This window comes from Pyrus communis, chromosome 3 (assembly GCF_963583255.1).
Source record: "Pyrus communis chromosome 3, drPyrComm1.1, whole genome shotgun sequence".
NCBI classification, from domain to species: Eukaryota; Viridiplantae; Streptophyta; class Magnoliopsida; order Rosales; family Rosaceae; genus Pyrus; species Pyrus communis.
In genome coordinates, this window is record NC_084805.1 from 12,276,602 (window position 1) to 12,346,635 (window position 70,034).

General features: G+C 37.3%; 8 protein-coding genes across 11 annotated transcripts in view; 5 read left to right on the plus strand and 3 right to left on the minus strand.

Moving 5' to 3' along the window:
• Nucleotides 1–1,000: 1,000 nt before the first annotated feature.
• LOC137728890 (leucine-rich repeat protein 2-like) lies at nt 1,001–3,828 on the plus strand. Its single transcript, XM_068467682.1, has 7 exons — nt 1,001–1,206; nt 1,413–1,545; nt 1,667–1,738; nt 1,961–2,104; nt 2,202–2,273; nt 2,402–2,473; nt 3,564–3,828. Exons 1-7 carry the CDS (start codon nt 1,128–1,130, stop codon nt 3,628–3,630), a joined length of 639 nt encoding a protein of 212 aa, XP_068323783.1. The 5' UTR covers nt 1,001–1,127; the 3' UTR covers nt 3,631–3,828.
• A 1,143-nt stretch (nt 3,829–4,971) lies between these two features.
• LOC137729886 (protein SYM1-like) lies at nt 4,972–7,252 on the plus strand. Its single transcript, XM_068468936.1, has 4 exons — nt 4,972–5,422; nt 5,525–5,756; nt 6,468–6,592; nt 6,828–7,252. The coding sequence occupies exons 1-4, from the start codon at nt 5,081–5,083 to the stop codon at nt 6,912–6,914; spliced, it is 786 nt and encodes a 261-aa protein (XP_068325037.1). The 5' UTR covers nt 4,972–5,080; the 3' UTR covers nt 6,915–7,252.
• Nucleotides 7,253–8,652: 1,400 nt separating this feature from the next.
• LOC137729470 (uncharacterized) lies at nt 8,653–10,542 on the minus strand. The gene is made up of 2 exons (XM_068468431.1): nt 10,436–10,542; nt 8,653–10,077 (listed from the first exon to the last, which is right to left on the minus strand). The coding sequence occupies exon 2, from the start codon at nt 9,935–9,937 to the stop codon at nt 8,882–8,884; it is 1,056 nt and encodes a 351-aa protein (XP_068324532.1). The 5' UTR covers nt 9,938–10,077; nt 10,436–10,542; the 3' UTR covers nt 8,653–8,881.
• Nucleotides 10,543–14,416: 3,874 nt separating this feature from the next.
• LOC137728183 (disease resistance protein TAO1-like) lies at nt 14,417–20,227 on the minus strand. The gene is made up of 4 exons (XM_068467046.1): nt 19,858–20,227; nt 16,083–16,219; nt 15,567–15,845; nt 14,417–15,244 (listed from the first exon to the last, which is right to left on the minus strand). The coding sequence occupies exons 1-4, from the start codon at nt 20,225–20,227 to the stop codon at nt 14,417–14,419; spliced, it is 1,614 nt and encodes a 537-aa protein (XP_068323147.1).
• Nucleotides 20,228–25,601: 5,374 nt separating this feature from the next.
• On the plus strand, nt 25,602–28,199 carry LOC137730202 (FAD-linked sulfhydryl oxidase ERV1). The gene is made up of 6 exons (XM_068469272.1): nt 25,602–25,917; nt 26,523–26,600; nt 27,087–27,134; nt 27,434–27,498; nt 27,685–27,762; nt 27,866–28,199. Exons 1-6 carry the CDS (start codon nt 25,696–25,698, stop codon nt 27,984–27,986), a joined length of 612 nt encoding a protein of 203 aa, XP_068325373.1. The 5' UTR covers nt 25,602–25,695; the 3' UTR covers nt 27,987–28,199.
• Nucleotides 28,200–28,672: 473 nt separating this feature from the next.
• LOC137727273 (uncharacterized) lies at nt 28,673–38,314 on the minus strand. 3 transcript variants are annotated; one of them, XR_011067778.1, is made up of 17 exons: nt 38,206–38,314; nt 37,972–38,114; nt 36,982–37,107; nt 36,687–36,881; nt 35,704–35,829; nt 35,409–35,603; nt 34,420–34,545; nt 34,125–34,319; nt 33,215–33,340; nt 32,920–33,114; nt 31,928–32,053; nt 31,633–31,827; nt 30,647–30,772; nt 30,352–30,546; nt 30,168–30,256; nt 29,087–29,236; nt 28,673–28,919 (listed from the first exon to the last, which is right to left on the minus strand). XR_011067778.1 is itself a non-coding variant. In XM_068466138.1 (16 exons), exons 1-16 carry the CDS (start codon nt 38,236–38,238, stop codon nt 28,892–28,894), a joined length of 2,280 nt encoding a protein of 759 aa, XP_068322239.1. In that variant the 5' UTR covers nt 38,239–38,314; the 3' UTR covers nt 28,673–28,891. The 3 variants fall into 3 exon arrangements, 1 of the variants encoding a protein (XP_068322239.1); XR_011067779.1 differs by lacking the exon at nt 28,673–28,919 and adding an exon at nt 28,922–28,986; XM_068466138.1 differs by lacking the exon at nt 30,168–30,256.
• Nucleotides 38,315–53,445: 15,131 nt separating this feature from the next.
• Nucleotides 53,446–54,441, plus strand: LOC137729830 (small ribosomal subunit protein uS14z/uS14y/uS14x). Its single transcript, XM_068468874.1, has 3 exons — nt 53,446–53,604; nt 54,030–54,129; nt 54,246–54,441. Exons 1-3 carry the CDS (start codon nt 53,543–53,545, stop codon nt 54,252–54,254), a joined length of 171 nt encoding a protein of 56 aa, XP_068324975.1. The 5' UTR covers nt 53,446–53,542; the 3' UTR covers nt 54,255–54,441.
• A 13,133-nt stretch (nt 54,442–67,574) lies between these two features.
• LOC137729056 (QWRF motif-containing protein 2-like) overlaps nt 67,575–70,034 on the plus strand; it is a 7,035-nt gene continuing 4,575 nt past the window's right edge. Inside the window, exon 1 of one of the 2 annotated variants that reach the window (XM_068467879.1) lies at nt 67,575–69,345. In XM_068467879.1, coding sequence (XP_068323980.1) covers nt 67,876–69,345 — 1,470 coding nt within the window. In that variant the 5' untranslated portion in view covers nt 67,575–67,875. The remainder of the gene's footprint in view (nt 69,346–70,034) is intronic. The other variant, XM_068467878.1, reaches the window with a different exon arrangement.

A 70,034-nucleotide genomic window follows, 5' to 3' on the forward strand; every position in this document is an offset into this window, starting at 1 on the left:
AATCGTAGGACAAGATGGAGAAAAAGATAAGATCATAATAAAATATTAATAATTTATATATTAAATAATATAATATTAGAATATGTTATTATCCAGCTTCTTAGTCAAATACTGCACCAAACGCTTCACTAAGTTAGTCCAGTTTAGTCTAGTCTAAGCCAGTACAGCTTAGTCCTTGAAGCTAATCTAGTCCGAGATAGTCCGGCGCAACAAACGTCCCCTATAGATCCATCCCCCAACTTTCTCACTGTATCCACCCACGATTCCTTCTCCTTCTCATTTCTCTTTTCTTTTCTCTTTTCTTCTCTTTGTCACTTACGGTTACGATTAAAATACAATAACATTATCTCACCCAATTTCCTAGATTCCCATCATGTGGGCCCCACTCAACCCCGCAAGTCAGACTCCCCCAATCAGTAAGTCAGCCATGACCATTGCATGAGTTTCGCACTTGTTTCCAATTGCCCTTCACTTCACGTCCCCACTTTGTCTAGTATGGACAGGTGTAACTAAAGTCTTAACTAAAGATTAAGTAACTATAAATCTGGATTTATGTTATGGACCCATCTATTTCAAAATTTTTGCATATTTTGTGTCGAATTTTCAAAGAAACAGGCCAAAGGTACAATGTCAACAATACCGATTTCATTTCTAACTTGATAATTACTACTTGCACAATCGATACTAGTTGGAATAGGATTGCAATATTTAAACTCTTTTTTTCTCGAAATACGATTGATGCGGGTTATTTCAACATTCAAAACACTCTCACGAGTCACAAGACTAGAAATGCTATTGCGCCATTCAAACCAATGGCGTGTCATTATATATTGTAATTATTTGCCTACAGTGTATGAATAATTATTTTGAAACTTGTTAAAAACTACAAGCAAAATAGCATTAGTGGTTGCATGAAAGTCCAACCGGAGCCTCTCTGTTCCTAGGCTGAAGTCAGTAAAATATAATATTCAAAGCGCACACCACAAAGGCACAAATCATATTTGACTTGACTAAACTTTGAACCAAACCCACTTCCACTTCCTCTTCTCTCTTTGTTTTTGTTTCTTTGATTTTTCTCTGCTCTTGTCAAAGTTCTTGGCATTTCCTCTGCTTATCATTTCTCTCCAATGGCTCCTCTCCCCTTACAAACTTTCTCTCTTACCTTCCTCTTCTTTCTCTCTCTTGCCCTCTCCACAAACTCCGAAGGTACTTCCTCCTCCGACCCATCTTGCAGAATCTTTTCTGGGTTTCAAATTTCCCCTCTTTTCCTCCACTGGGTCCATCTCCGTTTGGCTGCTGAGAAACCAGAGAGGAAAAAATCCGGGAAAATTCCCCCAAAACCCATATTGTATCAGTTTCGGCTTCCAATTTCTTTCCCTAATCTTTTTTTTTCTGATTTAATTTTCTTTCAGGAAATGCTTTGCATGCTCTGAGAAGCAGACTCGTCGATGCCAACAACGTTCTGCAGAGCTGGGACCCAACGCTGGTCAATCCCTGCACCTGGTTCCACGTTACCTGTGATTCCAATAACCATGTGATCCGATTGTAAGATTATTATTTCCTTAATCTTTTTTTTTTCTGGGTTTGTTTAAATTTTGATTTCATGAATTGGTTTTTTTTTCTTCTTTCAAATTGGCTCGATTAACTTTCTTGTTTTGGGTTTCAGGGATTTGGGTAACTCCAACATTGCTGGGAGTCTGGGGCCAGAGATCGGGCAGCTGAAGCACCTGAAGTACTTGTATGCTTCCTTTTCTTCTACCAAGTTTCTCTTATGATGTGTTTGGTTGCTCAGAAAATCCCGGAAATAAAAAGTTTCCATGTTTTTACTGTTTTGAACTTTTAATTGTAAAAATCTGACTTAATTAGACCTAATTAAGTGATTGTAGAGAAAGATTGATCCAAATTTGACTTAATCAAAGTATTAGAGAAGTGATTGTTAAATTTTTTGAATGAATTTCAGGGAACTTTACAGAAATGACATAAGTGGTAAAATCCCAGAGGAGTTGGGGAGCTTGAAAAACCTTGTTAGCATGGATTTGTATGGCAATAAATTTGAAGGGGAAATTCCGAAATCTTTCGCCAATTTGAAGTCACTCACATTTCTGTAAGTACTTTTAAATTGAGTTTCCAGAACTTTTCAACATTGACAATTCACAGATAGTAACTAATTTGCATTGAATATGGTTAAATTGATGAGGCAGGCGACTAAACAACAACAAACTAACAGGATCTATTCCGAGGGAACTCGTCGGCCTCTCTAACCTCAAAGTTTTGTAAGTCCTAATTTTCAGATAATTCGAAACGAATATCTGGAATCTGAGTTTAATGTTCAATCTAAGGTACCCTGTTTTGTAGTTTACTGTTTTATTAGCAGTCTTGTATTGAAATTTTAATGTGGCAGTGATGTATCCAACAATGATCTGTGTGGAACAATTCCGGTCGATGGCCCATTTGGGACCTTCCCAATGGAAAGGTACCACTTCTATCACTCTCTTCCCTTTGTTCCCATCACTTATATGCAGTATGCATCGGGTCACCTAAACAAAGTGACTTAGACCTGGTTTGGTACTGAGGTGATTCTGAAAAAAAGCTGGTATCAAAAAAAGCTGGGAGCTGTTTTTGTGTTTGGTAAACATTCAACTTCAGTTTTTTTTCACAGTTTTGGGTGAAAAAAAGCCAAAAACAAGAAGCTGCAAAACCCAGCTTTGAAAAATCGGCTTTTTTTCACATCTGTTTTACATAAAAGTTTACCAAACACTATAATACTGGTTTTTTTTTTTCAAAAGCACTTTTACAAAAAAGTTTACCAAACACTCTGCTGCTTTATTTCACAGTCGCTTATTCTCACAGCACAGCAGAATCAGTTTTTTTTCAAAGCACAGCAATACCAAACCAGCCCTATTACCACGTCTCTTAACTAATTTATAGAAATCAATCGTTGACTGAAGATCAACAAAATGTTTGTAAATGAGTTTTGAGTTTCCTAGTTGGTATATAGGATAGGTTTAGCCGTCTGGGGACACACTCGTTTCAGCTTTCGGAGAATGTGGCCATGGGAAATGTGTTGTGTGTCTAATAGGTATTATGCATTTTAGATGTTCTCCGAGAAAACCAAAGATACGCGAAACCCATGGCCATCTCATTCAGGTCCAACATTACGAGACAGGACAGATGGTAAACGTTTGCCCAGACACGGTCTTCATGAGTTTGGCCAATTTTAATGGCACACGAAAATTATCATAGTTGTGTATTTACATAGCTAATCAATCGTATGTCTTAGAGCGATTCTGGAGCGTGGGAGGCACGATGATTTGAATGAATACTCGTAAACTAACTCAAACTCTACTTGAGAGTCTAGATTATTTTACAAAAGTAAGTTCCATGGTTCTTTTCAGAAACCAATTACTCATTTACGAATCTTGTGAGAATTTATGTTGTGTGTAACGGTGATTTTCCATGTCCCCGAGTCTTTAACAAACAGGTCCTCGAGTCTCATGCTCGATAAATCATTGTTTGCCGCATTGCAAGTTCTAATGTGTTTGCGTCGTGATATTCTGTTTCAGTTTTGAAAACAACAGACTTAACGGCCCAGAGCTGAAAGGACTGGTATCCTACGACTTCGGGTGCTGAAGAAGAAGGGTCGATTTCGTCGATCATCCTTTAAAGATATAGTAAAGATTGTATGATAAAGAAGCAGAGCATTGTATCTCTAATTATGTTATGTATCTGAAAACAGCACACCCTGAATGTTATGGATGTTAAAGTAAACACTCTAGCCAGCAAAAATATAATGATTCTGAGATTGGAACCTTCACTTTTATCCCTTGATTTTGATTTCCTTTGTATTAGGCAACGGTATATTTCTTTGGCCAGATCTTGTAAAGCAAGGCAAGCTGCTGAGGCTCCATATAACAAAAGCCAAAACTATTAATTCTATTTAAAAAGCGCGTTGGCAAGAGGCTTGTAGATTTGTAGTTCAGTTGATTTAACAGATTTTTGCACCTCAAGTCCAAAGTTTAAATCTCTTCCTTTATATTTTCAACTTCAGCAACAAGTCGGATGAGCCCGAAGGTGTGTGTACGGATTTACCCATTTATACCCATGTCGTGTCCATCTTAACATGTTGATAGATCAACATGCAAAGCGACATAAAATAGTCATATAATAATACAATAATTTATGCAAGTGGTGGAATCGCTCTGGTGATTAGAACTTTCCTATTCAACTCATTGCATGTAATATCCATATTGTACAGGAGAAAAATGAAAATCGTTATAATTTCATTAGAATAATATTATTGATAGTATTAATTGTGTTCTAGTAATGTACACATAGAGTTATATACTCGTACGAATTTCAAATCATATAGTATGTTGTATTCATAATGTCATATCTCCATAACTAGACATCATGTGATGCTACGATACTTATGGTTAATGATATCAAAATATGTGTAAGTATACCATATGACATTGTACGATTAAAAAACGTTACAATCACAATATAAAACTCATTCGAGAGGGTCTGATGGTCTTAAAAAGGATTATGGTGAGGGGGGTTTCCCTAGGAATAAAAAAGACATATAGAATCAAATTCATATTCATACTAATAGAAGAGTGGATCCAATACCAGAAAAACGACTTCCTTCTCAAACGAAGAAGCTTGTAGGAGAAGCTGCTACAAGCCATACTAAAGTGACTGAAATGAAAATAGGCAGATGTCCAAGGGCATCACTGCAAGAGTAAAGGCAACGGGTAGAATTTCCCGCACGTGGCAAGACATAGAAGGACGTGTCGGCAAGTCCGCGGAACACCTCAATTTCTCGAAATTGATCCTTTTACATTTTGGTGTTAGGGAAAGGAAACAGCCCTTCAACAATGTCGGCCACGTCTGTGACGTATGCGAGTGCGACGTTCTTCACCTAATTCCCGCGTTTCTGGGAAATGATAAACTCGTGTTAACGTTGCTCCACGTGTTTCTCGCAGTCTCTCTTCCCTTTCGTTAAAACCCCCTCTCTCCCTAAAACCCCCACGTCACAGCCGCAGAGTCTCAGCGACCAAAGAAACCACCCACCGCCACCATGACGGCCGCTTTCCGCCGGAGCACAATCCTCACCCGCCTGTTACACAAGAACTCCATCACCGACCCGATCGTGGCCCCGACACTGCTCCAAACCCAAACCCAGACCCCCTCCAAAGCCTACCTCCGCTTCCCTCAAGTCTTCCGCAAAGCGAGAGACTACGACCTCTCCCCCTCCGTCTTCTCCTCCGCCTTCTCCTCCTCCAAGTCCTCCGTCGAAGCGCCGTCGGCTTCCAAGTTCGGGTTCGTGGGATGGTACCTGGGTATGATCCAGTGCCGCCCCATTTTGACCAAGAGTGTGACCGCGGCGCTCATTTACACCGCCGCCGATTTGTCCTCCCAGGTGGGTCGAACTGTAATTATATCGTCACTTTTAGGCATTTTGTAGTTACCCACTTGGTCAATTGGCTTTGGTTGTATCTAATGAAGTAATGATCTTTATCAGACATTAGCAAAATCATCCTTTTCCGAATCTTATGATCTTGTAAGGACAGCGCGCATGGCTGGCTATGGGATGCTGGTTTTGGGTCCGTCGCTGCATTTCTGGTTCAATTTCATGTCGAAAGCTTTACCGAAACGAGATGTGTTTTCGACATTGAAGAAAATGGCAATGGGGCAGCTGCTTTACGGACCTACAATGACGTGTGTTTTCTTCTCCTTGAATGCATGTCTACAAGGTATTCTTAATGACACATTGTTTACGATGAATGATGCTTGTATGTTCGATTTTGTCGAAATTTTGTATTTTGCAATTGTAATGATGTATAGTGTGTTAAATTTTTTTTTGTTATAATTTTGTTTGGGAAAGTTGTGAATTCACCACGCACATTTTGAAGGTTCCCGTGCTGAATTAGGCGGAAATTAGGCTGGTTTGTCAATGATTGTGAATTAGGTTGCTTTAGATTTTGTTCGGTGACAAAATCGTGATTGAACCTGCTACGCTTCATAGTGGCAAGTTCCTTTGGTAATTGGCTCTCCGGTTCATACACTTGAGTATCACTTTGACGAAGAGTTCATCACAAGATGCTGAAACCGAAAGTACCCAACTTTTGTAAATATGTTGTACAAGTCCGGTAGTTCACCACAAAAAATGCTCTAGATGGATTGAGTTTCAATCTTGAGATTTTCGACATTTGTATTTAACTTCTGGGACTCAACCCGTTTGTAGGCAAGACTTTGATGCATAATGAATAATTGTATAAACACATCTCTGTGTTAATTGATTCTTCAAGGAAAACATTTACTGCTGCATAAGAAATTTACCTGTTGTGAATTTTGAAAAATAGAGCGAACTTGTGTCTGCAGAGAGATGTGTGGATACTATATGGTGCTTCATATTAATTTGTTATGGTCTAACTAGTTATAGTTACCATGATTGCCAATTCCAGGTGAAAATGGTGAAGAAATTGTTGCCCGCCTACAGCGAGACTTGTTCCCTACATTGTTAAACGGTGTTATGTACTGGCCAGTATGTGATTTTATCACATTCCGATTCATTCCTGTCCATTTACAGGTATGTGGAAGGCTCTCTTTTATCTTGGTTTTTCTCAGTTTTATTTTGGATATTGGAATTACGTGAAATTGGGATTGCTTGGGCTACTGAGTTTTGACAAAACACGGGTTAAGAGCCTAAAGTTTGGCTCTTGACAAGCGTAGGAAATTTCCGACTTGATCAGTTCAACTGCATATTTCACACGATCTGGAAACTAACTTGTTAACTTTGTTTTTGACGCTCTCATTTTGAACAGCCATTAGTGAGCAACGGATTTTCGTATCTGTGGACCATTTACATGACGTACATGGCAGGCTTGGAGAAAGCTGGCACAACGTCCTAGCTGATTGACTGTAGGCGCCTATTCTTTTTACTAGTCTCGTCTTTAAGATTTAGACGTGTCTCAACAACCCAGCTTGGAAGTTGCTCGTGATGCCCTTACACGGTGCACCTTACGGATGCCTTGGCAGAAACGCTAGCATGACATCCACAGCCGAACTATGGTTGAAGCACAGGCTATGAATCTCGCTCTCATTGCGAATTTTACGAATTCGATTCATTGGTAATTACATTCGGATCATGTCTTTTCACCATTCGTGTAAAACATTCAGACATTATGTATTTATGCCGTTGGGACAACTTTGAGGGTTTTGTATAAAGCAATAGGTTGATGTTGTTTAAGACACCGTAAGTATCAGTTACAAGTTAGTTTGATCGGATACAAGCGCCTGCAGGATTTTAAACTTTTAAGTTGTACATTACAATGTTTTTCTTCAGTTGTGGAACGGACTGCCGAAGGATTCTCTCTTCTCTTTTTTTCCTTCCCTGCCCTCCCCTCTTATTTGAATAGTCAAGATTTTGTGTTGACTTCTTTATAGAGAGAGAAGGACGAAGTGGAGATTGTGAGAGGAGAGGAGGGAAGGGGATGGAGATAGGAGGGGAGAGAATCCTAGTCTTGACCGTGGAAAGGATCTAGGGCAAGCAGTTCAAGGTTTTCAGAACAGGTTGACAGAATAAACCGTATTGTTCAAGGAGGAAACTCAACAAAGGGATACTAGTTTAGATGAGAAATTGGCAAAATTATCTTAATTGCTGCTACTGTCAACTTGGCTATGAATTATTTTAAACCAAGGCAGAACTTGTAAGAGATGTAATTTTTACAGTCCACATAAAAATCTTTAGAACAATTACAACAGTAAAACGCCAACAATGAAATCGCTGACACTTCAGAAAATTTGCACCAATCGTCTGGTTCATTAGGGTTGTCTTCAAATTTGAACTGATCCCCTAGTTCTTGATTTCGACGGCCATTGACAACAGTTAAGCGCACATACAGAAGTGGAATGACCACTGGACATTGTATTTGTCGTCAGGGGCTAACTCGATACACATAAGATTCAGATAGTAGATGGATGCTCACCGGTATTTTTCGTCGGAAAGGTATTTGCATAGATCAGATCAATCATCCCTTCGAAGGGAAAGGTCCTGTAATCTGAGCTGGGAAGCATGTTTTACATACAAGGCAACGAATAATGAGCTCACAGTGATGTTACAGCTACTTTGAACAATTTAGACGATTAACATTTCATAATCTCACCTGGTACAAAGCACAGAGAGCTTGCAACTGCCTTTCTATGAGCGTTTCCTCAATAAGAAGAAATTGAAGCAATCACTCAGTCAAAGCGATGCCACCGAAGAACCTTGCTAAATAAAAAGCCGAGGCACCTTATTGAAGGACTGCACACCCCATTTATGTCAGCTGAGAGGAGTAATAACTATTTACCAGTGTCACCAAGCAGCAAATGGACATAGAGGCAAGAACTACGTAATCAAAGATAGAATTAACGCAAGCAAGAAAATTAAATTATGTAGCAAGTCACTGTCCAACTGCAATAATTTGAACACTGGATAATGCATTTTTCGCATAACTTGGTAACAATAAACAGGGGAGCAGAAACAATTTCCGTTGAAGGATAGTGCGAAGAATTCTTCACACTTCTGATGTCTTGCTTGTATTGAAAAGTTTACATACTATCGTATTAACATGCCCCCTCCCCCACCTCCTCACCCAGCCACCCCCCCCCCCAAATAACAATTATCAAGCCTATATCGAAACGCAACATAAACCAAAACTTCTCACATAATCTACAACTTATTCCCTATTGCAATGCTTCAAAACTCCGTAAACAGGCAAAGGCTAAGAGTTGATCATGTTAAAGAACTGACTCAATACGCTGAACTGTGAGCAAGTGGGGGTGCAATTTCATGTCTCGTGATCTCATCAATTGTTGATTATGTATAAGGTTTTGCTCACTCTTCAGATGCACGCAAGACAATCTTCTCGAGCTGTATGGGCCAATCTACACCAAGCATTTGGGGATTTAGCTCCACTGATGCAGAAAAATCTGACATGGTTGCAAAAGTAGATTTTGTTTCTCTTTGCATATGTCTTCCACGCAACATCCCATTTGAACCATCGTTGTACGGATACGAACCACTTAGTTGTTTTAAGTGATCATTGCCATGCCTTGTCCCGGCTAGCCGAATACAAGGTTCCATTAACCTCTTCAGATAAGCATCCAATCCATTATTCAAGAGGTTAACACAGTCTATAGAGACATTAATACCCTCCTTCTCCAACTTCCGCTCCAAACGATTTCTTAAGGATCTCGTATCAGGTAGCTCACCACTGTTTTGACAGGTCACAGGGTGGTAAGCACCACTTACTGATACATTAGGAAGAGATTTACGCGATCCACCCAAATATATACCGAGTGGAGCAGTTACTGGGCTTCTACTTTGAATAGCTGGGCTTCCTGCATCCTGTTCGACCTCTTCTCCATCTTCTACAGAGGCAACTTCAACAGGCGGCCTGCTTCCAAGAGAAAGCAATTCAGTAGCACTTTGCTGCTCTTGTGCTTTTGAAAAATGTTGGGACTTTCCATTTGGCCCCAAAGGACTTGGGCGGTCCTGAAACTTGCGTTCTCGATCAACTGGAGACAGGATCCTGTGAGGGGATGGAGAAACTGCATCTGCATTAATCGAGTGAAGACCACCCTTCTGATAACCATTTGCTACTTTAACATTAAGGGTGCGTCCCCTTTTCTGAACACCGGTCAAGGGCGGAGGTTTTGCAAGGCAAGCGTTCTGGAGGATGGATTTAATAAGCCGGTTATGAAGACAGACATTTTCCCTCCCAATAATCCGATTGCAAAACTTGTCGAATTCGCACTTGCTAATCTTTGAACTAAACAATCTTCTGATCAGATCAAAGTATTTATCAGCTCTCTGATGCCCAATCTTTCGCACAATTAGAGCTTTCAGCTCCAAAGTGTCGATACGAGAAAAGCTCTGATTGAGCACCATTTTCCCCCAACTCCACTTCCGAGAATTCACCAAAACCAGATCCTCATCGACGCCTCGAATTCTCCAGCAAAACCCAGATCACAGAAGACATGATCCTCAATCCAAAACCTAAAACCCTAATTTTCAGACAATGCTTTCACCTGTATGTTCACCAAAATTACAGCAACAGAAGCAAATTTCTCAATTTCTCAATCCAAACGAACGAGGGTAGTCAAAGTTTGCTCAAATTACTAAAATTAGAAAGACAGAAATCATTGGGAACTAAACGTTGACCATATCAAGAGCTCACAGACACAGAGATCAAAATATCTTTCCTGAAATTCAAAAAGTAGAAGGATAGAGTAGCGGAAGCAAAAAACGCAAAAAAATTTGACAGATTTCGGCAACAATTTACAGAAATGAAAGAAATCCAGTTGAGATTTGGGCGTGAATTGAAAACCAAACAAGCAAATTGACCAAAGAACGATGAGAGAGAGAGAGAGAGAGAGAGAGAAGCACCTGAGTCGAAGGTGGCCGAGGTTAGATTGACCCCCTTGAGAGTTGTGTGTTTTTTCCTCTCTTTTTTGGTGCTTTTGGTTTGTGTGTTTAATTTGAGAGATATTTCTGTTTTTTGTTTTTTATTTTTTATTTTTTATTTTTATTTTTATTTTAATTTTTTTGTGGGGAGTTGTCTGTTCTTCTTATAACAGGTACAGACCAAACGGGGCTAATAAGTAAAGGGCTTTTGTGCGCTTTCAGAACCTTCTTATCTGAAATACACGTGCGTTTTTGTGAGTTTGGGAAACTCGGGTGTGAAGACTTGTTAATGGCGTGTTTGATTGCGTTCATTTTTTGATTTGGTAATAAGTTGCTAACCGGCTCGCCGACAGCAGCGGCACGTCCACGGGCGACCAACCGGGCCATGGCGGCGGTGACCGTCCACACAGCATACCACATACCTACTTTAAGGTTATTCAACGTCTCGAATCACGTGGTGTATTATGTTTTAACTAATTTGAGGTCGTTTATCACGTTTGAATTAGAAAACTTTAAAATTTACTAAGATGAGTACTAAAGGAATCTTTTTTAGGTGTAAGCTTGAGTAACCTAGATAAAAATCAAGACGTCTATTGAAGAGACACACTCAAAATTTCTGTGAGCGGATCCCTTCAAACTATTTTTCATTAAATTTTTTTATAAAACTTAATTGTTTTAATGTAGTCATGGATGAGGCTAAGATGGTGAATGGTTAGATGACCATTTAATTGATTTATTTATTGTTGGCAACTTATTTTAACTACATGGTCTCTTATAGATCAAGTATAGCTATTTGTGGCTGTAGGATATTTGCAAGTGATTATATAGCTCTAGTATAGGCTAGATGCACTTGCATGCTGTACTTATACTTTGATGAGAGTATTATGTATTGAATTGCTTAATTATGATTTTTGATTGATTACTGGATGTGATTTTCTTAACTATATATTGTAGTAGATACTTATCCAGACTACTCAATGAAATCGGTTGTATGCTAAATTTAGCAAATGTCAGTTCTGGTTCAATCAAATTAGTTTCTTGTTGTTGGAGTTGTGCTCTAAAAGCCAATTTCGTAATATTGGATATTATGTAACAACTCCATATTAAGTAATTAATAAAAGGGCAAGTTTTATTCATTCATGAGTTTGGCTTTATATTATAGTGATAATATGCTACGAATGAGTCCATGGGATTTAAGGTATGGAAGCAATGTCCTAAATGATGTTAGGGCATGGAGACTTGTATTCCATAGTTACTTAGTCCTTAAATAAAATTCCTAGCAATTTGAAAGTCAACTGGACAGTGACTCTGGAAAGGCCGGTATATAATGCATTAAGATTAGTATGGTCCCGTGCTATCAAGGTTCTAAAAGACACTAGGCGCTAATCGGACGGCAGACTGGGGTCTAATCCCGTCTAATCGCCTAGACGGACTAGGCGGATTTAAGTAAATTTATTATATATTGTATCAATAAGTGCCTATTTATACTTAAAAATTACAAAATTGTATTGGGATACATAAATTGCATAATAAAATGACATATAGATCAAAAGTTTTAGAACATATTGAAAACATTTGGAACAAGTGTATAATGAATGTTCATCCAATTATTCAACAAGTCTATTACATTTTATTGAAAAAATAAAATACAAAATGAAAGCTACTGATTTTTTGTCTAAGTGAGAGTCATGACCTAGGTGGGTTAGGCATGCACCTAGGAGGGCTAGGCAGATGCTTAAGTGGGTCTAGGCACTCTATTTTCATTTTCAAACGCTTAGAAACTAATCAGTAAGGTGGCCAGACGCTTATCGCCTAGACAAGGCCTAGACGGCGCTAGCCATAGATTTTTAGAATAGCGCTTACTACGCATGTCACGATGAATATATAGGTGCGTAAATTTTCCTTGTACTGTGGCATTCCCTATAGCGGTATGTCTTGTTCTTGGATTTTTATTTTTTTTATTTTTTATCTGCGTATGTTTTCAGATGCTTTGGTATTTGTCTTTACATTTTTTTATTAGATTGGCAACATTTGAGATAATTATCTTATTTGTGCATGAAACGGTAAATTATGTACCTTTTAAATTGATGCGAGGAGAGTAATGAAACCCAAATGTGCATATGGGTGAAAAAAAAAATCGTTCTGAAATTGAGTCCTTTTGAGTTTTCGGAAAGAGATTGAAAAAGGGCTCATATTTTTGGTCTTGAATGATAATGTGATATTTATCATTTATACCGCTCGTTACATAATCAAATTTGTGATTCTCATTATTCCTAAGCTATGTATTGGCTGTTAAATTCTTTAGATAACTTGTTGGCGGACTACGAAAAAAAGGTATTTGGTACTCGACCCACAATGGAAGCTCACCCGAATAGTTCTCAGGTACAAATATGTATATACAATGTTGTAACTTATAGGTACTCTGTGGAATGAGATAAATGGAGTGAAGTTTCTTACAGCTTGCTAATGTTTATACTTGAGATATAAAAATCCCACATAAGGTATTTCGAGCCTTACCTGAAATATAAGTAGGTTTTACTCATGATATTTAGTTTTCTATCTTTTGTATTAGTATCCTAAGGGGGCGTTTGTTGCGCCGGACTATCTCGGACTGGATTAGCTTCAAGGACTAAGCTGGACTGGCTTAGACTAGACTAAACTGGACTAACTTAGTGAAGCGTTTGGTGCAGTATTAGACTAAGAAGCTGGATAATAACAAATTCTAATATTATTTTATTTAATATATAAATTATTAATATTTTATTATGATCTTATCTTTTTCTCCATCTTTTCCTACCATTTCCGTCCCACTCTTTTCCTCTTCTCTCATCGTCCCACCCTCTCCCTCTTTTTTTCCTCTCAGACCTCTCAATTCATGTCTCTTTCTCATTCCTGGTCAAACTCCTTATTGATTCCAGTCTCTATTTCTCTGTCCTCCCTCCCTCTCTAGCTAGCGTTGTTCGAACGGAACCTCACGGCTCCAATTTTCCCGATGAGTTGCAGGTTTCCCGATGTGTTTTTTGGCCAACCCTCATTAAATTGGATGAAGTTAGCACCGCCAAAAAATTCATCACCATCCTTGGACTGAGATCTTAGCTTTGCATGCTCGAATTTGTCATGGATTTGAAGAAGCCCAAACAGGCCGAGACTTCCAGGCCATTTTCCGGCCACATTCGACCACATTTTGGCCTCGATTCAAGTAAAATCGTAATCTTGTCACTCCTAGCTTCAATTTGGTATATTTTATATGAACGTTGGTTGTGAAATGGATCTGAAAGAGAGTCGGGAAGTTAATGATTGATCTAGGTGACCGGCGATGACGAGGAGTCTGTCGGGAGTGGTCGTTGAGCATGACAAGGACGAGAAATAGAGGATAGTCTTAGCTAGTCCCATGGTTATTGGGGGGTCTCACTAAGACCTCTTAGTGAAGGGTTTTGTCCATGCTAGTCCCCTTTAGTCTCATTAATGTTAGTCCCAGCATGGAACAAACACAGTATTGAACTAATAGCTTGTCCAGTCCAGTCCAGTCCGAATTAGTGAGGGCAAACAAACGCCCCCTTAAGTTTTAAACTCGGCCCATTTTATGTAATTTTACAATAATCATGTCGTGTGTGTGTATTTCTTTTTATGCATAGATCAAAGCTTCCTTCTTTTTCTTCGAGATTGCTTTTTTGCTCATATGTATCATATTAGCTGCTCACTTTTTGTTCCGTTGCAGTTTTTCCTATTTCCAACAGCGATCACTTTCTATATCACGTGGTGGTTTATTCACTTCGTGGATAGCTTGTTCACTCCAATATGTGCTCAACTTGGAATCAACATTTTTGGTATGAAGTATTCTGAAATGCATTCCTTAACCATTAATTGATCGGTACATTCTAACTTACATTAGATATTGGTCTTGGAGTATGACGTTACTGATGATGAAGCTGGCGGTGATCTGTAGTCCAATAGTCTAGAAACTCAGATATGTGATGGTGAGCCTGATGATGAACCTGATCCTGATGATGAGCATGATGATAAACTAGCATAATCATCGTGAACGTGCCTTTCCAATGCAAGGAAACCATAGGCACGCAGAAATTTCAAATTTGTTGGAAAATTAGGGATTGTATGAAGATTCTTGCATCCACTTAAATTCAATGTTTCAAGCTTTGAAAGACCACCGAAGCTCGGTAGGGTATGAAGAGATGTGCATCCACTTACATTCAATGTTTCAAGCTTTGAAAGACCACGGAGTCTCGGTAGGGTATGAAGAGATGTGCATCCACTTAAATTCAATGTTTCAAGCTTTGAAAGACCATTGAGTCTCGGTAGGGCACAAAGACATATGCATCCACGTAAATTCAATGTTTCAAGATTTGAAAGACCACTGAGGTTGGGTAGGGTATGAAAATCATTCATTTGAAGATCCAAAACTTGTAAAGAAATTAGACTTCCAAGATCATCACCAGCTAGTCCACTAGATGAGAGATCTAATTCTCTTAAAGAGTTTAAGTCGTGCAACGAACTAGGCAAATGAATATTTTCAAAACTTTTTGCGAATAAACGAGTGAGAATATTCAATCCTGCTCTAGAAGGTAGTACTTGACTTAGAGATAAAAGAGTGAGATTCTTCAGTCTTACTATAGAAGGTGGTACTTGTCTTATGGCTGTGAAATCTGCATCAAGTATTCTCAAAGATACCATCTCCCCTAAATCCTCATGCAGTTCTCTGAATTCTAAATAGTCAACAAGAAAAAGAGTCTCAACAGATTTCGACTTACAGAAATCCCTTGGAAGAGAAATAAGCTTGAAACAACGTGTAAGGTTCACCAAAGAAAGTTTTTTAAGATGACCAATGGAGGGATGAATCTCCGACAAACTCTAATAGTCTTGCAATATCAACTTTTCAAGATTTGAGACTTGTGAAAAGTCCAGTGATTTTTTTAAGTTATAAGAATAACTGAGATTAATGGTTTTCAGCAGTTGAAGCGACTGTTGCACAAAATCAAAGGAAAATTGAAATTAATATCCAAAGAGAAGATCGCATAAAAAAAATAAAAAATAAAAAAAGAGAAGGAATAAAAAAAACAAATTGAAACAGAGCATTATCATGTGTAATTGATTGTACCTTGTAACCCTCCCAAACTTGTACCAGTTTGCTTGACTGCATGTCTAAAACAACTAATCTTGGTTGATTAGAAAAGTCATCTGGTATGGACTGCAAAAGGAATCCATGCCAGCACAACCATATTAACTCTTTGGTAAGATGATTGTATTCTCCATTGAGCTCCACGTTGTTGAGGTGAAGCAATCTCAGTTTCTTCATATTGGCAAATACTTCTGTACTGAAACTAAACTTTTCAGAGCTTCGCAAATCTAGAACAAGCCCTTCAACTTCTTCAGTTCCCTGTTAACAGAAGGTTATATTCATGCGTAAGAAAGGGATTATTTGCATATGTTTACATGTATTGTTATTCATTAGGCTAAATCACGTATGGTGAATATATGCAAGCAATATTGTTTGCTAATTGAGCTTCCCTGTGCAACCGCATATATTTACACATGAATGTTGTTTAAAGTATAATAGATATATGCTTTTCTTGTACAATGCATTAATCCAAAATTTAATTGGGAATGTACTTACAGATTTATATGTCAACACATCGGTGACCTCTCGAGGATTCCACAACCTATTACATTTTCCAGGGTGACTAGAGAATTTTTCAGAAATGATTACTCTGGCCATTTCTCGAAGCAAATCATGCATATCCAACCGGTTGCCTTCAACGGTTACAAGGCATCGTTCACAAAGGACATGGATTCCTATTGTTGCAGAAAATCCACATCCATCTAATACTTTTGCAACATAGTCCTTGTTCCATCCAATAAAGAAACAAGATATGTCAAGAAATATAACCTTTGGTGTATCATCTAGCTCTTCAAAGCTTATTCTTAGTGTTTTTATTATTTTTCCACTCTACAATGCTCCTTTTAATAAAAGAAGAACCTAAAACTTCAAGGGCTAGTGGCAAACCTCCACAGTAAGAAACAAACTTTTTTGAGAGTTCAAGATATTCTTTGTTAGTCCAACTATTTCGAAAGGCATGCCAACTAAAGAGCTCCAAAGCTTCTCCTTCATTCATTTCTTGAAGTGTGTATGTCTTGTCCACTTCCACATACTTTAGTAAAGGTTCATCTCATGTCGTTATAATAATTCTACTTCCGCGACCAAACCAATCATGATTTCCAGTTATTGCATCCAATTGTTCCCTTTTATCTATGTTGTCCATAATGACAAGTACCTTTCGATGTGAAAGTTGACCTTTTATTCGACCGATACCTTCATCATCATTGCTTATTTCAAACTTTAGATTCAAGATGTCAGAAATAAGTTTTTTTTGTAGATAAGCCAAACCATGTTTACTTGTATTGTCGCTAACATCGGCAAGGAAACTTTTGAACCTAAACTTATGATGAATTTGGTTAAAAATGGCTTTGGCAGCTGTAGTTTTACCCAATCCATCCATCCCCCAAATTCCAACCATGAGAACATCATCTAACCCACCACTTGAAAGATAAGCGATAATATCTCGAACGTGACAATCGATTCCAACTTTGTGTGTGACATCCCACATCGCCCAGGGGAGTGATCCTTATATGTATATTCTCATCCTTACCTAGCACGAGGCCTTTTGGGAGCTCACTGGCTTCGTGTTCCATGGGAACTCCGAAGTTAAGCGAGTAGCGCGCGAGAGTACTCCCAGGATGGGTGACCCATCGGGAAGTTCTCGTGTGAGTTCCCAGAAACAAAACCGTGAGGGCGTGGTCGGGGCCCAAAGAGGACAATATTGTGCTACGGTAGTGGAGTCGGGCCCGGGAAGTGGTCCGCCCCGGGCCGGGATGTGACAATTTGGTATCAGAGCCTAACCCTGGCCGCGTGTGTGCCGACGAGGACGTCGGGCCCCTAAGGGGGGTGGATTGTGACATCCCACATCGCCCAGGGGAGTGATCCTTATATGTATATTCTCATCCTTACCTAGCACAAGGCCTTTTGGGAGCTCACTGGCTTCGTGTTCCATGGGAACTCCGAAGTTAAGCGAGTAGCGCGCGAGAGCACTCCCAGGATGGGTGACCCATCGGGAAGTTCTCGTGTGAGTTCCCAGAAACAAAACCGTGAGGGCGTGGTCGGGGCCCAAAGCGGACAATATTGTGCTACGGTAGTGGAGTCGGGCCCGGGAAGTGGTCCGCCCCGGGCCGGGATGTGACATTGTGTTTGGCCACATGTAATTTGTTTGTGCTAGGCAGCCATTCCGAAATATTGTCATCAATAATTCTCTTAATAAGCTTGGCTTCATGCCTGAAAACATAATACGTAAAAAAATACAAATGGCAGTGCAGACTTGCAATGACTTATACCAGTAACACCTATTATTAAAGGGAGTTTTAACGAAAAGCTCACGGCACTGTTCATTTTAACGAAAAACCACATTTTACACTAAAAAATCAATCCTGGTACTATTCACTTTACCTTTTATTTTGTCCTTATCATTAAAACTCAAAGTTTTCAAGCCATTTTCATTAGTTTTCCTATTATTAAATGGGTTATTATGCCATTATATAACCTACCCAATCTAGACAATAAAAGCTAATTATTTTCTTGGCATGTTTTTAAATATTGTATTGCGTGTTCAATAACTCTATCTGCAGGACTATGTACATTAATCTATGCATTTTGAGCTTCTCATAATTTACCTAGATTTACACTGATTTACCTATATATTATATAGATTGCATATTCACTAATTTACCTTTTTTAATTGGTGGCATTGTGGGCTTATTGTAACTGTACAATTTGTTTTTTTGAGTAATTTACCTAATTGACCTTTTTTAATTTACCTATATTCACCTAGATTGTACAGGCAAGTTATTACCTATATTATCATGTACAACAATTTACCTGGCACTAATAGGTAAATTAGTGTCATACAATTTTGAGAATTTAGTTTGAAAATTTCTCCCACCAATGTCCATGCACGTTAAATCAACTTGAAATTTTAATTATTTTGAAATTTAAAACAATCATTAATTATGAAATTTAAAACAATCATTAATTAGCAAAATTGAAATAAATTACAAAGGGGCATTTTTAGTAGGGGTGGGTTCAGTTTCATTCGGTTCGGTTTTTTGTCAAAATTGAAATCGAACCGAAACTTTGGTTCAGTTCAATTTTCTTTTGGTTTTTTTCAGGTTGGGGTTTGTTCGGTTCGATTTCGGTACAGTTTCAATTTTTTTATTTTATAAAACTTGATATTTTTTTAATATGGAATTTAGAAAAAAAGGCTTGCATTGGTAGACTAATAATAAGAAAATTGGGAAATTGGAAAGTGGGAAGGTAACTACATATACAAGATCATATAAACCAATCATATTCTATCAACAACCTCAATTGCAAACAAAAATGATCACCATATCCATTCAAAAAACAAACCAATTGAGAAGCTCTTCCAAGTTCCAAAACTTCCCTCTAACCAATTAAATATCCTCCCTAATTGAACCAAATATGCTCCTTGAAAAAACCCTAGGCTTAGTTTCAAACTTGGCAACAAAGTTTCACAAAAGAGACACCATGGGGATCATAAAGTGTAAAGGGATTCGGTTTAGTATGGTTCGATTTAGTTTCCAAACCAACAAAACCGAAACCGAACCAATAAGGCTCCGTTCGGTTCGATTTCTTCTATTTTGGTTCTTTTTTTTTTTTTTTTTTGGTTTTCGATTTCGATTAGGTGTTCAGTTCGGTTTTTTTATCCCACCTCTAATTTTTAGTACTGTAAAATTAGGCATAAAGTAGATTTAATGATTTTTTTTTTTTTTTTGTTAAAGCCCAGTCAATGTATCTCTTCACTTAACTTTAAAGTTAACCTTGTTAACTATTATATATAAGAGTAATGCTAGGAAAACTAAATTTGTAAACAAAATTTTGTAAGCTAAATGATGTAGAAGTTGATGATTGGATTACCACTTAAATGTTGATAAACGTACTCATTTTTTATTGATAACACATCATTAAGTAGAGGGGCTCATGTCGAAGACTAGTAAAGAAATACAAAAGAGACATGCAATTAGGGACAGCAGACCCTTGGCTGGGTTCTAAGTTCGGAAAAAAATATATGATGGGTTAAAGGCAAAGAAAAATGAGTTTTAAGGGAGAAAGATAAATTTTCAGTTTAATAATTAAAGTTGAATAAAATAAATGGTTACCCATTGTCAGTGTTTTCAAGATCTTGACCAGACAAGTTTGCAGCTGCAATAAGAGCGATCTCTCCATTGTTGTACCCTTTTTTTCTTGGCTTCCCGTTTTTCGTCATCTTTTTCTTTACGGATGCCCTTTTCGTGCTTCTTAAATATTAGGCCTAAACTACCTTCCTGCTTCCTGATATATGAAGCTTCAACACCGTAGAAGATTGGCAAAACCTCTTGCCCCAGATTTTTCCTGCACTCCAGGATCTTCACCAGCTCGTCAAGACACCAACTCGAATCTGCATACCTCTTTAAGAAGACAATGATAGAGATCCTTGACTCTTCGATGGCAAGGAACAGTTCGGGTTGTATTTCTTCCCCTCTTTTCAGATCGTCCTCGTCAATAAGGGCCTTGTAGCCCTTTTCTTCCAATGCTGCATGGAGATGGCCCGTGAAGTCCTTGCGTGTGTCTTCGCCTCTAAAGCTCAAGAACACATCGTACTTCCAGAGTTTCAAGGAGGATGATGAAGAGGAGGCTCCGCAGGCTGTCATGGCGATATCCACACCATTATGGCACTGCAGTGGTGCATATTACGATTGAAAAAATGGTAGTGGTTGTGTTTGTGTTGCCGAACCAATGATACTTAAATATCTAAACACAAGTCGAGCTCCTTCAGTCAACAAATACAAAAGTTTATAATATACTAAAATTTGGAAGCATTTGAGAAGTAACATGACAACAACCACATAATAAACAAAATTGAATAAAAAAGAGACCCAAATGTTAACGAATAATTAAGGGTAAAATACAAAAAATTACCTCAACTATTGGTGTCACGACACTTTCATACCTCATCTTTTAAAATTGACAATGTCATACCTCATCTTATGAATTTGTGCCAATGTCAAACTTCCATCAGTTTTTCTGATACTTTTTCTATTAAATGCTGACGTGGCCAGAAACAGGACCCATTTTTATTAAAAAATGATTAATATTTTTAAAAAATAATTAAATATTAAAAAATTAAAAATAAACAATAAACCAAAAAAAACCCATCAACCCATGTCCCCCATCCCAAAAAACCCAGATCCCTTCTCTAAGTTCTCCCCCACCCAACCCTCTCTCTCCCCGTTCTCTCTCTCTCTCTCTCTCTCTCTCGCCTCTCTCTCTTCTCTCTCCCTGCAACCTACATCCCTAAAATCCCAAAACCTAGAAACCATTCCCACTCGAGTCATCATCGCCGACGAGCTCTCAATCCTTAAGCTGACGATCACCGATTAACCCCAGACCCTTCCCCTCCACTCCTGCTGGCGTCGGAGTTCTCCTTCTGGCACCACAGGTGCTTCTGGTTCCCTCACTTTAAATACCACGGCAATTTGAAATTGTGCAGAGGCTTCGCCTTCTCAGAACCCTTCGCCATGGACTTCACCTCCACTATCTCCTTATCATCTAACCTGCCTATATACACCATTTATTGGAAACTCAAACCAAAGAGAACCACTCTCAGATCACAACTCTCTCTTTGTTTCTCGCACCTCCTCTGATTTTCTCGGAAAATCTCGAAATTTTTTGGGAAAAACGGAGAGTTTTTCTATTGGGATTGTTGTTGTTGTTGTTGTTTTGTTTTTCTCTCGCAAATCGCCGGAGGGGTAGACTCCGGGGGTGAGGAAGAGAAGGGAATGTTGTTGTGGAGGTTGTGGCTAGAGTTAGGGTTTGGGGGTGATTGGGGGTTGTAGCTATCATCGCTGGAGTCAACGACAGAGGTAGCGTTGTCGTCGGTGGGATCGGAGATGAAGGTTGGGGGGGAGGACAGGTGGGAAGGATTTATGGGTTCTGGATTTTAGGGATGCAGGTTGCAAGGAGAGAGAAGAGAAAGAGGCGAGAGAGAGAGGAGAAAAATGGTTAGGTGGGAGAGAACTTAGATAAGGGGATTTGGGTTTTTAGGGAGGGGGACACGGGTTGATGGGTTTTTTTGTTTTTTGTTTTTTTTAATTTTTAATATTTAATTAATTTTTTAATAAAAAATAGGTCCCATCTCTGCTCACGTCAGGATTTAACAGAAAAACTGACGGAGGTTTGACATTGGCACAAATTCATAAGATGAGGTATGACATTGTTAATTTTAAAAGATGAGGTATGAAAGTGTTGTGACACCAATAGTTGACGTAATTTTTTGTACTTTACCCAATAATTAAAGACAATTGTTTAAAATAGGCAGTGAAGAGTCAGTATTATTTTATATCTTTATTGTAATCTTAGTATAATTTATTGATTATTTTGATATTTTGTTCTATATTTCAATTATAGTACATGTGAATTTACTTTAGGCAAAAAAATAAAACGATGAAATGAAAGAATTTCGCAGTAACTTCAATTGGAGTGGATTCATGAGCCTTTGAATATTGTGTCAAGATCCTTCAGTCAATAAAAACAAAAGGTTTATACTATAATATAGGGTGAAGTACCGATTTAGTCTCCGAACTATTACCTCAGTAAAAAGTAGGTCCCTGAATTATATTTTCTGTAAAATAAGTCCCTAAATTCATTAAAAATTGCTAATATCATCCCTATTATTATACTCAAAGCTATTTTATCCAATTTTTCGTCAACTTAAGTCACTTGACACACTTTAGAGTGTAATACCGTCATTTTTTCGCCTATAAGCCCTTAACATTTCAGATAGGTTGCTAATCTAACTTCTAATTAACCCTCCAAAGTTAACACTACACACTATTTCTTTATGAAAAATTATCAAATACCCTCTAATGTATGTCACATATAAGTAATGTGACTTAAATTGACAAAAAATTAAATATAGTAGCTTGGACTCTAATATGAGACCATCTCTAATGGTAACCTAAAACCTAAAAATATTTAGCCCAAAAAATTTAGGTTTTAGCCCAGAAACAGCTTTTCTACTCTAACCCTTCTGACCTAAAATTTTAGCCCCAGATTATCAAATAATGAATTAAGGCTATTTCTTTTTTAAATTAACTTTAAAAAAAAAATTATGTAGACTATCCTAAATTAATTTTATGAACATTTTAACCTAAAAATATTTAAATTCCGATAAGTTTTGAAAAATCACTAAATCAATACATGAAAATCAAGATAAACCACATAAACTTAATACCAACGACATTTAATAAACCACATAAACTTAAAAAATAAAAAAGACAACTAATAAACCATATAAACTTAATACAATCGAAAACTCATAGACTACATAAACTTAATAATGATATCCACCATCTTGACTTGGTGATGGACTTGGATGATAGTCTTGAGATGAATCATCATCTTGAAATATACTTCTTGTGGCATTCCTTCGTAAAATTTCTTTTTGCTTACCACGTAAGTATCTCTTCCTCTCTAGAGTGTATTTGTCGAGGTCCTCCATTATCAAATTAGTTTCGTACCTTTCTTGCTCCCTATCCCCTTCTTCCTTCATGGCCAAAAGCATTCGGGCTGATTCTTCTTGCCGACGACACTGGTTTTCATTCATTATTGCCATTTTGGTAGCAAATTGTGCACGTGTGGGATCTTGGGACTTCCCTTTTCTTTTTGCTTCCTATTGCTTATCTCTACCCGGGGGCCTTGCAAAAGAAAAAGTTGGGGTCATTTGTTCGACACCTTCATTGTCGGCAAAATTCACACCTTCATTGACATCATTTGGGGGGTGGGGCTTCATTATGAAATAATCTTCCATATTGTTGGTTCGCATCGGTTCCCCACCTCGGACAATCCTTGAGGATGTTCCAAGCATGATGCAACTTAAAAGCTTGATTTTTTGGTGTAGTTCTTGTCTTGTAAATTGCCATTGCTTTGTCACCCTATGCAACAAATACATAAAAACAATTAGTTGCAAAATACTATTATGTACATGACAACTAAAATATCAACAAATAAACTCACAATTTCTGAGGCGCCCCTTCCACTAGGCATGTCAACCATGGCTCTTTCCAAGCTTCCTTTCCACAAAGTGCATGCTTTGTTGATAATCTTCCACTGATCATAAACACCACCAACTTCCCTTCGACCGGCGTTGGAGTTTTCATGGAACTTATCAACGATTTTACCCCATAAAACCTTTCTATTTTGATTGGTGCCGACGACACCATCTTCGCTAATTGAAATCCATGCCAAACATAAAGTAATATCTTCGTCAAAGGTCCAATTACGACCTCTAACATGCTCTTTTGCCATCTTGAAAATTTTGGAAATGAGAATAAATGGTATAAAGAAAAATTGGAAGAATTGTAGGAGAAAAGTGAGTTTTGTGTGGATGTTTGAACAAATACAAGTATTTATAGAGTTTTTGGTTGAATTTTAAGTTAAATAATTTTTTAAAATTATTCTAGCTGTTGGATTTAAATTTGGACCGTTAGATCTTTTTTTTTTTACTGTTATATTTAATTATATTTGATCTAAGCCGTTGGATTCAATAAATACATAAATATAAAACTAAAAAAAAAAAAAAATTTGAACCTGGACTGTTGGATTAACCAACGGCCCAGTTAAACGTCACCGTTGAATTATAAAAAATAGCCGTTGGGCTGCTCATTGGATTGATTGCTGAGGGAACACCCCCACGTGGGGCTGTCGACTGGCTGAAGTGCCTCGCGTGTGTAGCGCGTGGGCGAGTCGGGAAAGGGAACTGGGCTTCACAGACCCAGTTTCAATCTCAGTTGGTGAGGCCCATTTTGGTTTGTGGCTTAAAACTGGGCTGGTATTTGACCCTTAAATGAGTTTTAGGTTTTAGGTTAATTTTGGGTTATGGGTTGGAGTGGATTTTGGGGGGAAAAAAGGGGGAAAGTTTAGGTTATAAGTCATCATTGGAGATGGTCTTAGGGATGTAATTGACAGATTTTTATAATTCAAGGACTAATTTTTCTAAAAATAATAATTTAGAGACCTAATTTTCACTCAGATGATAATTTAAGGATTAAATTGGCAGTTCACCCTATAATATAGTGAGTTTGCGTATGGACTTGGGAAGGTGATAGGGATAAAATAAAAAATAAAAAAAGAAACGAAAGAAAGAAAGAACAAAGACTATCCAAAAGATTCTTGGTAGTGATTACAACTATTCAACTGTCAATACTTATCAAATATGGTTTGATTATATATGCAAGTAACGATTCCAAATCTTATTGGAGCTAATTAACTAATGTAGTAAATTTTTTTTTTTTAACAAACGATATTATTTACATTAAAAGTGAGCGAGTAGATTATGCCTCACAATGGTCTATGGTTTAAATTAGCCTTTGGCGAAAATCAAATTTAAAACCTCTCACTTACAAATAAAGAGAAATACCATTAGATTATAATATTAAATGATAATAAAATAATAATCTTATTAGACATTGAATTCCTTAGCAAGTGGTTAAATTTTTTTTTTTTTTAGTTTAGAAGTAGTAGTAATTAATTAGTTGTGATTTATATCTTAAGATTTTTTTTCTTCATTAATTGTACCCTATATTCTTGCAATAGTCATCATTTATTAATAATTTGTGCCTCGGCAAGTTTGTTGCAGGATGGATTGAGGCAAAAGGGTTTTTTTTTTTTTTTTAGTGTGTGGCTGATTGTCAGGACGCCTTCGGAAAGAAATATCGTCATGAACTCCTTCTTGCTTTAGGACACTTCATGTATTGATGTGCTCGAAAAATTGACCGACCAAAGTTTCTAACCTTCGTCAAGTGTTCTATTTATAGAGCAACTCGCATTATTACATTTTGAAATTTACATCGCATAACTTTGAAAATACGATCCTTTTGTTTCCAAAGTCTATATCACATTTGTGGGCATTGAAAAATCTGTGTATGGGCATTCATAACAATGCCAATGTTTTCAACACTTACCATACAGTTTCGCGTAAATTAAGAAGAAAATTAAGGTTCACAAAAAATAAAAAAAGAACTTACCAAAAAAATTGAAAACATACGTAGAGAGAGCCGTCATTACAAACCCTAGAAACAATGAGAGCAACCTTATTTCCCGCCACATATTCCCCCTGTCGATGTGTATGAAGATGTCGGAGCATCCATTCCACGCCCTCTTTCAAACTTTTGCAAAAGTCTCCAATTCGATTCAAACCCAACTCTCGAATCTCATCGCCCAGTCTCTCGAGCCATCACCCACAGCCCAAAAACGCCTCCTCTCTTCCTCCTCCAAAGTGGCAGGCTCATCAGACAATGGCTCCACCCAATCCCAGCCTAAAGATATCCTCAGCACGAAAATGGTACTATTGCTCGTCTATAATCTTTAAACTCACTGATTTGCAGTGTTTTTGTTCTTAAAGTTGCAGCCTTTATTGGACATCCATGTTTATCTTATGTGCTAGAGATATGGGTAGTACGGAAAGTATTCGATAAAAGTCCTCAACGAGAGTCTGATGCGGATTTGTATGTATCAAATACAAATATCAATGCATGTGGCTTCTTCTCTAATTCGCATAGAGTGAATCCTATTGAAATATGATTTTTATCTGGCGCTTTTGTTCGGTGGATTGTGTACGTAAATGTAGGGTTCGGGTGAGGTTTTGTGGTTGCAGCAACTTAGGATCGGCTTAATCGCTGACCGGGTTGAATCGTTTTCTTGTTATTATCATCATTAATTCTATAGATAAAGGGAAAGATGGTGTGGTTTTTTTGGGGAATGTATGCAGGTTGGGTTTAGGGTTCAGCTTCTGAGAAGGCCACCTATATTGTGACTCCTCTTTCACGTCTTGCAGTCCATAGTTAGCTTCCATGACATTTTCAAGCCATATTATTTAGTCAAAAGTTATTTAGGATTTCAAAACGAAATTGAATTGTTGGTAAATCTTAATCGATTCCTTATATTCAGGGAAAATCGGTTTCTCCTTTGACTAAAGAAGAACTCGGAAGATCCACTTGGACGTTTCTTCACACTCTTGCTGCTCAGGTAAAGGAAATAGTTTATAGTAATTATCCAACGTGCTGTAAATTTGTTTAGTATTGTATGTGTGATTACTCTCATCTGGGCTACGTACCTAGTCTAACTACTTGCTAAAAAAACAGATTGCTAGAAAATTACTATTGTACAACTGCTTCTTCTGCACTTTATCACAACGCTTCTTAAACAATTAGTTGATCCATGATTTATGTTTCGTCCTTCGTTCCCTTTTTGTTTGTTTTGAGAAATATTTCGATCAATTCCAATTCTTTCTTTTCTATTGATTCTTTTCCGATCAAGATGTCTGGATCCGTGGGTCTGTGTCTATATAGATCTTGGTCATGGATTAACGAAAATGTGCAAAAACTCTATTTGCCTCTGCCATTCTCTGAGTCTCTTCCTTTTTGTGCATGGCATTGCAACTCCCAAAATGATATTTAGTTATTAGTTGTTTAATGTAGATTAACTTCGTTAAGACTTTTTCGAAATTTTCAGTATCCAGATAAACCGACAAGGCAACAGAAGAAGGATGTAAAGGAACTGGTATGCTACTTTCTCTCTCTCTCTCTCTCTCTCTCTCTCTCTCTCTCTCTCTCTCTCTCCATATAAATATACACAGAAAATTTTACGCACTCTTACATTCTTATTTCTTTTGGATGGAGTCTCATCAGAATTTTAAGTGAGTTATGCAGAGAAAAACAAAAGGAAATTTCTTTATATATTTTTGCAGACGATTTCTCGTAATACGCTGGAATGTTTAGTTTTGAAAGTGATATTACACAGTGTAGAAGAACTAGATTAGGCAGTCGGGCCAACTCATTTTGATGGCGTTTACCATGCAGATGTCGATATTATCACGGATGTACCCCTGCAAGGAATGTGCGGATCACTTTCAAGAAATTCTGAGGTTCACAATTTCATCTTCGTTTCAACTTTGCTCATCATTTTAGTTTTAATCTAGTTCCTCGTAGTAGTTCTCAACTACGTCATAGGGTCATTCGCTATTGAATAATTAAATGTGATTCAAGTGCTGCAGTCGAACTCTGCCCCTCTAGTATAATTGTGAACTTATAGATGTATACGTGTTTGGCAGATCAAATCCTGTACAGGCTGGATCGCATGCCGAGTTCTCCCAATGGCTGTGTCATGTGCATAATACAGTTAATAGAAGGTAAGTTCTGTAACTGTCCTGGTTTGTAATCCCAGAAACCGGATAATGTTTATATTCTAGCAAATTACATTCTTTTGAGATCTAATATGCGGAGTTGATGCAGCCTTAACAAACCGATTTTCCCCTGTGAACGCGTTGATGCACGCTGGGGCAAGTTAGAGTGTGAACAGCGTGCTTGCGATCTACTAGGAATTACCGGAGATTTTGGCGACAAAGCATTTTAAGTACTTTGTTGAATGATTAGAGTTGATGGTATTATTGCACAAATCGCTGATTGTAATCAACTTCCGTATAAGGAATTTCATGAGCTGCAGATAAATTGTCATGCTATCATCTAGCTATGCACAAAGAATCCAACAAAGCGAGATTAGTCAAACTTGAACTCGCTACATGTCCTTACAGTTGATTATAAATAGCACAGCGCATACTTTGCGGTTTTTGTAGTTATGCTCTCATGGATGTGACATCTCATAAAAATGGAACTTAGTTTTAGATTGTGTTCCTAGTGGGGAGGTTGTGCAAGGAACTTAGACGATGGATTAAATAAATAACAAATGAGTCTTTCGGTTCAAAATATTTCACATCACAATTTCCTTACTGATGTCTTCATCATTAAGTTGATATTATTTTGTCACCTCTATGGTTGAATTTTACCGTCGATTTGGTGATGGCCAGCACATTTCCACCCTTAGCTGGAAGGCTAATTTTTTCGAGATGTGTTGGTTTGGTATAGCGAACATCCTCGTAAACTTTTGACAAATCGGTCAAAATTATGAGCTTTGCTTAATGAAACAATGGTCTAAACAACCAGCCTTTCAACCAGATTCAAGAATCCTAACTTTCGAAAGCAAACAACCCAAGGGCATTGGACAATATGTGAGAACCAACCATTTGAACATAACCTTGGTCATGGTCATCACGGCAGTAATAAACATTTGATAAGAACAGATCTTTTTAAAAACACCTCATCCGAGACCATCTGCTCGTTCGAAAAATAACGTAACGACAGAAAAAAAAAAAGCTCCCAGAAGAGTAGTGTGACAATTTGACTTCCAGATCTAAACCCTCAGTTAGATTATGTCCCATGTTGGCTATTAAACCGTACGGAATGGTGGGGCCCCGCCAAATTTCAGAATGTAGGCAGTTTCATATACAACCTGCAGTTATGGGATCAGTTGAGCATCTAAATATGCAACACAGGAAAAACACCAGAAGGATAGGTCACTGCACGAAATGTAAACCTTGGCAACTTTGTAAAAACAACGCTATACAAGTAAAGAAAAAGACTTGCGGATAACTTGGTAGAAAGCATTGGTAATTGTACCTATAGCTGAGAGCAAGACCATGATTTGCCCGCTGATAGTGCTGAAGCATGTGCTTGTTCAAGTAGCGGCTGCAGAGGACGTCCTTACAAGTTACAGCACAAACATAACCAGTTCTCGTTGGGGTGCTGGCATCTAGTATAATACGAAAACTGTTCCCCAGATTAAAGACGTTAGGTATGATTCAGGAATCAGGCGCTTGGACTTTTATTAATGTAAAGCATAAAGAATCAACAGAAGCATGCTACACATCTTCGCAATTCAACTATTTCAAGATTTTATTCAATGACAAAACTTTGAAATTTTCTTTCGTTTGAAGTTCTCTTTTTATCAATGGCACTTGGAATAAACAGGCAAAGCACACTAAGTTAAGAAAAGAATGATCACCTTCGAACTAGGCCGAGTTTCCTTTCTATTCATATTACAACCAAGCACGATGGTACAAAAGTTCAAATTGGTGACATGGTCTTCTATGAAGTACACAAAGTAGAGGGTAGGGTACTAGTACATCTGATATATAATTTAAACGTGGGAATTTATCCTATAAAAAAGGAAATATTGAATGAATTGATCTTAAATTATAAGATTTTATGATTAATGTTGCCTCTAAGGAAGATACTACAGTTCATTTAAACTAGTACACCATCATGCTGTAGACGAGGCACCTCGATCATCACATTTTCAACAATTAGCTACAAATAAGGATGCAATTCCCCCTTGCTAACCCAAAAAAAAAGAATGTAAGATTCCTTTTGGGTAAGAATTTTATAGTTTTTATCCTACTTTTGCAAATCTTAGGGCAATCAACGGTAGCATCCTCTGATATGCTTCAGAAACAGCATATAAATTGAGAATGCAAACCCTCAAGGATGGGTTGTGAAATTTTTTGAGAAAAAGTAAACACCTTGACCAAGCTAGCAGCAAAGTGGGATTGAACCCAGGACTTCAGGTGCAAGAGTATATGCTATTAAGTATAAATATTAAGTGATCAAAAGCTGATTTAAGAACCGGGCAAACTTGGCACAAATCAAACAACAAACAATTTAAAAAAGATCAAATCTCTAAGAAGAAAAAAATAGGAACCTGTTGCAAGCAGTATCAGGAGTGGGAATGTGAGCGAGATCAGACGACAGGGAAGCAAGGTGATCGCACGATGTTCGGAATGGTGGGGCCTTGCCAAATTTCAGGATGTAGGCAGTTTCACAAATCAATCAACAAACAATTAAAACAAAAAACATCAAATCGCAGAGAAGAAAAAAATAGGAACCTGTTGCAGGCAGTAAAAGGAGTGGGAATGTGAGCGAGATCAGTGGAAAGGGAAGCAAGGTGATCACATGAAGTTCGGGCTGGTGGGGCCTTGCCAAATTTCAGGATGTAGGCACTTTCATATACAGGCCGCAGTTGTGCGATCAGCTGAGCATCTAAATATGAATGACAGGAATAACACCAAACGGATAGGTCACTGCACGAAATGTAAACCGAGGCAGCTTCATAAAAATCAAGCTATAGAAGTCAAGAAAAATACTTGTGGATGCCTTAGTAGAAAGCATTGTTAATTGTACCTATAGCTGAGAGCAAGACAATGATTTGTCCGCTCATAATGCTGAAGCATGTGCTTGTTCACATAGCGGCCGCAGAGGACGACCTTACAGCGCAAACATAACCAGTTCTTATTGGGGTGCTGGCATCTAGTATAATACAAAAATTGTTCCCCAGATTAAAGGCGTTAGGTATGATTCGGGAATCATGAGCTTGGACTTTTATCAATGTAAAGCATAAAGAATCAACAGAAGCATGCAACAGATCTTTGTCATTCAACTATTTGAAGCTTTTATTCAATGACAAAACTTTGAAATTATCCTTCCTTTGAAGTCCTCTTTTTATCAATGGCATTTTGGAATAAACAGGCAAAACACACTAAGTTAAGAAAAGAATGATCGCCTTCGAACTAAGCCGGGTTTGCTTTCTATCACTGTTACAACTAAGCAACTATGGTACAAAAGTTCAAATTGGTCATATGGTCTTCTATGAAGTACACAGAGTACATTCAATGTACTCTACGGATAGAAGGTAGGGTATTAGTACATCTGATACATAATTTAAATGTGGGAATTTGTCCTCTAAAAAAGGAAATATTGAATTAATTGAAGGTAAATTATAAGATTTTACAATTTCTGTCACCTCTAAGGAAGATACTATAGTTCATTTAAACTGGAACACCCTCACGTTGTAGACGAGGCACCTCGATCAGCACACTTTCAACAATTAGCTACGAATAAGGATGCAATTCCCCGTTGCTAACCGAAAAAAGAATGTAAGATTCCTTGTGGCTAAGAATTTTATAGTTTTTATCTTATTTTTGCATATCTTACCAAGCTAGCAGCGAAGGGGGATCGAACTCGGGACTTCGGGTGCAAGAGTATATGCTCTTAAGTAAAAATATTAAGTGATCAAAAGCTGAATTAAGAACTGGGTAAACTTGGCACAAATCAATCAACAAACAATTAAAAAAAAAACATCAAATCTCAGAGAAGAAAAAAATAGGAACCTGTTGCAGGCAGTATCAGGAGTGGGAATGTGAGCAAGATCAGAGGACAGGGAAGCAAGGTGATCGCATGATGTTCGGGCTGGTGGGGCCTTGCCAAATTTAAGGATGTAGGCACTTTCATATACAGGCCGCAGTTGTGTGATCAGCTGAGCATCTAAATACGCATGACAGGAATAACACCAGACAGATAGGTCACTGCACGAAATGTAAACCGAGGGAGCTTTGTAAAAATCACGCTATAGAAGTAAAGAAAAATACTTGTGGATGCCATAGTAGAAAGCATTGTTAATTGTACCTATAGCTGAGAGCAAGACAATGATTTGTCCGCTCATAATGCTGAAGCATGTGCTTGTTCACGTAGCGGCTGCAGAGGACGACCTTACAGCGCAAACATAACCAGTTCTTACTGGGGTGCTGGCATCTAGTATAATACGAAAATTGTTCCCCAGATTAAAGGGGTTAGGTATGATTCAGGAATCCGAAGCTTGGACTTTTATCAATGTAAAGCATAAAGAATCAACAGAAGCATGCAACAGATCTTGGTAATTCAACTAATTGAACCTTTTATTCAATGACAAAACTTTGAAATTTTCTTTCGTTTGAAGTTCTCTTTTTATCAATGGCATTTTGGAATAAACAGGCAAAACACACTAAGTTAAGAAAAGAATGATCGCCTTCAAACTAGGCTGAGTTTCCTTTCTATCCCTATTACAACTAAGCAACTATGGTACAAAAGTTCAAATTGGTCATATGGTCTTCTGTGAAGTACACAAAGTACATTCAATGTACTTTACGGATAAAAGGTAGGGTATTAGTACATCTAATACATAATTTAAATGTGGGAATTTGTCCTCTAAAAAAGGAAATATTGAATTACTTGATTGTAAATTATAAGATTTTATGATTTCTGTCGCCTCAAAGGAAGATACTACAGTTCATTTAAACTAGTAGACCCACACGTTGTAGACGAGGCACCTCGATCAGCACACTTTCAACAATTAGCTACGAATAAGGATGTAATTCCCCCTTGCTCACCGAAAAAAGAATGTATGATTCCTTGTGGGTAAGAATTTTTTAGTTTTTATCTTATTTTGGCATATCTTACCGAGCTAGCAGCCAAGGGGGATCGAACTCGCACCTTTGGGTGCAAGAGTATATGCTCTTAAGTAAAAATATTAAGTGATCAAAAGCTGAATTAAGAACTGGGTAAACTTGGCACAAATCAATCAACAAACAATTAAAAAAAAAAAAAAAAAATCAAATCTCAGAGAAGAAAAAAATAGGAACCTGTTGCAGGCAGTATCAGGCGTGGGAATGTGAGCGAGATCAGAGGACAGGGAAGCAAGGTGATCGCATGATGTTAGGGCTGGTGGGGCCTTGCCAAATTTCAGGATGTACGTAGTTACATATACAGGCCGCAGTTGTGCGATCAGCTGAGCATCTAAATATGCATGACAGGAATAACACCAGATGGATAGGTCACTGCACGAAATGTAAACCGAGGCAGCTTTGTAAAAATCACACAATAGAAGTACAGAAAAAGACTTGTGGATGCCATAGTAGAAAGCATTGTTAATTGTACCTATAGCTGAGAGCAAGACAATGATTTGTCCGCTCATAATGCTGAAGCATGTGCTTGTTCACGTCACGGCCACAGAGGACGACCTTACAGCGCAAACATAACCAATTCTTATCGGGGTGCTGGCATCTAGTATAATACAAAAATTGTTCCCCAGATTAAAGGCGTTAGGTATGATTCGGGAATCATGAGCTTGGACTTTTATCAATGTAAAGCATAAAGAATCAACAGAAGCATGCAACAGATCTTTGTAATTCAACTATTTGAAGCTTTTATTCAATGACAAAACTTTGAAATTATCTTTCCCTTGAAGTCCTCTTTTTCTCAATGGCATTTTGGAATAAACAGGCAAAACACACTAAGTTAAGAAAAGAATGATCCATATGGTCTTCTATGAAGTACACAAAGTACATTCAATGTACTCTACGGATAGAAGGTAGGGTATTAGTACATCTGATACATAATTTAAATGTGGGAATTTGTCCTCTAAAAAAGGAAATATTGAATTAATTGAAGGTAAATTATAAGATTTTACGATTTGTCACCTCTAAGGAAGATACTATAGTTCATTTAAACTGGAACACCCTCACGTTGTAGACGAGGCACCTCGATCAGCACACATTCAACAATTAGCTACGAATAAGGATGCAATTCCCCGTTGCTAACCGAAAAAAGAATGTAAGATTCCTTGTGGGTAAGAATTTTATAGTTTATATCTTATTTTTGCATATCTTACCAAGCTAGCAGCGAAGGGGGATCGAACTCGGGACTTCGGGTGCAAGAGTATATGCTCTTAAGTAAAAATATTAAGTGATCAAAAGCTGAATTAAGAACTGGGTAAACTTGGCACAAATCAATCAACAAACAATTAAAAAAAAAACATCAAATCTCAGAGAAGAAAAAAAATAGGAACCTGTTGCAGGCAGTATCAGGAGTGGGAATGTGAGCAAGATCAGAGGACAGGGAAGCAAGGTGATCGCATGATGTTCGGGCTGGTGGGGCCTTGCCAAATTTCAGGATGTAGGCACTTTCATATACAGGCCGCAGTTGTGCGATCAGCTGAGCATCTAAATACGCATGACAGGAATAACACCAGACAGATAGGTCACTGCACGAAATGTAAACCAAGGGAGCTTTGTAAAAATCACGCTATAGAAGTAAAGAAAAATACTTGTGGATGCCATAGTAGAAAGCATTGTTAATTGTACCTATAGCTGAGAGCAAGACAATGATTTGTCCGCTCATAATGCTGAAGCATGTGCTTGTTCACGTAGCGGCCGCAGAGGACGACCTTACAGCGCAAACATAACCAATTCTTATTGGGGTGCTGGCATCTAGTATAATACGAAAATTGTTCCCCAGATTAAAGGCGTTAGGTATGATTCGGGAATCATGAGCTTGGACTTTTATCAATGTAAAGCATAAAGAATCAACAGAAGCATGCAACAGATCTTTGTAATTCAACTATTTGAAGCTTTTATTCAATGACAAAACTTTGAAATTTTCTTTCCTTTGAAGTCCTCTTTTTATCAATGGCATTTTGGAATAAACAGGCAAAACAAACTAAGTTGAGAAAAGAATGATCGCCTTCGAACTAGGCCGGGTTTGCTTTCTATCCCTATTACAACTAAGCAACTATGGTACAAAAGTTCAAATTGGTCATATGGTCTTCTATGAAGTAAACAAAGTACATTCAATGTACTCTACAAATAGAAGGTAGGGTATTAGTACATCTGATACATAATTTAAATGTGGGAATTTGTCCTCTAAAAAAGGAAATATTGAATTAATTGAAAGTAAATTATAAGCTTTTACGATTTCTGTCACCTCTAAGGAAGATACTATAGTTCATTTAAACTAGAACACCCTCACGTTCTACACAAGGCACCTCGATCAGCACACTTTCAACAATTAGCTATGAATAAGGATGCAATTCCCCCTTGCTAACCGAAAAAAGAATGTAGATTCCTTGTGGGTAAGAATTTTATAGTTTTTATCTTATTTTTGCATATCTTACCAAGCTAGCAGCCAAGGAGGATCGAACTCAGGACATTGGGTGCAAGAGTAAATGCTCTTAAGTAAAAATATTAAGTGATCAAAAGCTGAATTAAGAACTGGGTAAACTTGGTACAAATCAATCAACAAACAATTAAAAAAAAAGACAGATCAAAATCTCAGAGAAGAAAAAAATAGGAACCTGTTGCAGGCAGTATCAGGAGTGGGAATGTGAGCGAGATCAGTGGACAGGGAAGCAAGGTGATCGCATGATGTTCGGGCTGGTGGGGCCTGGCCAAATTTCAGGATGTAGGCAGTTTCATATACAGGCCACAGTTGTGCGATCAGCTGAGCATCTAAATATGCATGACAGGAATAACACCAGACGGATAGGTCACTGCACGAAATGTAAACCAAGGCAGCTTTGTAAAAATCACACTATAGAAATAAAGAAAAATACTTGTGGATGCCTCAGTAGAAAGCATTGTTAATTGTACCTATAGTTGAGAGCAAGACAATGATTTGTCCGCTCATAATGCTGAAGCATGTGCTTGTTCACATAGCGGCTGTAGAGGACGACCTTACAACGCAAACATAACCAGTTCTTATTGGGGTGCTGGCATCTAGTACAATACGAAAATTGTTCCCCAGATTAAAGGCGTTAGGTATGATTCGGGAATCAGGAGCTTGGACTTTTATCAATGTAAAGCATAAAGAATCAACAGAAGCATGCAACAGATCTTTGTAATTCAACTATTTGAAGCTTTTATTCAATGACAAAACTTTGAAATTATCTTTCCTTTAAAGTCCTCTTTTTATCAATGGCATTTTGGAATAAAAGGCGAAACACACTAAGTTAAGAAAAGAATGATATCCTTCGAACTAGGCCGGGTTTGCTTTCTATCCCTATTACAACTAAGCAACTATGGTACAAAAGTTCAAATTGGTGATATGGCCCTCTATGAAGTACACAGTACATTCAATGTACTCTACAGAGAGTAGGGTATTAGTACATCTGATACATAATTTAAATGTGGGAATTTGTCCTCTAAAAAAGGAAATATTGAATTAATTGATCGTAAATTATAAGATTTTACAATTTCTGTTGCCTCCAAGGAAGATACTACAGTTCATTTAAACTAGTACACCCTCACGTTGTAGACGAGGCACCTCGATCAGCACACTTTCAACAATTAGCTACGAATAAGGATGCAATTCCCCCTTGCTAACCGAAAAAAGAATGTAAGATTCCATGTGGGTAAGAATTTTATAGTTTTTATCTTATTTTTGCATATCTTACAGAGCTAGCAGCCAAGGGGGATCGAACTCGGGATTTCAGGTGCAAGAGTATTCTTAAGTAAAAATATTAAGTGATCAAAAGCTGAATTAAGAACTGGGTAAACTTGGCACAAATCAATCAACAAACAATTAAAAAAAACAAAAAAAAAGATCAAATCTCAGAGAAGAAAAAAATAGGAACCTGTTGCAGGCAGTGTCAGGAGTGGGAATGTGAGCGAGATCGGAGGACAGGGAAGCAAGGTGATCGCATGATGTTCGGGCTGGTGGGGCCTTGCCAAATTTCAGGATGTAGGCACTTTCGTATACAGGCCGCAGTTGTGCAATCTGCTGAGCATCTAAATATGCATGACAGGAATAACACCAGACGGATAGGTCACTGCACGAAATGTAAACCGAGGCAGCTTTGTAAAAATCATGCTATAGAAGTAAAGAAAAATACTTGTGGATGCCTTAGTAGAAAGCATTGTTAATTGTACCTATAGCTGAGAGCAAGACAATGATTTGTCCGCCCATAATGCTGAAGCATGTGCTTGTTCACGTAGCGGCCGCAGAGGACGACCTTACAGTGCAAACATAACCAGTTCTTATTGGGGTGCTGGCATCTAGTATAATACGAAAATTGTTCCCCAGATTAAAGGCGTTAGGTATGGTTCAGGAATCAGGAGCTTGGACTTTTATCAATGTAAAGCATAAAGAATCAACAGAAGAATGCAACAGATCTTTGTAATTCAACTATTTGGAGCTTTTATTCAATGACAAAACTTTGAAATTTTCTTTCGTTTGAAGTTCTCTTTTTATCAATGGCATTTTGGAATAAACAGGCAAAATGCATTAAGTTAAGAAAAGAATGATCGCCTTCGAACTAGGCCGAGTTTGCTTTCTATCCCTATTACAACTAAACAACTATGGTACAAAAGTTCAAATTGGTGATAAGGTCTTCTATGAAGTACCCAAAGTACATTCAATGTACTCTATGGATAGAGGGTAGGGTATTAGTACATCTGATACATAATTTAAATGTGGGAATTTGTCCTCTAAAAAAGGAAATATTGAATGAATTGATCATAAATTATAAGATGTTATGATTTATGTCGCCTCTAAGGAAGATACTACAGTTCATTTAAACTAGTACACCCTCATGTTGTAGACGAGGCACCTCGATCAGCACACTTTCAACAATTAGCTACGAATAAGGATGCAATTCCCCCTTGCAAACCGAAAAAAGAATGTAAAATTCCTTGTGGGTAAGAATTTTTTAGTTTTTATCTTATTTTTGCATATCTTACCAAGCTAGCAGCCAAGGGGGATCGAACTCGGGACTTCGGGTGCAAGAGTATATGCTCTTAAGTGAAAATATTAAGTGATCAAAAGCCGAATTAAGAACTGGGTAAACTTGGCACAAATCAATCAACAAACAATTAAAAAAAAAAAAAAGATAAAATCTCAGAGAAGAAAAAAATGTGAACCTGTTGCAGGCGGTATCAAGAGTGGGAATGTGATCGAGATTAGAGGACAGGGAAGCAAGGTGATCGCATGATGTTCGGGCTTCGACCCAACCCGATTCAGCTCCATAAAACAATTCTTCCTCATTTTCTAGAAATGGGTCCTCCTGATCGCATAAATGACTGAAACCCTTTGTTTCAAATTTCAAAAGAATCAAGATTTCGAGTTCACACAAAGCGTAAAGTGATAGATTTTACCTGAGCACAAGGAGAACGAGCTTGGGCTGCCATGATGAACGCTGAAGAGTTTCTCTGTGAACAGATTCGCCTTTGTTCTCAAGCAACCATTTATTTAGCTTGGGTTAATTAGAGATTCGCCCTTGAACTTTTACAATATCTTTTCGTCTTTTTATATTTAGTCCTCCAAATATACCTTTCGACTCAAGTTTGTCCTTAAACTTTTTTTAAGTATATATAATGAGGAGATCTTTTAGTTAAAATGGTTTCTGAAATTTGTATAACTTCTCACTTTGGTCCTTGTGATTTGAAATTGATAGAAGTAATCCATGAGTTTGTACATCATCAATCATTTTGGTCATTTCATGAAAAATCTTCATTAAATAAGGCTAAAATGACAAAAATACCCTCATTTTTTGTCAAATCATTTGGTCCATTGTTCATTAAATTGAGGGTATGTTTTTTATTTTGCTCCTTATTTAACATAATTTTTCATGGAAGAACCAAAATGATTGATGATGCACAAACTCAGGGACCACTTCTATTGATTTCAATTCTTAGGGACCAAAGTGATGAATTATGCAAATCACATGAATTATTTTGGCTAAAAAGTCTAATGAGGAACATAGTGGATTTTGCTACATACGTTGATACCCCAATCACTAGAAGGTCCTTCATAGGGGAACTAGATTAAGAGGGTTGTGAGGGGAGGGTGAGAGAAAAAATGGGTCAAGTGAGCATGATAAAGTAGGATAGAGCATTAGGTGAGCGCTTTTATGTTTGGAGCTGCATAAACCATTAAACTTTTGAGGAAATTGTAGAAATAGTCCCTTAACTTTAATTTAATTAGAGCAATGGTCCCTCAACTATATTTCCATGACCATTGGTCCTTCAACTCATCAAAAAGTGCAGCTATGGTCATTTTCCTTAACACCGTCAATAAATCCGTTAAATTCAGTCATGTGCGTGGCACATGAGACTGACTATAGGGGCAATTAAGGAAACATATTATTTCCCAGGTTGAAGTCGATACCCATCCCCAATTGAAACTTCATCCACGCCCAATTCTCAAAATCCCATGTATTGTAGTAATCAACTTTTAATGAAGAAAAACAACCACATAAACTCAATTTCAAAGCGCTTATGGACGATGTGGTGTGGAAGAGATTTACTGCACTAGTATAGAGGAGAATGAAGAAGGCTTTACAGCATTGGTATAGAGGAGAACGCATGGAAGAGAAGGCAGTTCACTAAACCTGAGAGCAACATGAATAATTTGGAAGCCATTGCCAATGAGGACCACAAACACTATAATATCAACAAAAGTTGCATACACAAGAATCTCAAAAGAAAGCATGACAAAGATGAAGAAATCAACTAATAAAAGGTACATCTTCTCCTCAAAAACACCCATATAGAATAACAAATTATAAAAGGTTCAAGTTTTCCGGAAAACCTTACAATATTTCGGAGGATCTCCGATCCACCTCATGACATCCAACAACTCCATCGTCCTCTACTAAACTAACCTTGAAATCGAACCTTAAAACACCCAAATTTCCGATTGCAAACCCAAGTGCAATGAGTATTATCAGTTTTGGAGGGATTGAACACTCAAACAACTCATAAATAACCCTCCTCACAAAACCTTATGCAACCCCCTTTGCTACGTTCGATCGACTCCAACCCAAGAGAAATAATATGTTTCCTTAATTGCCGCTACAGTTAGTCTCATGTGCCCCGCACGTGAGTGATTTTAACAGAATCATTAACGGTATTAAGGAAAATGACTATAACTACACATTTTGACGAGTTGCGAGACCAATGGTCATGAAAATAAAGTTGAGGAACCATTACTACAATTTCCTCTTAAACTTTTCTCCAATCGCATGCCTGGCGCTCATGGATGTTGTATGAGTTGGCTATGACTTAGGGCAAAGCTGCCCACCTCATCAAACTATCTATTCAAGATTATTTTAGAACGGACGATCAATAGCCGACAATGTAAAACGTATTATACATGTTAAGGAGGAAGAGATATGAGTGATTTAGGAGACCCCAATGAATTAGTTCAATTTTGAGCAGCTTATCAATTGTTATAATCAATAACTAATTATATTGATGCGAACTAAATAAGCACACAAATTAAAACCCTCTTGTGACAATTGTAGTATATGTATAAGTAGGGATCGTTCTAAACCGGGGATTGATAGGAGCATATTTAGGCGACTTACTTAGCTTGTTTTCGTGCATCTATGTTGTTAATTCATAGTTGTTTTAGTAGTTTAAGCCATTTTCGTGTGTTTTTAGGTTCATATGGCTAAGGAAGCAAAAAGATGCATTTTGGAGCATTTTGGAGCAAAATTGGGCTTGGAATGGATAGCATATGCTTGGAGCCAAAGTGTTGGACGAATTTGAAAGCCTTGTATGCACTTTGGACATAAAACAAAGGGCCTAGCCCAATCAAACAATCCTTTGAGCCATGCAAAACCTCTAGCCCAATCAACAACCCTTAGCCACATGCATTCACATGCATCACAACCCCAAAACCATCAAGAAACACCATTCACACACACATGCACTTACTCTTTCATCATTGCACCACCATTCACATTCACACACACATGCACTTATTCTTTCATCATTACACCACCATTCACACACACATGCACTTACTCTTTCACACACACATGCACTTACTCTTTCATCATTGCACCACCATTCACACACACATGCACTTACTCTTTCATCATTGCACCACCAATTCAACACATGCATTCACACACCAACAACCTAGCTCTTTTTCCATCATTATTTCATCCACATGCACTCTCAATCATAACAACCACATTCACTCTTAAACAATCACCCACATATTCTCCCATTCCCCCTATAAATACCCTTGCATTCATTCATTCAAGCATCATCTCATTTCATACACAACACACCACAAACACTTCCATTCCTTCTCTTTGCCGTGAGTCCCCTTAGAATCCAAAACCATCTTTTCCATTCCACACTTCCATCCCCCAAACCAATTATCCCTAGACCTTATGCTACAATAAAGAGGAAGAGAAGAGGGCCTAAACGTTCATACAATTCAAATTTGAGTTGTTGGAATGTTTAGGCGTTTCTTTGATTTCAATGTTTAATTTCAATTCTCTTTGTTTTGTATGAGGAACTAAACCCCCCTTTAGCTAGGGGGTGATTCGAAATTATGTTTATGTTTGTAATATGATTTGATTACTTTTAATTACGTTTCATAAATTGTGAATTCAATTTGTTTAACTGTTTGATTGATAACCTATTTATGTATGTTTATTAAGAATGAACGCTTAATTTTCATGCATGAATTTGACGCTAGAATATAAGTGAGTTTCACATAATAGTTATGAACTTATATTCACAAGTAGTGGAGGTTGCTTATAAACAATCGCGTTAAACAAATTCTTGGCATAAGTTTCATGCAATCATAGTAACGAATGCCTCGTCAACACTTATAGTTTTCATGATGCTTAATGATTCTTGCTTGTTTCTCTATTATGCAATTCATGTAGGGAACTTGTGAGGAATGCTTTGGGTTGTCGTATGCAATCATCCAATTCATTAACTTAAGGAAAACTTGACGGTTAATTTAAGCGGACCTAATTAACCCGGGGTGTTGAGAATTCATGGTTTGTTGAAATGCAATTGGAAATCATTTTATTATGCAAGTGTAACATGTATGGAGATGAACCCCTTAGCTAGCCATACCATCCATTCATTTCCGTCAATTTCATATTTCACGTTTGAGTTGTTGGAATGTTTAGGTGTTTCTTTAATTTCAAAGTTATGAGGAACTAAACCCCCTTTAGCTAGGGGGTGATTCGAAACTATGTTTATATTTGCAATTTGAATTGATTACGTTTGGTTGGAATTTCATAAGTTGTGGATTCAATTCGTTTAACTGTTTGATTGATAACTTATTTATGTATGTTCATTGAGATTGCAAGCTTAATTTTCATGCATAAATATGACGCTAGAATATAAGTGAATTTCACCTAATCGCTATGAACTTATATTCACAAGTAGTGGAGGTTGCTTATAAACAATCGCGTTAAATGAATTCTTGGCATAAGTTTCATGCAATCATAGTAACGAATGCCTCGTCAACACTTATAGTTTTCATGATGCTTAATGATTCTTGCTTGTTTCTCTATTATGCAATTCATGTAGGGAACTTGTGAGGAATGCTTTGGGTTGTCGTATGCAATCATCCAATTCATTAACTTAAGGAAAACTTGACGGTTAATTTAAGCGGACCTAATTAACCCGGGGTGTTGAGAATTCATGGTTTGTTGAAATGCAATTGGAAATCATTTTATTATGCAAGTGTAACATGTATGGAGATGAACCCCTTAGCTAGCCATACCATCCATTCATTTCCGTCAATTTCATATTTACAATTTGTTTTCTTTACAATCTATCCATTTTAGTTTAAATTCGTCCAAATCCAATTCCCCCCTATTTCGTTGAAGTCTTAGTCTTAATCTTTCTTATTTTTAGTTTTGCTTTCTTCGAGCATTAAATAGTGTTTTATATTGTGTTTTTATGTTTTTAAGTCAATTTAGAAGGTTTTAGCAAGCCCTCCTAATCCCCGGTCTAGAACGATCCCTACTTGCACTTATACTACAAATCGTCAAAAAGAGGGTTTAATTTGTGTGCGCATAAATCACGCATCAAATTTTGGCGCCGTTGCCGGGGATTAGCAACTTTGCTAATCCCTTGGTTCTTTTCTTTTTTTTTTTTTTTTTTTTTTTTTTTTTTTTTTTTTTTTTTTTTTTTTTTGGTTTAGTTGTTTTCGTTTTAGTTTCTAACTTAGTGTTGTTTTCTTTGTTTGTTGTTACTTTTGATTTTTGATTTAGTTCTCTTTCTTTGATTTTAGGTACTAGAGAAGTAAGATATGGATTTTGCTAGCATTCAAGCTCAATTGGCAAATCTTACTTCTAAATTGTCGCCGTATGCCGAAAGGACCACAATGCAGAGTGTCCCTACATTTGGTGCTTCATATAGGCAAGGATTTCAAGCCAATCAATGTCCACAAAGAGATTGGAGGGATTATTCAAACTCTATATGGTGGGAAGATCAACAAGTTCAACGTGAAGCATATTGGCAACCATATGAGGAGTTCTATTCAAGACCTATGCAGCCACCACAACTTCATATGCAATATGCTCAATTAAATTCAAGTTCGCCAGTAGATTATATTCAAATTCTTAATGAAATAAATTCTTTGGCGCAGGGGTCACAAAATCAAGCAAAGGAGGCTCAACAAGAAGCATATTGGCAATCATATGAGGAGTTCAATACAACACCTATGCAGCCACCACAACCTCCCCCACAACAATTCCAATCAAGTTCAAGTATGTCCATGGATAATGATAAAAAATTTCAATTACTAACCTCTTTGACGCAGGACGAACAAAATCAAGACAAGAAGTTGGGTAAATTGGACGAGCAATTTGGGCAGATTATGGAGTTCATGAAACAAATTCAAGAGCAAAGTGAACTTTCCAACTCAACTATTGAAAACTCGAAGGAAGATTTTGAAATCCATAATGCTATCACTTTGGGAAGTGCTATGGAGGTTGGAGCTGACCTAAAAATGTCCAAACATAGCCTAGAAGTGGATGAAGAGCTGCTAATTGAGGAGGAGGAAGAAGACATGCACACGGCAAGGGTAGAACAACCCTTGCCGCAGCCCCCTAAGCCCTCTAAACCACCCACCACAAGTAAGGACGTCCCAATTCCATGTTATTCTGATGTTATTCCACCCAATGTCCCTTTTCCTAGCAGGTTTTTGATTCCCAACCAAGAAGAGAGTAAAAAGGACATCGTGGAAGCCTTCCCAAAGGTGCAAAATGCTATTCCAATTCTTGGTGCAACACAGCAAGTTTTAGATGGTGTTGAATTCTTCAAAGGACTTTGTACACCAAGAAGAATGATTCAAGAGAAGGTAGTGGCTGGAGAAGATGTAGAAGGCATCAAAGAGGACATATTTGAAACCACAATTCCCAAGGAAGTTGGATTTTATGACACGGGACAAGTCATAACTTTCGAAGGGGTGTTTATTCTGGAGTTCATTTTGGAGCACACAGGTAAGCCGCCTCCCCGAATTTCAATTTTCTTTTATACTAACATGTGGTTAATGATTCAGGCACCCAATCTGGAATTTAAACTATTACCGGATCATTTCAAGTATCACCACCCATTCAAAGATAAATTCCATGCCGTTTGATTTTATTTATGTAAAAAAAAAAAAAAAAAAAAAAGATACTAAACATGGAGAAAGATGGAGCCTTCACAGAGGATGTTTACGTGAAGCCCCGCTACGAGGCGTCGAAGCAGAAGGAATAGAAGCGGAAGGCATAGAAGCAGGAGGCATAGAAGCGGAAGGCATCGGAGCGGAAGGCATCGGAGCTAGAGCATTCCAGGCCTCAATACTTGGCCAAACGCTGGATGACCCAGGAAAAAGGTGCCTCTGGAGATAAGACGCAAGCCTTTGACGGTCATTGTGAATTCGACCCTCAGATTCTTGCAGCTCATCAAGCTTCCTCTTCATGCCCGCCGAATAGTTATTTGCAAGCACATGCAAACTTCTATTCTCGTACTTAAGCTGTTTGATTTCCTGCTTAAGACTTTCCACCTCTGCCATCAACGATTCCACCTGACGGGAGCGGGCAAGCAGGCGTAGGCCCATGTTGGACACAGAGCTCGCACACTGAACACTAAGTGCGAGGGACTCTTGAACGGCCAACTCATCGGACCGTCCTGACAGCAGCCTACTATCTTTTGGAGTGAGGAGGTTCCTAGCTACTATTGTAGCTGTTGTGGCGTCCTGCATCACAGAGTCTTCACCTGAAAGAGGACCGTTAGAAGATAAAAAAGAAGGGCGCCATACATTACCTTGACGGGGCGCAACCGGATCGCTGCTGAGACTCAAATCTAAGCTAAGGTTCGATGAGTTTGCCATTTTCTTTCAAAAGTGTTCAAAGAGAAGGGGTGGATGGAGTTAAATTTCGAAGAGCCGGAGACGATTATCAAGAATGGGTGATCTTCAGAGTGTGTATGTTGGCGGTGATTGATAGCTCTATAAAAAGCCAAGGCAACGCGTCCACCGATTCAAAGAGCCGGATTTTCCGGCGTAATTTAGGCGACGTTTTCTCGGCTTTTCAGAAGACGCACGTGGAGGCCATCATCGCAACTACACCTCTTTAGCCGACAAGCGCAAAGTTCGGCGACGCTTTCTCTGCTTTTCAGAAAACGCGTGCAGCTTTGTTAAAAGGAGCCGCATCTGCAATACCACGTGTCATTCAGAGAGCGAAGGGGCGTCGTTCAGAAATCGAAGGGGCGCCTGCTCAGAAATCGAAGAGGCGTCTTCAAAGATCGAAGAGGCGCCACTATTTCAAAAAGCCGGATTTGCGGGATCAAAACGTCTGTCGACAAGGGTAAAAGGATGGTACCACCACTTGATATTATCTCTATAAATGTCGACCTTCGTCTTTTATGGCAAGGCAAACCTGAAGAAAATGCCCAACTCTCCCTCACCTTTGAGGGCGCACTCCCAGCAAAGCCTTTTCAAATACTCAATCTTTTCTTCTTCCCCAAAGATGATACTAGATGCCTGGAGTACAGATGACCCAGGAGGAAACGGCGGATTGAAGTGTGCTGATTCATTCACCGCTTCTTCGAAAGCAAAGGTATCTCATATCATCAAGGTCAAAAGCAAAAGTATCTCATATCATGCTCTTTCCCTGTCTTTTTCTTTGTCCTTGTTCTTACTCGCATGGCAAAGTAAAAGAAGCAATCAGCCGGCACTTGGAGTCAGTCTTCCGATCTGGAGCCAACTGCCTGGAATCTATTCCTGATTGCTTACCTGGCGTTGCTCTCGAGTAGTCATCTTCAACGGAGCAAGTAAGGCAAGTGAAAATGATACATTGAAGCATGTGGAGACAAGCAACAACTGCATATGCTGAGCTATCCTCTAACCCTCTTCAATACGAATTGGAAAGATTGAACAAAGAAACAGATAAAAGGAGGAAGCTCAGACCAAGCTCAGACCTTCGGGGGAGACCCAAAAGAATCCTGCTGCCCATTTCAAAAGTAGCACAAAGGAAAATCAACGATGGGCGGCAACCAGTTCGAGAGTAAGCCTGTGGAATCATCAAGATCAAGCCTCAATGCAATTACCAAGGAGAAGATGGAATTTACACTCTATAACCAGATTTGCGTCTCTAAACTCTTCTCTTTGTTAATTACATTCTGCCATGTTTAGTATGTTTAAGTGCTTTTTGTGTATTTACTTATGCTTTGTGTGAATCTATGCTTAAAACATTGAGGACAATGTTTGATTTAAGTGTGGGGGGGTAACTAAGTATGTTGATGCAAATTCGTTGAATTTTATCACCCATAACTTCAAGTGTTGTTCCTTGCTGTTTTAAATGTTTTTAAGGTGTTTTTAAACTGTTTTAGCGTGTTTTGTTTTATAACTCCGAAAATCACATAAAAATTTGAAAAACATTTTTTTGAAAAGCCTAAAAAGAGTGTTTTGAGTTGTTTTTGTGTCTTAGGGTACCTTCCAACACAATGATAAAGATTTGGTTTGTAATTGCATGACTGTTAAAGAGAGTTATTAACATGGAGAAAAGTTTGATTTACTCTTGGTATATGCTTGGTTATGGTTATAATGTATGACTTCACATGCAATCATAAAAGAAAAATTCGTTTTTGTAACATGCTTGAAGGAAGGAACTCAAACAAACGCTACAACCCTGTGAGACTCGAGCCATTACCTTCTTTGGAGAGTTATTTTCTGTGATTCTTTGTTTTCTAAAGTTGTTGCATGATCTCATTATTCCTTGCTTGGTTGCTACTTAGAATGCAATTGTATCATGATAGAACTAAATGCTAGAACTTATATCCGTTTCATTCAAAGCATGACATTGAATTACATAACATATATCAAGATGAAGTTGTGTAGTTGCCACCATAGCCAAATAGCCTTACTTCCCATATTTCGTATATATTAGTTTTAACCCCGTTGAGCCTCGTTTAGCCTATTTTCCTTGCTAACCACATCACCCCTTACCTAGCCTAGTGTAGGACAGTCCACACCCTTGTTCTTAAATGATAGTGAGCATGACTTAAATGAATTCCTTTTGAGTACATTATGAAAGAAAATGAGTGTGGGGGAGAATGTTTTGTTCTTAAGCGTTTATGTATGTTTTGAGAGTCAAAAGAAAAGAAAAAAATTGTGAAAAACATATGAAAAAGAAAAACAGAAAAGAAAAGAAAGAAAGAAAGAAAGAAAGAGCTTGTTCTCCCTTTTTGTTCAAAAGTTGAGTTTTCATTCAAAAGTGAATTCTAAGTTAATTCAAATTCTTTGCTCGCTATTTCTTTAAGAACCTTTGTTTTCCATATCCCTTCTTTGTTAGCCAAACACTTTTTAAGCCCCGTTACACCCCTTTGACTTCTATCTTGAGTGTTATGTATTTCAATTGTGGAGTTTGAACTTGGTATGAGCTTATGGTGTCACTGGTTCTCGCGTCTAAGTAGTAGCATTCCATTCATGAGATCATATCTAAACATGCTTATTAACTCCAGAAATTGCTTCCGTTGAAATACATATATGTGAGTGTTCGTTTTTATGTTTACATCAATCTTCTCACATATAACTAGTTTAGGGTGTGTAGTCAGAAAATCTGAGTGAAAACTGAGTGCATATCTTGTAAGGAATTGAGCAAATTCTCTAAGGCATGTTACTACATTCGAAATGTGTTTTAAATGCTTAATTGTGAACTAGTATGTGGTGACTATGATTAAAAATGTACTTAAGTGTAAAGATGGCTAAAATCTGTGGAAATAATGATTTTTAACTTGTCATGTGCATTGGAAATCCCTGAGACGATTGTTGGAAGGTTTAGGTTGTGTTTTACTTGTTCAGTGTCATTTTGTTTTTGGTTTCTTTTGTTTTGTTTTGCTCGAGGACTAGCAAAAGCTAAGTGTGGGGGAATTTGATAGGAGCATATTTAGGCGACTTACTTAGCTTGTTTTCGTGCATCTATGTTGTTAATTCATAGTTGTTTTAGTAGTTTAAGCCATTTTCGTGTGTTTTTAGGTTCATATGGCTAAGGAAGCAAAAAGATGCATTTTGGAGCATTTTGGAGCAAAATTGGGCTTGGAATGGATAGCATATGCTTGGAGCCAAAGTGTTGGACGAATTTGAAAGCCTTGTATGCACTTTGGACATAAAACAAAGGGCCTAGCCCAATCAAACAATCCTTTGAGCCATGCAAAACCTCTAGCCCAATCAACAACCCTTAGCCACATGCATTCACATGCATCACAACCCCAAAACCATCAAGAAACACCATTCACACACACATGCACTTACTCTTTCATCATTGCACCACCATTCACATTCACACACACATGCACTTATTCTTTCATCATTACACCACCATTCACACACACATGCACTTACTCTTTCACACACACATGCACTTACTCTTTCATCATTGCACCACCATTCACACACACATGCATTTACTCTTTCATCATTGCACCACCAATTCAACACATGCATTCACACACCAACAACCTAGCTCTTTTTCCATCATTATTTCATCCACATGCACTCTCAATCATAACAACCACATTCACTCTTAAACAATCACCCACATATTCTCCCATTCCCCCTATAAATACCCTTGCATTCATTCATTCAAGCATCATCTCATTTCATACACAACACACCACAAACACTTCCATTCCTTCTCTTTGCCGTGAGTCCCCTTAGAATCCAAAACCATCTTTTCCATTCCACACTTCCATCCCCCAAACCAATTATCCCTAGACCTTATGCTACAATAAAGAGGAAGAGAAGAGGGCCTAAACGTTCATACAATTCAAATTTGAGTTGTTGGAATGTTTAGGCGTTTCTTTGATTTCAATGTTTAATTTCAATTCTCTTTGTTTTGTATGAGGAACTAAACCCCCCTTTAGCTAGGGGGTGATTCGAAATTATGTTTATGTTTGTAATATGATTTGATTACTTTTAATTACGTTTCATAAATTGTGAATTCAATTTGTTTAACTGTTTGATTGATAACCTATTTATGTATGTTTATTAAGAATGAACGCTTAATTTTCATGCATGAATTTGACGCTAGAATATAAGTGAGTTTCACATAATAGTTATGAACTTATATTCACAAGTAGTGGAGGTTGCTTATAAACAATCGCGTTAAACAAATTCTTGGCATAAGTTTCATGCAATCATAGTAACGAATGCCTCGTCAACACTTATAGTTTTCATGATGCTTAATGATTCTTGCTTGTTTCTCTATTATGCAATTCATGTAGGGAACTTGTGAGGAATGCTTTGGGTTGTCGTATGCAATCATCCAATTCATTAACTTAAGGAAAACTTGACGGTTAATTTAAGCGGACCTAATTAACCCGGGGTGTTGAGAATTCATGGTTTGTTGAAATGCAATTGGAAATCATTTTATTATGCAAGTGTAACATGTATGGAGATGAACCCCTTAGCTAGCCATACCATCCATTCATTTCCGTCAATTTCATATTTACAATTTGTTTTCTTTACAATCTATCCATTTTAGTTTAAATTCGTCCAAATCCAATTCCCCCCTATTTCGTTGAAGTCTTAGTCTTAATCTTTCTTATTTTTAGTTTTGCTTTCTTCGAGCATTAAATAGTGTTTTATATTGTGTTTTTATGTTTTTAAGTCAATTTAGAAGGTTTTAGCAAGCCCTCCTAATCCCCGGTCTAGAACGATCCCTACTTGCACTTATACTACAAATCGTCAAAAAGAGGGTTTAATTTGTGTGCGCATAAATCACGCATCAGGGATTAGGAAGGATTACTAAATCACTTGGAAACTGACTCAAAAACTTAAAACAAAGGTTAAAACACTAAACTAGACTCAAAGAATGCAAAACTAAACACTTAAAACACTAAAACAAATCAAAAGACTCAAAACAGCACCAAAACACTCAAAACTGCCTTAAAAACACTTTCTGGGCAGTTTTGAGCACTTTGACTACTTTGGACGAATTTGGGAAATAAATTGATTCAAAACACTTAGAAACACAAACTAAGACAATTTTTAACTAAATTGGACACTAAAGTAAAGGGGGATTGAGTTTTTGACGAAATTAAATAAAATGCACAGATTGTAATTAAGGGCAGATTGTAAAGATGAATTTGATGAAAATATGGATGAAATGCTAGCTAGAAGGTTCTTCTCCACACATGTCACACTTGCATACAAGATGATTTTCAGTTGGTCTTTCGATGAATTATGAAACTCAACACCCCGGGTTAATTAGGTTCGCTTAAATTAACCTTCAGATTTCCCTAGAATCATTGAATTGGATGAATATGCATCGCAAACAAATTATTCCTAACAAGTTCTCTATATGAACAGCATGATAAAGATACAAGTTAGAATCATTACGTTCTTTGGAAATCATAAGTGTTGACGAGGCATTCGTTACTATGATGAGCATGAAACTAGTGCCAAGAATTCATTTAACGCAATTGTTTATAAGCAACCTCCACTACTTGTGAATATAAGTTCATAACTATTAGGTGAAATTCACTTATATTCTAGCGTCATATTCATGCATGAAAATTAAGCGTGCACTCTCAATAAACATACACAAATAAGTTATCAATCAAGCAGTTAAACAAATTGAATCCACAATTCATGAAATTCCAACCAAAGGTAATCAATTCATATTGCAAGCATAAACATGGTTTCGAATCACCCCCTAGCTAACTAAGGATTTAGCCTCTCATGTTTACAGAAAGAGAAATAAAATTGAATTTAAACATAAAGAACAAAGGATTGATTACACCTAGAACGCCCAACGAATCCACTTGAATTTCTACGCGTTTTAAAGTCCTCTTTCTTTGTTCTCCTTGCTGCGGCAGAGAGGGTTTTTGGATGATTTGGGATGATTTCTGGGTTGTAGATGGGTTTATGGGGATTTGGTGGTGCGGCAATGGGTTGTGGAAGGTGTATGAAGGTTGGATGGTGGCTAGAATGGTGGGGGAAGGATGCGGCAAGGTTGGGAAATGGCTGCAATGAACGGGGGAGATGGAGAGGTGGCTGCGGCTTAGGGAGAATTAGGGTGAATGATGAATGGGAGCTACGGCTTAGGGGGGAAAATAGGGTTATGGTGGCTGAATGATGTGTAGAATGAAAAGTGAGTGGAGTTGCGGCTTAGGAATTAGGTTTTTGATGATGAGTGAATGGCTGAATGAATAAGGCTCTAGGGTTAGAAAATAGGTGCGGCTGAGATGGTTTTGTGAATGAATCCAAAGTTTTAAACCTAGGGTGCGGCTAAAAAGGATTTGGTGGTTGTAACACCTAGGGTTTTCTGAAATTTAAAACCTAATTTATTTTTGGTTAATTAAAATTAAGTTAAAGGCTGCTAGAATTAGGGAATAATCAGAAATTAAAAAGGCAAGGTGCGGCTAGGGTTAGGTTAGGAGAGGGAAATAGGGTTTAAGTGAGTAAAATGGGCCAAAAATGCCCTCCCTTGCACGGCAAGGGAAGGGGAGAAGGGAAAAGCCCACGGCAAGGTTATGTAATTGGACTAGGGCCTTGTTTTTGTGTCCTAAAGTGCATACAAGGCCTTCAAAGTGGCTAGACAATACGGACGTTTAGATTAGGAAAAGTTACCAAAACGGGAAACCTAGGGTTAACTTTCCTATTTCAAGTAGGAATCCTTGTTTGAGTAGGAATTCTCGTTTTGGTAGGAATTCATCGTTGGAGTAAGAATTCATCGTTTCTTCAAGTCTTCAACTCATTCATTCCTCTTTTGCTCCAAAAAGCTCCAATTTGCATCTTCTTGCACACTTTGGCCTTATAACCTAACCCTAAAATAGCTAAAGAAACACTAAAATAGCTAAAGAAACACAACATAAATGCACGAGAACAAACTAATTAAGTCGCATGAATATGCTCCTATCATATATCAATCGATTTTCTGTTCTTCCCAAGCAAATATTGATTTGAGAATGAAGAAAAATCTAACCAATGGGTTTGATTTCGACGGGTTTTCAATTTTTTAAATAAGTGACCTAATGGCTGGCCTATACCTACACTTGCATGTGATTACTACTTATGTCTACTTTTGTAATGAAAGTCACTACTTGACCTCAATTGACACTCTTTAAAGATTTTAATGACCAGTTTGAAATTAAAAAAAAATAAAATAAAATAAATCTTTCAAGGACTAAAGTGAAAAAATCCCTCAGTTTCATGCTAAAACTTGTAACTATACCGAGAGGTGGGTTCAAGGTATGGTTACCGTACCAAAACCTCCATACCGATTACCATACCAAACTTTCAGTATGTCAAATAGTTCGGTTGACATGTTAATTGCCACTTTGTTTTGTACCACTTTTTTGCCCCAAAATTTGATTTTTTTTTTTTTCAACCCCATTTAAGGGCAAGACTTTTTTTGTACCTTTATCTCATATATTGTAGCCTAAATTCATATATCATTCATCATTCACAATTCACACATAATAAATCAAATGATGCATCAAGATTCATGGTGGAAATTAAGGTTACAATCCAAATAGAAGTTACAAACCAAATCAAATAGAAGTTCCCAATCCATATAGAAGTTAAAGTTTCAAACCAAAAAAAAAATTGAAAATGGATCTAAACTTCAAAAAACAAAAATATACTGTAAGTTACTTCTTAAAACATAAATTATGAGTTTTGTAAAATCAAATCAACGGCCTAGATTTTATTTAAAGTGTGATCAAATCTTAGAACAGTCTACCAAATTTCAGAGGCCAAACACTTCTTCAAAGGCAAGCAAAGGGTGATAAAGTAATATACAGATATATCATATATTAAAAATATATTATATAATTATATATAATTTTTCGGTATGGTACAGTAATACTGTGATGATGATATCGAATACCAATACCATATCATAAAATTTTGGTTTGATACAGTACTGTGCCATTGCCGATTGACACAAAATCATGTATGATACGGTTGACAATTCGGTTGGCACGGTAATTTGCCAAAAAAATCCACCCCTAGCCCTAACTATACCATTTCTCTACAAGGTCCGGGTCGGATTGTTTAAGCAAGCTCTGACCCGGCCAGATTACCTCCGTGCTTTCTGAAGCCTAGGGAGAAAGCCTAGGGTTTTGACTCTCCCTACTATATATACCAACTGCAAACCAAAGTCCTCCTCCTACACGCCCCCTGAGTGAATCCGCTGCGACCGCCAGAGCTTCTGCTTCCGCCGACGAAATCATGGGGCACTCGAACGTCTGGAACTCCCACCCTAAGAACTACGGCCCTGGATCCCGTACCTGGTAACTCATTTTTCAACCCCACTAATTTGATTCATGATTTCAACTTTCTTTGTTAGGTTTTTGAGATTTATCTGTGTTACTGCTACGTATTTAGTTTGCCGAAAAGATTGTGTTTTCTGTGGTATTCGAATCTCAAAATTTTTGGGTTGTAAAATCTTTCATGCTGCTTTGTGGGTTGCGGATTTTGATTTTGCCAATTGGATTTAATTATCATCCCTCTCTTATGTCAAAAGAACAATTTGACAAAGTTTGATTCTGTTTTTTTTGGTGTGGATGTGTTGAATGCTTTGAACGTTTTTTTGTGTATCTACGTTTCGGATTGAGTTCCGATTCGATGCATTTTTGTGCTCTGATTTGATGCTTGTTTTGGGTTTGCTTTTGTTAAAATTGTTATTGAGTATGCTTACTTTGGTTCCTTTGTACAGTCGCGTGTGTGGAAACCCTCATGGTTTGATCAGGAAGTACGGCCTCATGTGCTGCAGGCAGTGCTTCCGCAGCAATGCCAAGGAAATCGGCTTCATCAAGGTAAAGGCTTCGAGAACCCTTAGCTACCGATCGTGTTCTGATTCCGTTTACTGAGCTGAGATTACACCGTTTCCACAATGTAATTTGGTTTCATTTTTCAAACTTTTTGGTTGCAGTACCGTTAAGTGGCTGATATTCAAACATTCCAGGAGTCGATGATTTGGCCCAAGAAGAGTACTAGTAGTAGTGGTTTCTGAGTTCTCATGAACTTTTAAGAAGATATTTTTGTTTTAGCTGAACTTCTGTTGAACTTGAATTGGTTGTCAGACTAAGAATATTGTGTTATTAATGAATTAAAGTTTGATTTATGTTCTCTTTCGTGTGGCTGTTTGTTGTTTCTCTTGTTCTTTTCTTGGCATCTCGAGTTGCTTGCTTGGCATTCCTTGGTTCTGAATAGATTTTTGCTTAACAATCTATCTATTATTGAACTTGATACTGGCCGGCAGTGGTTATCCACATTCTATCTGTAGTGTTTGTTTTGAAAGCGATGTACGGTGTTCTTGCTATGTTCTTTAGGTTGTAGTTATGATGCAGACTAAAGTAGTTTAAGCAGATGGGAAGGCTTGAGGAAACACATGAGACATATGATCACCCCTTGCACTTGGTTTAATTGCAGAGGAATTCATTGCTTTTATAAGCCTCTGCCAAAATTTAGTAATCTATCAACAGTGGCAAGATGATTGACATTACCATTTCATTTCTTATCTGATTATTTGGTTGAAATTTTAGATTATTTGGTTGAAATTTGAAATATATTTTGGATTGCATTGGTTAAGATTTGTAGTAGTCCATAAAATGAAATACTAATCTGTAGGAAGTGAAATTCAAAAGACTGTTATGTTGATTTAGTAAGAATTGTTTTGAAGTAAGAGAAGTTGAGATTTCATGTGCTGATTTGACTTAACCAAAACAAGTTTGATCAACAAGCGAAGGGAACCCAGTATGGTTCCATTGTGAAATAACTTCTTTTCGCATGTTTCATAGGCACTCGAAATATGTTCTAACAAAAGAAATGTGCTTTCACAAAATTGGTGTGCATGAAATATTTTGGAGCGTCTGATGGTTGTTCAATTGATGGTCTGCCACTCGCACAAGTAGGCTAACCCAAACCTAAACCTTGACCGGAAGTTAACCCCATTTTGATCAAGGTTTTTTAGGTGGTTTTTTTTTTTTTTTTTTTTTGGGTTGGGGGGGGGGGGGGGGTTTTAGGAGGGGGGGTGTGGTGGGTAGGGAGAGAGGGAACAGAAGCCAAATTTTGAGACTGAACTAAACTGGATTAAATATTAGTCTAGTTCGTGTTTGTTGCCTTGTAGGACTAACTTTAGTGGGACAAACGAGGACTCGCCTCGATTAAACACTTCACTAAACAATCTTAGCGAGAGTCCCCGCAAACCATGGGACTCTCTAAGACCTCTGCTTCGTCCTACTCTCTGCTCGCCCGGCACCCAATCCGTCTACCTCTCGCTTAATTTTTTTTCCTTCCTTTTTTCCTTTTTAGTGTGATGTCTTTGTAACAATTACGGTTTCCTTACATAGGCAAGCCAAGCAGCTCAGCTATTCACCCGAACTTCAGATTTTACGCCGTCGTTTACAAGCGAGAAAGAAATGAATCACTGCACGATTCAACAAGGAAACGCCCAATCACAAACAAGATCTCAGATTCGAACCTACCTACAAGCTTCGTCATCCGATTCACCTTAGATTTGACCTCGATTTTCGACGGCACGGGCTTTGGGCTCCGTCTTTCTTGACCTTGTTGACTGCTTCATCCTCGACGAGGACCTCGTTGATAGCATCATCTCCATTGTCTGCTTCGCTTTTTGGGGTTTTACAGAAAAACTCAAAAAAAAAAAAAATCAGGTACTTTATTGAATTTTCTCTCTTTGTATAATAATTTTTGTTTTGAAATTCATTTTTTGAGAAAATTATAGCAATGGTCCCTCAACTTTTACTCAATTGGAGCAATGGTCCCTCAACTAAAAATTTATGACCATTGGTCATTTAACTCATCAAAACGTGCAGTTATAGTCATTTTTTTTAACTCCATCAAAATGAGTTATGTTGGAAGGACCATTACTATAATTGGGTTAAAATTGAGAGACCATTACTCTAATTGAGTTAAAGTTGAGGGACCATTTCTCCAGTTGAGTTAAAATTGAGAGACCATTTCTCCAGTCGGGTTAAAAGTTGAGGGACCACTTTCATATTTGCCTCTTAATTCAACCTCATGTGCATGACACTTGACTCATTTTGACGGAAGTTCTGACGGAATTGAAGAAAATAACCATAGCTGCATGTTTTAAGGAGTTAAGAGACTAATGGTCATATATTTTTAATTGACAAACTATTACTCCAATTGGATTAAGTTGAGAGACCATTGCTAGAATAATTTTTTTACAAATTCATCAGTGAATTTGGTGTTAGAATTTGTGTAACTTGTTGCCATTGTGTTGTGGGTGTGTTAGCAAAATGGGTATCAAATAAACCTCAAGAATTGCAATTTCTGCAATTCTTTTAGCAAAATGGGTATATATTTTGATGTGCTTACATATTCATGACTGAGTCAGATTTTTTCAGTGGATACAAACTCTTCATTAGTCAGCAATCTTTATCCAAAAGGAAATTTGTTAGGTCTATTTGATTTTTGAATGTGTGTTGTTAACTGATATGTGGTTGATCATGTTGTTTGCTTGTACTTCAAATACGTACCTTGTATATAGGTATTCTCTAATCCTAATGTAATCTTGAATATAGTATAAATAGATTGCAGCATTCAACTTGGAAGGCATGCAATTGATGTGAAACTTACGTCTGTTCTAAAAACTTCCCAGCATTCTCGCTTGGCTCTTTTTCTCATGCGTTTACATATTATGGACACCCCGTAGCCTGTGCAGTTGCAATTGAAACACTCAAGATCTACACAAAGTAATTGAAGGGCACTGAAGAATATGTGAAGGAGCTTAAGTTTAAGCACAAGTAGTTGCAACTTGTAAATGTATTAATAGCCGATGATGGTGAAAAAATATGTAGACTTTCATGTAAACGAAATTCCTTTTCCGGTTGTGTTTTCTAAGATGAATGATATTCTAAATAAAGCTTTTTTTTTTTTTTTTTTTTTTCGTTTACAAAAAAAAATAAAAAAATAAAAGGCATTTTTTTTTTCTCTTAAAAAAAGTTTTTTAGACAAGAAAGTAGAAGTTTTCAAAAGGAAATGAAAAATAAAAATTTAGTCCTAACTAGTCCACCACTGCACTAGATGTTTCACAAATCTAGTACTGCTTAGTTCATACCAAGCCAATCCAGCTGAAATTAGTTTAATTCAAAATAGTCCGGTGCAACAAAAACACCCTAAGAGTATAAAATTGTCTTGGCATTTCCTTATGTAAGATAAATGGGAAGCAAACTATAGTAAGCAAATGATTTGGGATTTTTCATGGCATAGGGCCTATTTTATTGAAAAAAGAGGTGATGCAAGAGAGAGAGAGAGAGAGAGAGAGAGAGAGAGAGAGAGAGAGAGAGAGAGAGAGAGAGAGAGAGAGAGAGAGAGAGAGAGAGAGAATGGATAGAAAAAGGCTTAGGAAATTGTAGAGAGAGAGAGAGAGAGAGAGAGAGAGAGAGAGAGAATGGATAGAAAAAGGCTTAGGAAATTGTAGGATGTTATTCTCCTATATCAATACCTTTATTATGGCAAACTATAAGGAGAGAGAAACTTGCTCTCCAAGTAATACAAATCTAATAGGAAAAAATCACTAGAATAAAAAGTAATCCTAAACCAAATTTACCAAGGCTTTACACATGCACACTATGTGAAATATTAATTACAATACTCTCACTTGAGTGTGTAAGTAGATATCACATCAGATTCTACAAAGATAGTTGATGAAGTCATCTCGTAGACACTTGATAAGTAACATGCAAAAGAAAGTAGGTCTCACAAAATCTGGCTATGGTAACATGTATAGAGTAAAATGAAGTTGTCTCAAACAGGGGTAACATGAAGTCGTCTCAAACAAGGAACTTGCATAAGAAAGTAAGTCTTACAAAACCTGGCTATGGTAAAATCCAAGGTGGCACAAAAACCCATGGTCTAAAGAAAAAGATGAGCTGATGCAAAGTCAATAGTAAACGTCTGCAAGACGCACACAAGGGTACGACCATCTCTGGATATGTGCCACATTAAAAAAAATCTAGTTAGGTAGCAAAAACCCAAAAGAAAAATGCTCATAATTGTTGGGAAAAAAAAAGTACATTAAGGTCAAGTGAGGATATTTCAGAATACTCCTCCTGAATTTGACAAAATTCCAAATGAGAACTAACAATCTTGCAAATTAGAAAATTTACGCATACCAATTCCTCGAACAAGCTGTTGGAAAGTTGACTTCGGCAATGACTTGGTGAAGAGGTCGGCTAGGTTGTCTCGAGATCAAATTTGTTTGACTTCAATCTTCTAATATTGTTGCTGTTGATGGGAGAAGAAGAACTTCGACCCAATATGCTTGGTGTTGTCTCCTTTGATGTATCCCTTCTTAATTTGGTCAATACATGCAGCATTATCTTCATAGATCGTTGTAGGGACATCAACAACAGAAGAAAACCCACCATTATTTTTATTTTTTTTATTTTTTTATTTTTTTAATGATCAACAACAGCTTTTAGCTAGAAGCATTCACGAGTAGCTTCGTGTATGGCAAAAATTTCAACATGGTTTGAAGAGGTCTGTTTGGTTGACCTCTAAGATATGCAGTATCTCCAACGGTAAAGACATAACACATTTGAAAACGTGCCTTGTGCAGTTCAGATAAGTAACATGTATTAGCATAACCAACAAGGCAAACATCATTTCGAAGGTTAAGAGGTGTGATCTATTCTAAGATGCATAAAGAATGAACCCAAATTTGAAGTACCCTTGCGGTAATGAAATATGTCTTTAACACCAGTTCAGTATTTGCGTGTAGATGCGTTGCTATACCTTGCTAAAAGATTAATAGTGAAGGAGATGTCTGGTCTAGTGCACTGAGCTAAGTACAATAAAAACGGAAATTGCACTAAGGTAAGGAATTTCAACCTTCAAAATCTCATCCTCATTATCTTTAGAACATAAAGAATTTTGTTTTGCATTTAGAGTTCTGACGATCATATGAGTACTTGAAAGCTTCTCTTTATCCTTGTTAAAGCATCACAACACTTTGTGGGAGTAGTTCAATTGATGGACCAAAATACCATTTGAACAATGCTCAAGCTCTAGGCCGAGGCAGACTCAAGTTTTCCCAAGATCTTTCATCTTAAATTCTGACTTCAGGTGTGCGGCAGTTTTCTCAAGTTCTTGAGGAGTCTCAATTCATGTCATCAACTTAAACTGCAACTATTGCAAATTCGGAATATAACTTCTTAATAAACATGCATGAGCATAATTCATTGTTCACATATCCCTAGTGTGGGACCATGAATTTCCAACGCCAGAGTAAGGCGGATCGGAATATGAATACCTTAGAAGTCCGATTATGGACTCAGCAACTTTTGCAATGGAGCTGCACAGATGGATCAATGATGATGATGAACTGTTGTTTGAAGATGAGTGGATCGGGAATCTAACCCAGTGAAGAAAACGCCTACTTACTAGTCAGGCACACTAGCGCACCAAGCAAGAAAACGACTGGATTGACTGACTAGCTCATGCAATCAACGAAAAATTCCTTTGCGTTTGTAAGCCAAGCAAAGCCAAGTTTTGTTATTCATTTTGGCATTCATTTTCAAACTGGTACTTTAGATTTGAGACAGAAGATCAATTTCTGATTTTGTTTTTCTTCTCGATCTTAATCTCATTTCCCGGTGCTCCAGGAAACTGCATACCGTCTCTAATATCCTCTGTTCTTCTCTATGATTTTTGGTTTATGATCGTTATCAGCGTGGACTGTGGAAATAAATGATCAACCACTAGAACTATAAGTTGGCAATTCATAACTTGTATTTTGATCCTTGTACTATCATCATATTTTATATCGATCCCAACTCCTGAACTACTTTGTACATCACAACTGAGGCTATACATCTTGAATGATAGGGAGAGATCAGATCACCCAAACTAGAGAAAACAAAAGCAAAAAGTTAAGTACCTGCCTGCATAATAATCTACTTCACCAACCAACTTGATTAAAATTTCTTCTTCTGCAAGTTATTTTCCAAATCCTCTTTTTCAGATCCCTTTTTCCAACATCAGTCGATTCTCTATCATTCAGGTAAAAGCTTCTGCAAGTCATACAATTACTCAATCTCAGCAGTGGATTTATTCAAGATAAAAAATTAAAACATTTTCTATTATTTTTCATGTCAAATTTGTTGTACATGACTGACATGCAAAACACCCGGAGAGAATTTAACCAAGATGATGACTGAATGTAATACAATGAATGATTGTTGCCAATCATAATGAGTAGTGGGAGCATGGCATTTAAAAGAATTGGTTATACTAAAATTTAAAAGGGACAAAATGATTTATGATTTTATGATGATTCTTTCTTAGATTCTAAGAGAACTAAAATTTACATATAATACACACAAAAGGCAGGAAATGTTGCCCTAACAAAAATTTACATATAATACACACATGTTGGATTAATATCCGAACACCACCTTAACCACACTTGTTCTAATCGTATCCCTCTTCATAATGTTGGAAAATGTTCTAATCGACTTCAAAACTCTCATTCACTGTTGATAATAAAACTATACATTGTTAAGATTGCATATAGGTTGCCCAACAACGTCCCACTACTAACTAGTCTGGAACTAATATTGTCTCTAACTTAACGACTTGCACAGCTCGTACTCCATCATATCCACATTTTAGGGCAAAATTACTCACAATTGTTTTTTTTGTTTGGAGAAGAAATGGTCACACTTGTTTTATTAGTGGGGTTGGAGAGGAAAGGGGAAGCAATGTTTTTGGAAAGCTACAAGGAGGCGCAGACAAATCATTCATTCTAGTTTATAATCACTTTCGAAACAAACTAACTAATACACTATTAAACAAACATCACCTCTAGTGGGTGTGTTACTTTTAAACTAGTTATTCAACTGGAGTGTACCTTAAGTCACATGGCTCAAAATAAAAATTTCAAAGCTATCATCATTTGAGGATATATGGTAGCCTTAGCTAAAACCAAATGATGTTATTCCATAATTGGTGAATCCATATTCTGTAGGTGACATGGGGTTCTTAACAAATTTGTTTTGTAACAAACTTGTAACTCTAATAATTAAGAACATTTATTTATGTGTTTCGAAACTATGTGTTCGATTTTCTCTTCTCAATATCGCATCTATACGAATGAAAATAATAAGTCACGTATTTTCTTTGGTTAATCATTGCTAAAGTTACAAACCACTTTAAGTGTAAAGTCTACATTTTAGTCAACAAGGTTAAATAGTAGTGGATGCACAATTATGTACGGATCATACCACTTTACTAATTTTTAATTAATAAAAATGAATATGATTAATAAGTAACCCGATGTGGGACAGATAGAGTTCTGAATTTACAAATTGGCTTGAGAAAATATTATGTCTGCCTGATGGCAAGCAAATTAATTTGATAACTAAAGTTATAATAAAATCTTAATTATTATGCAGATGGATTAATGAGTTTCAGTGTTTAGGGTTCATTTCTTCTTCTTTCTTTTTTCCCCCTTTTCTATTTGAATAAAGAAGTCTGGATCAGTAAGATTTGTACTTGGTCGGATCACGGATGGTATTGTCTTTTTATTTTTTCGTAAACGACGAAGTCCATGCATGGAATCAAAGAATAAATATTACATACGTCCTGCATTTTTTTAATAATTCCAATATAATATGAAACAGAGATGGGAGGTGTTCCGAGAGGGTAACAAAGGAGTAAAATTATGATTTGAATAGCTTTGAATTTGTCTAATTTTTTACAAGGATGATTAATGATTTGACATATGACAGTTTGGATTCTTAAAATAAATTATAGATTGAGCTTTAAGAAAGTATTTCAAAACGTATGTCACAAAAATACGTGTCTCCCGATCTTAATCCTATATATATTGTTATGTTTCTAATGAAACCGTTTCGAGCCTAAACGTTTAGGAACATAAGTCATCTTCTTCCATAAACAATCTCGAAAGGCATTAGCAAACTACAGCAAAGTTACCAGATATAACTCAACTTCTTGACCAAAGTGCAAAAGGCTTTTAGGGTTACATGGCCCCTTGACCTAAATAATTCTGCGTAGTGCATATAGCTTTACAGCCAAACTAAGTTAGATTTCATTATCAGAGTAAGAATGTTGGAAAGAGAAGTTAAAAACAACTTTCCTTATATATAAGAAAGTTGGTTACACTAATCATGTTTTGTTTGTTGCTTTTTTCAATTAAAAAAGGAAATTATTAGGTAGTTGGGATAATTTGACCACAAAGTATTAACTAATTTCCCAAAGGACCATCCAAGTTCTTCTGAGATCTAATGTAGTGCTTGTGATTTGGGATAGCAATATTTAGCCACAAAAAGGTTAGGAAGTGGGTTTAGCGTCACAATAAGTTAGTAATAATGTGCTTCAAATTCATCTTTGACGAAAATCAAATCTAAAACCTTTTACTTACAAGTGAAGAGGAATATCACTAAATTGTAGTACTAAGTGGCTGAGGGAATACGTTGAAAGCAAAGGCATAACTATAAAAATAGAGAGTGAGTGAAAAAGATGTGGCAACTCTATACACAAAACTAAAAGAATTGAAAGCAAAGGCATAACTACAACAATTGAGAGTGAGTGATAATGACTTAGCTTGCAAAAAATGACACAATGCTTTTTAATCATACTTTAATTTTGTTTAAGCTAAAGGCATCATTAATTGATGTCATCAACCACTTTGTTTGCTTGAATGCTGTTTTCACGGAGGTTAGCTCATTCCTATATGTATGTATATTTACCTCATGTGCAAAATTCTGCAGCTTATGTATACATTATACATTATTATTTTATAACCAATAAGGAGAATTGTCTCTATCTCTCTCCTTTTTTTCTAATGTGAATCACATTATTTTGTTATTAATTGACAATTATGAAACTTATTTTGCTCGACAAATAGATGCTAAGATCATCTCCAATGAAGAGGGTTAAAGGTTCAAAAGCTAAAAAATTGATTTGCCTAAAAATTCATATCCAATCGATGACTGGAGTATAATTATGTGGAGCCCACAAGACCATTATTTGGCCAAAAGGACATTAGGCTGACCAAATGTAACCCTCGTCTTAGCCTTTTTTTTTGGGGCCCATCTCCTTAAATGCAATAATTGATTTAAATTCAATTGTTAGAATTGAAAACATCCAAAGTTAGTTTAATTAAATTAACCAATAAATTTAAAGTATAAACTTAAAACTAATAAATTATTGAGTGGACTATGTTTAGCCCTTTCGGTTGGAGATAATATATGAGTATGATTTGACACTGTGCATTTAAAAATAATTTTTGTTAGGGCTATAATTCTGAACGGAGTTATATTTAACCCTCTCAATTGGAGATGGTCTAACTAATTGTTTTGTGCGGTTGCCTGAATCATTATGGGAGCTTTTGTTTAGTAGAATTAAAGGCCAATACATAAGGATGAGAAAAAATTAAAGCCAACAAGCATCGGCTGGAAAATAAAAGATCTTTTAATCCATCTGTCATGTATGTGGGGTTTTTCTTTAAATTGGATTTTCCACACGCATCACATCAATATATAAGAGACAAGATAGCAAAATGTACAATCTAATTGATAAAAAATAATAATTTTTTTTTTGAACGAACGATATTATTTATATTAAAGAGGTAGGAGAGTGGATAAAACCTCATAAAAAATTAATAGTAATGTAGTTCAAATTCGCCTTTGGCGAGAATCGAATCTAAAACCTCTCACTTACAAATGAAGAGTAATATAACTGAACCGTAATACAAAGTGAAATAAAAGGAAAACTATAAGATGAGGAGAATTGAAGGCCGAATTAATACATAATAAGGAAAAGTGAATGTGAAGAACTAGATTAATAATAGCAACTAGAATTAATAGGATTTTGATTCAAAACCTCTGTTGATAAAGCCGAAATTTAGTGTCACGTAACCAACCAAATATATTTATTAAGCAAAACAAAAGGACTATTTAACCTCTTCACATAAATAATTAAGGGCGATGATCATCTTTTTAGACTATATTTGTAGACAACATGATATGGCGATTGATAGTTGAATTTTTCTTTAAATCATTACAAATGGAATCCAACTATCAATTACCACATTATTTAATTTATAAAATTTCGTCTGAAAATATAGCCTCCCTATAATTTTCGAATAATTAATCTATACTAGTCGTGTTTCACTAGTTGTAACTTGTGATTACCGTCTATTATGTTGCTCATCATTATCTATATGTCACCATTTTATTTTTGGTCTAAAACCTCTTTGTTTAATTCATGATTTACGAAGAAGCTCTCATGCCACATCATAATTCCCTATAGTAATAATTTGGGTTAAATGATGGATTTATTTCAACAATGTTGACACACCCTGACTGAAATCAAGGCGTGCTGGCCGTCACGTGAGAGTGATGTAGCCATGTGCATAGTGTGGAAGCAAGAGATAAATAATAAAAATACGAATAAATAGAAACCAAACTACTAAGTAAGCTAGTTAAGGTAACACACTAAAGCGACCCACTGGGCAGTTCTCGTGTGAGTTCCCAGAAACAAAACCGTGAGGACGTGGTCGTGACCCAAAACGGACAATATCGTGCTACAGTGGAAGAGCGGAGCCTAGAAGTGGTCCCCCCGGACCGGGATGTGACAAATGTGATATGTTTAACCATCCAAAGAAAATTATTTGTTTGTATTTTATAGCTAAATGAGTAGGGTTTCAATTTTATTAGCATCACCTTTATGATTTACACTCAATATTAATTTTGGCCGAATGTTTTTTTTAATTGTCAAAAGGTAGAATTTATTATAATGTAATTGAAATATTTACATCTTTTGTCAAAATATTAAAAATAAATTTCTGACCCAAAGCATCCCACCCGAAGACGCCACCATGTAAGGCAACATGGGTAGAATTCCACCTCCCTTAGTTGAGATGCGAGGTGCCAAATATCAAGGACATTGTTCTAAAAATCATCGTCTAGCGCCGTTTAGGTTCTACATAGACGCTAGGTGGCTAGCCACTACCTCAATTAATTCCTAAGCGTTTGAAGGTTATGAGTTTATAGAATTGTTTTTTAGTGCATGCTTACTTTGAAGTTTTATATGTATGCTTGTATGCTCAAATATTCTTGTATGTTCTTAATTAGGACAATATTTTTCTTTCAATATGACCCGACCCATTAGCCGTTAAAGAAAATATATTTGAACGAATAAATAATAAAATAAAAATGTAAGTGAAACAAAAGAATTCAATGATAAGATTGTGAGATCTTATGGCTATTGTTATAGCAAGGTTTTTTTTATTAGTTTTTAATTAATGTAGAAGTGTGAAGAATATGAAAAAAATATACAAACGCTCGTAATGATAAGTTCTACAACTTTTATGAAAAGGTCAACTCCAAAATTCAGCACCATAATCCCATAAGCCATGGATTTAAATTTTACCATTATAGTTGTGTACGTATAAGCTCCATTCTTCTATCATATTTTCATTTTTTTCAAAATTTTCATTTTTTCGAATTTCATTCATCTTTAGTGAATGCAGAAAAATGAAATGTTTGGATCGTTGATATCACTTTCAGATTTTTACGGTTAGTGAAAATATTGCTCGAAGTTTATAAAGTGTCTAGAAACTATTTAGCAACGACTCATATTTTAGTTAACCATAAACATCGAAACATGATATCAACGATCTGAACCGTTCACCTTTTGCATATGCTAAAAGATCAGGTTTTCAAAAAAGAAAATCTGAAAAACGAAATCTGGTGAGAAAAATAGAGCGTAAACGACAATTGATCGTCAAAGCCTAAATACCATGGCTATTGTAGTATTTTAATCTCACTTATGTAAGATAAATACTACGTCTATTGTAGTATGGTTTTTTTAGTAGTTTAAAATTATAAAGCAAACTTTTTTCTTATTTGGCGGGTGAACCTGTTAAGAACTCATTAATAATGGATTCTTAATTTATGACCTGATAATAATCTGATTAGTTAACGTGTTGACTTGAATCCCGTCATTTTCATGTCAATTTGGATCGAGTTAATAGGTTGTGTAAGAAATTGTCAGGTCGAAATGCATGTACTCATTAAATTAATCTGCTCTTTTATATTTGGTGTGTTAACAACTTAGTGACCAACAATAGGAGTTTCGTAAAAAAAACGTCCATCAATTAAGCAAAAAATGCATGAACACAAACACAAAAAAGAAATCGGTGCTGTTAAGTAAATCTATTATATTTTGTATAAACAAGTGTCTGTTTACACTTAATATATATATATATATATATATATATAATTTCATCATAAACTACAAAATAGAATGACATATATACTATGAAGTATTGGAACATAATGAAAACATGGAGAACAAACATATTAAGTGTGTTCATTTAAGTATTTAATAAGTCTCTTACAATTTATTGAAAAATAAAATAAAATGCACAATGAAAGTTATCTATTTTGTGTTTAAGTGAGTCGCAATCTAGGCGAGTCTGGGCGGGCTAGGTATGTGCCTAGGCGGGCACCTCAGCAGGTCTAGGTGCTATTTCTTAATTTTCAAACATCTATGCATTAATTGGGACGGTGACCAACCACCTAACACCCAGGCGGGGCCTAGGCGGTGCTAGGCGGAGATTTTTAGAACAGTGAACACAAGAGAAAGCTTGAGTGATAGTAAGAGTCTGATTATTAAGTGTGGGTTTATTAATACATTTTAGTTTTATTGTAAGTTTTATCTTGTACTTTATGGTAATTACTCATTCACAAACATAACTATGTAGAGACATGTTTCCTTAAGAAGGACAATAAAAAATTATAACTTATTTTTCGACAATATGTGTAATACTAACCGTAGAAGTAAACCAATAACTTAGTATTACGATCTAGTGGTAGTCAGCTTCACTTGTAACTGAAAGGACTTAAGTTCGATTCTCGTCAAATGTGAATTTGAATCACATTAGTGCTAACCACTTCGATACTCCTTAATGTAGATAATAAAAAACAGTAGAAGTAAACCTATTAGTAAAACAAACAAAGCTGAAAGCACAGTAAATCGCTGTATGAAAAAGAAAAATACTAATTTTGAAATTTTTGGCCTTGGACAAAATATATCCATAACTGTCACATGTGGAGAAAATTGTAGTAACAAAATCGATGAAAAATTGAAGTGCATAACGTAATTAAATCAACATAAACGCACGTTAACGTCCCTCTAGGTTTCTCAGAAAACGAATTTTCCGAAACGCGGAAAGGAAAAAGCCCCACCTCCTCAACTCTCTCATTTTTTTCGCCCATACACTCTCTCGTCTCTACTCTCTAATACCGTACTCTCATACACTCCCAAATCTCACCTCTCCTCTTTACCTACTCTCTCTCTCTCTCTCTCTCTCTCTCTAAACCCACAATCTCAGAGATAGCAAAGCTCGTTGCTTTTCCCTCTCTCAGATTCTCCTGCAATTTCTTAAATCTGCATTGCTATATTTGGGGAATTTACATGGCGGGTTCCCAAAAATTCAGTCTCTGAGACGCAATGTGAAGAGGATTTGAACTGCCCCTATCATGGTGGCTGCGGTTTCTGAAGCAGCTCCGACCGGCCCACCGCCCAACCCCAAAGCCTCATCGGACCACCGCTCACGGCCCCATCTCCAAAACCCATCGAGGCCTCCTCTCTTACCTTCCGAGAAAGACAATGGCTTCGTTCAGAAGCGACCCAGAGGCCGGCAAGTCTCGTCGAAATACATGTCTCCTTCTCCTTCTTCTTCTTCAACCTCGACTTCAACTTCTACGGTCTCGTCCTCTGCGTCTTCCAGAAGATGCCCATCTCCATTGCTCTCAAGGTCCATAAACTCCGTTTCGAACTCGACCCCGGTTCCGGCTCAGAAAAGGGCTCAATCAGTGGACCGTCGGCGACCCATTACACCTCGGACCTCCGGCGGCCTCCCCGAGGCGAGGCTGAGCAATGCCGGTTCTGAAGTCTCTGCCGCTACTCGGCTTTTGGTCACTTCCACTCGGAGCTTATCGGTTTCGTTCCAAGGTGAGGCCTTTTCGCTTCCGATTAGTAAGACTAAGGCTGCAGCCTCGCCGAGTGGGACTGCGGCGAGGAAGGCCACGCCTGAGAGACGCCGGTCGACCCCTGTGAGAGGAGAGCAGGCTGAGAATTCTAAGCCCGGTGATCAGCACCGGTGGCCGGCCAGGACTAGACAATTGAGCTCGGGTGGGACTAATAACTTGTTGTCCAGGAGCATGGACTGCCGCTCGGACAACAGGAAGCTCAGTGGGATTGGATCTGGGATTGTGGGTCGACCATTGCAGCAATCCATGATTGATGAGAGCAGAAGAGCTTCTTTTGATGGTAGATTGAGCTTGGATTTGGGGAATGCTGAGCTTTTGAAGGATGCTAGGCAAAACCCAGATGCTAATTCGGCCCATGAGTCTTCTGTGCCATCTGATCTCACTGCTTCTGATACAGACAGTGTTTCTTCTGGTAGCACCTCAGGTGTGCAGGATGCTGGTGGTGCCGAAAAGGGTCGAACCTTACCTCGTGGCATTGCTGTGTCAGCGAGGTTTTGGCAGGAGACTAATAGCCGGTTGAGGCGGTTGCAGGATCCCGGTTTGCCTTCATCAACAAGCCCTGTGTCTAGAGCAGGAGCAAAATTCGTTCAATCTCAATCGAAAAGGTTTAATGGTGATGTCCCATTGTCATCATCTTCCCGGACAATGGCTTCCCCCACTAGGGTACCAACTCGGCCTGCTTCGCCAGGTAAACTTTGGTCTTCTTCATCATTGTCACCATCAAGGGGTTATAGTCCTTCTCGGAGAAGTAGTGTTGAAAGTACCTTGAATAGGAGTTATTCTGGTCCTGCACCTTCAATTCTCAGTTTTTCTGTTGATACTCGGAGAGGGAAGATGGGGGAAGACAGGATTGTCGATGCACACATGCTCAGGCTTCTGTATAACCGTTTTCTGCAATGGCGGTTTGTAAATGCAAGATCAGATGCTACCTTCATGGTGCAGAGGCGAAATGCCGAGGTATAATCTCTGTGCTATAAGTTGCATTGCTTTCTGTCTTTTGATTTCAGTAATGTTTGTCCAGGAATTTGTTGTGTTGTATGGTCATAGACTCCTAGATATCGTTATCCATATATACATCACTTCGTTATGTACTGAACTTTATATCCAAAACCAACTGGAAATTCACACTCCTCAAGCTTTTCCCCGCAAGTGTGGGGTCATTTAAGTCTAGCATGTGGATAACACATATTAGGTGACATGGGCTGTTTGGCTCAACACATGGTAGCTTGGTTTGGTACCAGAGCAGAATGTGAGCATTTAACCCAAAGCCAATTGGCATTAGGAGGGAAAATGCCCAAGATCTTTAAACTGTTAGGCAAGGGTATAATTCCCCAATGTGGGATTTATACTCTCAACATTGTATATACTCCTGATTAGTGTTTCGTTTCCCCAGTAATTACAATGAGAAGGCTAACTTCTCTTTCAGCTTAATTATTTTGTGGCAGGTCTCTTTTGTTTTTTCTTTTTCTTCTTGAGGAGGACGTCTCTTTGTTCAGCTTGAGTATGCCATTATATTAATTCATTTCTGGGTAATACAAGGAATGAAGATCAGATCTTAAATGAGGGGTGTCACTGTCATTGGTTTTTACTTAAAAGGGAAAAAACTGTGTTGCTGCAATTGGGAACGTGTGGAGTTAGTTAGGAAA

Bases quoted from the DNA above. Each gene is read 5' to 3' on its own strand.
- LOC137728890 (XM_068467682.1), top strand. From the start codon at position 1,128: ATGGCTCCTCTCCCCTTACAAACTTTCTCTCTTACCTTCCTCTTCTTT. The intron at 1,207-1,412 runs GTACTTCCTCCT...ATTTTCTTTCAG, and splicing joins CCTCTCCACAAACTCCGAAG to GAAATGCTTTGCATGCTCTG. The intron at 2,474-3,563 runs GTACCACTTCTA...ATTCTGTTTCAG, and splicing joins GGGACCTTCCCAATGGAAAG to TTTTGAAAACAACAGACTTA.
- LOC137729886 (XM_068468936.1), top strand. From the start codon at position 5,081: ATGACGGCCGCTTTCCGCCGGAGCACAATCCTCACCCGCCTGTTACAC. The intron at 5,757-6,467 runs GTATTCTTAATG...TGCCAATTCCAG, and splicing joins CTTGAATGCATGTCTACAAG to GTGAAAATGGTGAAGAAATT. The intron at 6,593-6,827 runs GTATGTGGAAGG...CATTTTGAACAG, and splicing joins TCATTCCTGTCCATTTACAG to CCATTAGTGAGCAACGGATT.
- LOC137729470 (XM_068468431.1), bottom strand. From the start codon at position 9,937: ATGGTGCTCAATCAGAGCTTTTCTCGTATCGACACTTTGGAGCTGAAA.
- LOC137728183 (XM_068467046.1), bottom strand. From the start codon at position 20,227: ATGACAGCCTGCGGAGCCTCCTCTTCATCATCCTCCTTGAAACTCTGG. The intron at 16,220-19,857 runs GTAGTTTAGGCC...TAACCGTTGAAG, and splicing joins ATATATCAGGAAGCAGGAAG to GCAACCGGTTGGATATGCAT. The intron at 15,245-15,566 runs GTACAATCAATT...CGTTGTTTCAAG, and splicing joins AAGTTTGGGAGGGTTACAAG to CTTATTTCTCTTCCAAGGGA.
- LOC137730202 (XM_068469272.1), top strand. From the start codon at position 25,696: ATGTGTATGAAGATGTCGGAGCATCCATTCCACGCCCTCTTTCAAACT. The intron at 27,135-27,433 runs GTATGCTACTTT...TTTACCATGCAG, and splicing joins AGAAGGATGTAAAGGAACTG to ATGTCGATATTATCACGGAT. The intron at 27,499-27,684 runs GTTCACAATTTC...CGTGTTTGGCAG, and splicing joins CACTTTCAAGAAATTCTGAG to ATCAAATCCTGTACAGGCTG.
- LOC137727273 (XM_068466138.1), bottom strand. From the start codon at position 38,238: ATGGCAGCCCAAGCTCGTTCTCCTTGTGCTCAG. The intron at 33,341-34,124 runs GTTCCTATTTTT...GTATTATACTAG, and splicing joins CCTGATACTGCCTGCAACAG to ATGCCAGCACCCCGATAAGA. The intron at 33,115-33,214 runs GTACAATTAACA...CATTTCGTGCAG, and splicing joins TGTCTTGCTCTCAGCTATAG to TGACCTATCCATCTGGTGTT.
- LOC137729830 (XM_068468874.1), top strand. From the start codon at position 53,543: ATGGGGCACTCGAACGTCTGGAACTCCCACCCTAAGAACTACGGCCCT. The intron at 53,605-54,029 runs GTAACTCATTTT...TCCTTTGTACAG, and splicing joins GGCCCTGGATCCCGTACCTG to TCGCGTGTGTGGAAACCCTC.